Source organism: Dromiciops gliroides, chromosome 3 (genome assembly GCF_019393635.1).
Source record: "Dromiciops gliroides isolate mDroGli1 chromosome 3, mDroGli1.pri, whole genome shotgun sequence".
Taxonomy (NCBI): Eukaryota; Metazoa; Chordata; class Mammalia; order Microbiotheria; family Microbiotheriidae; genus Dromiciops; species Dromiciops gliroides.
This window is the reverse complement of record NC_057863.1, coordinates 609,463,310-609,524,257: the sequence shown is the minus strand read 5'-3', so window position 1 is coordinate 609,524,257 and position 60,948 is coordinate 609,463,310. Positions and strand designations below refer to the sequence as shown.

At 41.7% G+C, this 60,948-nt stretch overlaps 1 protein-coding gene and 1 pseudogene across 1 annotated transcript; one reads left to right on the top strand and one right to left on the bottom strand.

Moving 5' to 3' along the window:
* Positions 1–16,121: 16,121 nt before the first annotated feature.
* On the bottom strand, positions 16,122–27,514 carry LOC122751180 (tissue alpha-L-fucosidase-like). Its single transcript, XM_043998143.1, has 8 exons — positions 27,024–27,514; positions 24,936–25,070; positions 22,520–22,657; positions 21,623–21,728; positions 20,426–20,626; positions 19,236–19,444; positions 18,339–18,438; positions 16,122–16,710 (listed from the first exon to the last, which is right to left on the bottom strand). Exons 1-8 carry the CDS (start codon positions 27,371–27,373, stop codon positions 16,573–16,575), a joined length of 1,377 nt encoding a protein of 458 aa, XP_043854078.1. The 5' UTR covers positions 27,374–27,514; the 3' UTR covers positions 16,122–16,572.
* Positions 27,515–36,858: 9,344 nt separating this feature from the next.
* Positions 36,859–37,444, top strand: LOC122748141 (annotated as a pseudogene).
* Positions 37,445–60,948: the final 23,504 nt, after the last annotated feature.

Below are 60,948 nucleotides of genomic sequence, written 5' to 3'. Positions count from 1 at the left end.
AGACAATCCCAAAGGACTCATGATGGAAAATGCTCTCCACATCCAGAAAAAAGAACTATGGATTCTGAGTGCAGATTGAATCATACTGTTTCTATTTTTTGTTGTTTTTTTTTTGAGTTTTTCCCTTTTGTTCTGATTCTTCTTTCACAACACGACTAATGCAGAAAAATGTTTATCATGATTGTACATGTATAACCTATTATCAGATTGCTTGCTGTTTTGGGGAAGGGGGAGGGAAGGGAGGGAGAAAAATTTGGACCTCAAAATGTTATAAAAAACAAATGTTGAAAACTATCTTTACATGTAACTGAAAAATAATAAAATATGATTTAAAAAATCTCATTTTCTACAGGAAGCCTTTCTCAACTCTAACTTCTATTGCCTTCTGTCTCTTGATATTTATTTCATATTTATTTCATCTACAGCTGATTTGTACAAATTGGTTTGCATATTGTTCCCTCCATTTAGACTAGAAGCTTCTTGAGGGTAGGGACTCTCTTTTGCCTTACTTTGTATTCTCAGCTTTTAGCACAGTACCTGGCATTGTGTGTGTGCTTAATAAATGTTTATTTACTGACAACTGACCTATTATATATATCAAAAGCAGTGCCTAATCTTCTAGCCGTAAGACAATATTAGGGGCAGCTAGGTGGCGGTGGATAAAGCACCAGCCCTGGATTCAGGAGGACCTGAGTTCAAATCCTACCTCAAACACTTGACACTTGCTAAGCTGTGTGACCCTGGGCAAGTCACTTAATCCTCATTGCCCTTCAGAAAAAGACAATATTATAGTTACTTACTATTCAATATATTAACAATGTAACCAATGATAAGGGCAAAAAGGGCAACTAGGTGGCACTATAGTCCTCAGTGCTGGGCTTGGAGTCAGGAAGACTCATCTTCCTGAACTCAAATCTGGCCTCAGACACTTACTAGCTGTGTGACCCTGGGTAAGTCACTTCACCCTATTTGCCTCAGTTTCTTCATCTGTAAAATGAGCTGGAGAAGGAAATGTCAAATCACTGCAGGATCTTTGCCAAGAAAACCCTAAATGGGGTCATGAAGAGTTGGACATGACTGAAATGACTGAACAACAACAACAACCAATGATAATGCAAAGACATAAAAATCAATTTACAATATTTTAAGTGTGAGGAGGATCATGGATAGAACCATCTCTAACCATCATTATCTCAGAGTCAAGGATCATTTATTTATTCATTCATGCATGTATTTATTTGTTTGTTTACTTACTGACTTATTTGTTTGTTTGTTTGTTTGTTTGTTTGTTTGTTTGTTTATTTATGAGAACAACTTCCTAACTATTAGTGCTATCTAAAAGTAAGGTACCTCAAGAGGCACTGGGATACCCACCCCTTTCCTGGTCTTCAAGCAGAGACTAGATGGACTATTCATCAGGTGGGCAGTAGTTATTGTTACTATACCTTTTTTTTTTTTTTTTTTTGCAGGGGCAATGAGGGTTGAGTGATTTGCCCAGGGTCACACAGCTAGTAAGTGTCAAGTGTCTGAGGCTGAATTTGAACATTTGAACTCAGGTCCTCCCAAATCCAAGGCTGGTGCTTTATCCACTATACCTTTAAGAACCAAATGGAATATTTAGGATTTGGCAGTTGGAACTGGTAGAATGGATAGAGTGCTCAGCCTGGAGTCAGGAGGAACTGAGCTCAAATCTAGTCTCAGACACTTATTAGCTATGGAACCCTGGGCAAGTGAACAGTTAGCATTGTTTGCCTCATTTTCCTCCTCTGTAAAATGAGCTGGAGAAGAAAGACCAAACCACTGCAGTATCTCTGCCAAGAAAACTCCAAATAGGGTCACTGAAAGTTGGACACAACTAAAAATGACTAAACAACAGCAAAAGTTGAAACTGTCAGGTTTTTGAGAAACAGAGAAGAAATTGTTAATGGAAATAGTTTGACAGAAACTATGAAGACAGAAAAAGAGTAGGAGAAAAAAGTTTGGAGAACTGGTAACATTTTATAATGGAAGTAACAAAGAGAATTTTATAAGGAATGAATCTGGAGAGCAACTGCTAAGACTAATGGTTTGCAAAAAGCTGAAGGGATTGTTTCACTGTCAAGTCTGAAGAGAAGCTAGAGAAGCCAGAGAGAAAGATTGAGTAGAGACCCCAATCTTGATGGATGGAACTGTTTGAGCCTTTCTACTGTGAAGAGAATGAAGAGAATTCCTAACGAGACATTTTGCTTGCTATCTTGAGTGAACTGAGTAGTGGAACTGTATTTCCAGAAGTAAGAAGTGATCCACAGTGATAATGATGGTTAGAGGGGGCAGCTAGGTGGTGTAGTGGGTAAAGCACCAGCCCTGGATTCAGGAGGACCTGAGTTCAAATCGGGCCTCAGACACTTGACACATACTAGCTGTATGACTCTGGGCAAATCACTTGACCCTCATTGCCTCACCAAAAAAAAAAAAAAAGAAAAAAAAAGAAATGGGGAGAGACTTGGGGGAGGGAAACTGACCAGCAGGCTATTTCAAGGAGCAAAGAAGGAAGGAAGAAAGCAATTACAGTGTGCCTACTATGTGCCAGGCACCATACTGAGCATGTCTCCAAATATTATCTCATTTATCTGAACCTATAGAGGAGAAAGTATCTAGGAGAAGAGGGGGATTGACAGTATTCAGGACTTCAGGGAGGTCAAGAAGGATAAAGAAGAGATTTGACAATTAAGAGGTAGCTTTGTCTCCAAATCCAGAAAAAAAAAAAAAGAACTCTGGAATCTAGATGCAGATCAAACCATACTATTTCTATTGTTTTTTGTGGTTGTTTTTCTTTTTTGAGGTTTTTCCTTTTTGCTCTGATTCTTCTCTTATAACCTGACTAATGCAGAAATATGTTTAATGTGATCGTATATATATATATATATATAAAACCTATATCAGGGGGGCAGCTAGGTGGCGCAGTGGATAGAGCACCGGCCCTGGAGTCAGGAGTACCTGAGTTCAAATCTGGCCTCGGACACTTAACACTTAACTAGCTGTGTGACCCTGGGAAAATCACTTAACCCCAATTGCCTCACTAAAAACAAACAAACAAACAAACAAAACCCCCCCAAAAACCCCTATATCAGATTACTTGCTGTCTTGGGGAGGGGGGAAGGGAGGGAGAAAAATTTGAAACTAGAAATCTTATAAAAACAAATGTTGAAAACTATCTCTAAATGTAAATGTAAAATAATAAAATCTGTATATGGGGAAAATAAATTGATAAATAGATAAGTAAATAGATAAATAAATAGCTAGATAGCTAAATAAATAAATGAACAAATAGATAGATATATGGATAGATAGATAGAAAGCTATGTCCATGGGGGGGGGGGGGGAAGGGGAGAGGTAGCTTTGGAGAGAGCAGCTTCATTTGACGAGTTGGAAACCAGTCTGCAGAGGGTTTGAAATAGAGCCTCATTGCCCTGCCCAAAAAAAAAAAAAAAAGATTTCTATAATGATGGAAGCATTTGACAAAGAATGGAGAGTGTCAAGTTCGCCTATGTTCCTGAGGACTTTTCCTTCAAATGCATACAAAGTCAACAGTTCTTTGAGAAAGTTGTCTTGGGAGAATAGCACTTTTGAAGAGCTGCAGTATATATCACTTTGTTCAACTCCACACCTGCTCCACAAGGTCTGTCCTTCATGGAAGGGCCTTTGCTTCTCCTCTCAGCAAAGTGAAGAAAGGGCTGCCCCAAACACTTTTCCCCTCCACTGGGAAAGGTTTGCAAAGTGTACAGCACAGAACTGCCTAAAGCCCTTGGGATGCTACTGCAGGGCTCAGGAATCATACTGGTTCTTCAAAGGACATCTTCTCAGCACTCCTCCCTCCCTTTTTTGTGGGGCAATGAGGGTTAAGTGACTTGTCCAGGGTCACACAGCTAGTAAGTGTCAAGTTTCTGAGGCAGGATTTGAACTCAGGTCCTCCTGAATCCAGGGCCGGTGCTTTATCCACTCTGCCACCTAGCTGCCCCCCACATATTCCTCTTCTTCTAGTACTTCTTCCACTTTCTTTCTTGTTTTGCTTTTTTCCCATTATACCCTCCAACTTTCTGGTATAAAGGCTGATGCTGCTTCTAAACTGCTGAATTCCTCATGCCTTCAGCATGGTACCCGTTTTCTAAATCCAAATCGTGTATGTGGCCCTCTCCTCTTTGACCTCCCCAGGGTTAAGACTGAAATGCCTTGAGAAAAGGCAGAGCTGCTCTCTAGAAGCTCACATGCAAACTATGTACAAACAAGCTATAGACTGCATCAACTGGAGATAATCTATGGGGAAGGCAGAGTTGGGGAACTGAATTCCACAGAGTTATTCAACCTCAAGTTTTCTTCTTAAATGCATAAACTTTTCATTTGCTGCAAAAATCCAGAACCCCACCAGGGATGTTCCTGCCCACCTGGCAGAAGAAGGGTCACTAATGCCATCTACGCCCCACCCCCTTTCTTTTACAGTGTAACAGCTAGTAAGTGTCAAGTTAATAATGCTACTGGCTGGAGTTGCTACAGCCCTGCCCCTCCTCCTTCAGTCCTGGGGTCACATTCCTTCTCACCAGTGGGCCTTTTCCCAAGGGCCCCGAGCAACTTGTATGAGCTAAGAACCCCCCTCCCCACCTCGAGCCGCTGCCCCCACGTGTGTGTGTGTGTGTGTGTGTCGGGGGGAGGGGGCCTGTATCTTTCTTAAGTGAACATTTAGTCATTGGACAATGAATCATCTTTTTTTTTTTTTTAAGGCACCATCTACCCTTCCTTTCTTCTTATTCCCAACTCCATTCACTTCTGTTTTCTCTCACTTATCCAAATCTGACCCATACTTTAAGGTCTAAATATTCATAAAATGTTTCTAGACACCATCACAGCGATTTCTCTGTCTGCTGTCGAATATGAGACAATGACTCTCTAAGCACTTAGTTCGGCTTTCTCCTTTGTATTGGCCATATTCCAATCAATCAGGCTAATAACAAGTCTTACGTGTGTACCTACTATGGGTGTGGTACTTTGCTGGGCATTGGAGATGCCAAGACAATAGCGAAACACTCCTTGCCCTCAAGAACCTTATATTCTAATAGGGGACAATATACAAACTATGTATGAAATAAATATAAGGTATTGGGGAAGGGACTCAGAAAAGGTTTCATGTGGTGCTTGAGCTGAGTTTTAAAGGAACCAGAAACTCAGAGTAAAGGTGAGGTGGGAGGGTGTTCTAGGCAAGGGTGATTTAGGAGGAAAAAAAGGGGCTAACAGAAAAACCCAAGACCCAAGCATGAGCCCTAAAAGGGATTCAGACCCCAGTTAATGGATAACTTACAAGTCAGGATTCTAGGTTCTCATACCCATAGTAATCAGTACTCATAACAGGAACATAAAGAGGCAGGTCATATAACAATGAGACACAAGACAGGGTATAGAAATTCTAATGAAAAATGAAGATATGTTGAAACTAGTCATAGGAACCAGAAAGAGACATGTGCAGAAAAGGCCAAATTTGTCCCCAGATTCACCTTATGATGTGTAAACCCGAAAAACACACCTCCACTGAAAAAGGTACCCACCTTGGGGGTTGGCTTAGGACCCCAGGAACTCCAAATTAGGATAAGCCCTCCCCAGTACCTCCCAAAGGTGGAGATTATTATAATGAGAAGGACAGGCCCTCCCCTGTACCTCCCCAAGGTGGAGATTATTATAATGAGACTGATAATCATTTTATCCACACTATAAATATAAGTCTTTTCTTTCCCTATTTGAGAGATAACTTTCCACTATTCTGGTTCTCTCCCTGTGGTCACTCACAGTATTGCAATAAAACTTGGGAAACTGAGTCACTGAGTCTTGTAATTCTTTTGGGATGACTCAATCAGTTTGAACCCTTAATTCCATCCCACATCAAGGAGGCATCCAGTGTAAAGGTACGGAGATGCTGGGACACATAGTGTGGGAAGAGCAATGATGTAGAAGTTTGGAAAGATATGTTGGGGCCAGGTTGTGAAGGGCTTTGAAAGCTAAACAGAGGGATACTATTTGTTTCTAGAGGCAATAGGGAGCCCCTGAAGTTTATGGCATAGGGGAGTGACATGGCTAGATCTGCACTTTAGGAAAATCATTGGCGGCTGTGTGGAGGATGCATTGGAGAGGGAAGTGGTTGGAGGCAGGGAGATGGAGTAGGAAGCTAATGCAAGTTACAGTTACGCCATTTCGCCCACTACACTTTAGGTTCCCTTAGGCCAAGACTACAAATTTCTTCATTTATTTGTGTCTGTCAGAGCCTGACACACAGTAGCAGGTGTTACCATTGTTGCATTGAACTGTAGCCATGGGAGAGGAGGTTGGGAAAATGAATTGGCAGGATCTTGGAGGGGTCTGGATGGAGGCCAGGGCAGGAGCAGTGGGCAATACCCTGGAGTTGGAAACCTTGGCTCTGCCAACACCACTTGTGACCAGGGGCGAATCATTTCAGTCTTCTGCCCTTCCGTTCCTCCACTAGAAAGTGAGGAGGTTGGACCTCTTATGTCCTTTCCAGCTCTAAAATTCTATGATCCTGGGATTTTAAAAAACATATCTTTTGGGGCAGCTAGGTGGCACAGTGGATAGAGCACTGGCCCTGGAGTCAGGAGTACCTGAGTTCCAATCTGGCCTCGGACACTTAACACTTACTAGCTGTGTGACCCTGGGCAAGTCACTTAACCCCAATTGCCTCACTAAAAAAAAACAACCCATATCTTTTATTATGAGTTAATGGGTCAATCCCTTTGATCATACTTAAAATAATCTGAGGGCAGGGAACAGGACACACACAGATCTCTGAATCCTCTGATAGCAACCTGCTAGATATTTATAATACTAGGATCAGAGAATGTAGGTTCTGGGGGAATCATCTCGTTCAAGCCCTTCATTTTACACTGGGGAAAACTGAGGCACAGTGTAAGGAAGGGATTTGCCCAAGGTTGGTAATTTAAACCCAGGGCTCCTGGCTCCAAGTCTGGTTCTCACTGTTTCAACAAACATTATTGTTACCTGTGGCTTTTATTTAAGGTCAGCTCAACAGAATTCAGACCATCAGAGCTGAAATAACTTCAGAGATGAACCTTCCCCTCCTCCAAACTTCCTTATTTCTTCTGAGGGCATTACCATCACTCAGGTTCATAGCCCCTGACTTGCTTCTTCCCTTTTCCTCACCTCCCATATTCTGTAAGTTGGCTAGCCCTGTGGATTTCACGTCACAATCTCTTCTACCCATCCTCATCTCTTCAGACATAAGCTCACCAATCTTTTTCAGGTCCCCATTGCCTCTTACCTGGATTTGTATTGGCCTTCTGATTGGTCCCTCTGCCAACCTATCTAATATGTCTTACCAATCTATGCCCCAGAGTGTGCTTTAAAAAATTAATTGCTATAGCTTTTGACAATAGTTTTGGGTAAGCATATTATTAATTTATTAATATTACACCTGTAAAAAAAATTACACCTGTAGGGCAGCTAGGTGGCACAGTAGATAGAGCACTGGCCCTGGAGTCAGGAGGACCTGAGTTCAAATCTGACCTCAGACACTTAATACTTACTAGCTGTGAGACCCTAGGCAAACCACTAAACCCCAATTGCCTCACCAAAAAAACCCCCAAAACAAAACAAAAAAACCATTACACCTGTAAAGAATTGGCCACCTGTCTCCCTAACTTCTCATGGTTTCAGGCTGCATGGTAAGAGAAAGGAAGGAGAGACTTCATCATGCCAGTTAGAACAAGCTGGAGAAAACCCCCCAGAAGACCCATGCTGTCCTAAAAGAGAGTCCTTAGGGTCTTCCAAGGGTTTTTATCCACTTTTGATAGAAGCAGGTCATTATACATTGATCATGACTTGAAGGTGGTCTACATGAAAATGAACTCTAAAATGACATCAGGGAAAAGAATGCAAAAGACCCTCACTGATGTTGCTCAAGGCAAAGTCCATTATCTAAGTGTGGTTTAATTCCATCAGTCCTTCATTGATCTAGACAAAAGAATCTATCTCTATTCCTTTTGCTCCTTTGGGTTTGTCCTACATGAGATTTGATAAAGTTTCTCAAGGAGAACTGGACTTTCTGGAGTTGGGGAAGGGGGAGAAAACACTGAGAAACTGATCCCTGCCCCCCCCCAAGAAATTAATTATTAATATTTTTTTCTCACAAGAGGCTATAGGATAAAGAAAAAACCCTGAACTCAGCCCTTCAAAGCCCTTCACAATCTGGTTCCCACTGACCCTTTTGATGTGGGATGGAATTAGGGTCAAATTGATCGTGAGTTGTCCCAAAAGAATTACAAGACTCAGTGACTCAGTTTCCCAAGTTTTATTGCAATAACTGTGGGTGAACACAGGGAGAGAACCAGAAAAGTGGAAAGGTATCTCTCGAATAAGGAAAGAAAAGATAGTTGTATTTATAGTATGGATAAATTGATTATCAGTCTCATTATAACAATTTCCACCTTTGGGAGGTACAGGGGAGGGCTTATCCTAATTTGGAGTTCCTGGGGTCTTAAGCCAACCCCTGAGGTGGGTACCTTTCTCAGTGGAGGTGTGTTTTAGGGGTTTACAAGTCATAAGGTGAATCTGGGGACAAATTGGGCCTTTTCTGCACATGTCTCTTTCTGGTTCCCATGCTTAGTTTAAAAACATCTTCATTTATCATTTATTCCTAGTCTAAATTTCTATAGACTGTCAGTGAGTCCAAAGTCTTCATGGCCTCTCTCCCTCTGTTCCCCTTATGGGTACTGATTTCTGTGGGTAAGAGAACTTAGCATCCTGATGTGTAAGTTATCCATTAACTGGGATCTGGATCCCTCTTAGTGCTCATATCTGAATTAGAGCTGGGTCTTAGGTTTTTCTGTTAACCCCTTTTTTCTTCTCCTACATCACTTTCAGTCTTACTTCTTTATACACCATTCTCCTTTATACATTCTAGATTCTGGTCAGATTTGTTCTGTGGTTCCTAGAAGGCAGGACTGGGAACAATGGGTGGAAATTGCAGAGGCTAGTGGAGGCTTGATTTCAGGAAAAATTTCCTACCAGAGCTATGCAAAAGTTGAGTGGGTTGTCTCCATTCCCTACTTGGAGCCCCTCCTGTGTAGACTCACTCATTCAATCGTTCGGTTTAGTTCTGTAAGTATTTATGGAAGAATACCTGTTGTGTTCCAAGCCCTGGAGCAGGTGCAGGAGCTACAAACACAAAACAAAATAATCCCTGCTCTCAGGGAGCTTACTTTCTCCTAGGGGATCCAGCAAGTACATAAATAAGTATGACCCCTCCTGATGTGGGATGGAATCAAGGTCAAATTGCTCGTGAGTCATCCCAAAAGAATTACAAGACTCAGTGACTCAGTTTCCCAAGTTTTATTGCAATATTGTGAGTGAACACAGGGAGAGAACCAGAAAAGTGGAAAGGTATCTCTCGAATAGGGAAAGAAAAGATAGTTACATTTATAATATGGATAAATTCATTATCAGTCTCATTATAATAACCTCCACCTTAGGGAGGTACAGGGGAGGACTTATCCTAATTTGGAGTTCCTGGGGTCCTAAGCCAACCCCTGAGGTGGGTACCTTTTCCCATGGAGGTGTATTTTGGGGGTTTACCCATCATAAGGTGAATCTGGGGACAAATTTTGGCCTTTTCTACATATGTCTCTTTCTGATTCCTATGGCTGGTTTCAAAATATCTTCCTTTTTCATTAGAATTTCTATACACTGTCAGTATATCCTTGTGTATCATTGTTATGGTTAAGGTCTTTTTGACCCTAATGCCTCTTTATGTTCTTGTTATGAATGGTGATTAAAAGAGAGCCTAGGGGGCGGCTAGGTGGCACAGTGGATAAAGCACTGGCCCTGGATTCAGGAATACCTGAGTTCAAATCCGGCCTCAGACACTTGACACTTACTAGCTGTGTGACCCTGGGCAAGTCACTTAACCCCCATTGCCCTGCAAAAAAAAAAAAAAAAGAGAGCCTAGGCCTTCACTTGTTTCCCAAATCTTAAGTTATCCATTACCTGGGGTCTGAATCCCTCTTAGAGCTAATATCTGAATTAGATCTTAAGTTATCCATTACCTGGGGTCTGAATCCCTCTTAGAGTTAATATCTGAATTAGATCTTAAGTTATCCATTACCTGGGGTCTGAATCCCTCTTAGAGCTAATATCTGAATTAGAGTTTGGACCTTAGGTTTTTCTGTTAATCCCTTTTTGCCTCCTACAGGACTCCTAGGAGGTCTTTTTGCATAGGATGAGTATGTGGTAGAAGTAATTCTGGTTTATATACAGCCTCTGAGGTGCTTCTAACTCAGAGATTGTTACCCAGAACCCCTGGCTGTCATGCTGAGAGTTACATGCCACCACACATTTTTCTGAGCCATTCCTGGTGGCTGGGACCCCCTCCCTCAGTGGACCGTTCTTTTTCTTCAAGGCTGAGCTCAAGGGCCAGCTTCTTAGAGAAGCCTTTTTTTCTGCTGTTCCCTCTAGTACTCCTCAAATTGTATTGGATTGCACTTGTTTGTAAACCTCAGAGCTTCTCAAGGGTAGGGATTATGTTGTTTTGTGTTTGTAGTCCCTGTGATGTGGGATGGACTTAGGGTCAAATTGATCATGAGTTGTTCCAAAAGAATTACAAGACTCAGTGACTCAGTTTCCCAAGTTTTACTGCAATACTGTGGGCGAACACAGGGAGAGAACCAGAAAAGTGGAAAAGTATCTCTCAAACAGGGAAAGAAAAGATAGTTGTATTTAAGGTATGGATAAATTGATTATCAGTCCCATTATAATAATCTCCACCTTAGGGAGGTACAGGGGAGGGTCTATCCTAATTTGGAGTTCCTGGGGTCCTAAGCCAACCCCTAAGGTGGGTACCTTCTTCCATGGAGGTGTGTTTTGGGGGTTTACGGGTCATAAGGTAAATCTGGGGACAAATTTGACCTTTTCTGCACATGTCACTTTTTGATTCCCATGTCCAATTTTCAAAGTATTTTCATTTATCAGTAGACTTTCTATGCCCTGTCAGTTTATCATTGTGTATCATTGTTATAGTTAAGGTCTTTTTGACCTGTCTCTTTATGTTCTTGTTATGAATGGCGATTAATGTGGGTAAGAGAACCTAGGTCCTGACTTGTTTCGCAAATCTTTTTTTTTTTTTTTGTGAGGCAATTGGGGTTAAGTGACTTGCCCAGGGTCACACAGCTAGTAAGTGTTAAGTGTCTGAGGCTGGATTTGAACTCAGGTCTTCCTGACTCCAGGGCTGGTGCTCTATCCACTGCGCCACCTAGCTGCCCCCTTGTTTCCCAAATCTTAAGTTATCCATTAACTAGGATCTGAATCTCTCTTAGTGCTCATATCTGAATTAGGGCCTGGGTCTTAGGTTTTTCTGTTAGCCCCTTTTCTTTTGCCTCCTACATCACCTGTACCTGCCCCAGGGCTTGGGACTGAGCTCTGGCTCCTTGAATATTTGCAAAACTAAACTGAATGATATGAATAAATGAGTGTACACTCCAGGGGCTCTGTCAGTGATTGGTGTATGAATTAAACTGAGTGACTGAAAGAGCCTGAATCTTGAACATTGGAAGAAAGTGGGAAGAAAATGATTGACATATTTCACTGGAGGAAGGGTTAAGAATGTTAATATGAGGGGCAGATAGGTGGCACAGTGGATAGAGCACCAGCCCCAGATTCAGGAGGACCTGAGTTCAAATCCAGCCTCAGACACTTGACACTTACTAGCTGTGTGACCCTGGGCAAGTCACTTAACCCTCATTGCCCCACAAAAAAAAAGGAATGTTAGTATGAATGTATGGATCACCTGGATTTGATGGAGGTGGCACCTCTGTGATCTGGAAAATTCGAGTAAAATTTTTTGGCCCTCCCTTAGTGCCAGATAACAAATTTGATTATTTTTTTTCTTTCATGGGGTATTTAAAGTACCTTATTGTAAAATTTGCATTAAGTATTTGGTCATAAGCTATATTATATATAATGATTGGAGTGACGCCACCTGCTGGAGAGTTACTATAGGAAAGCTCCACCATGAGGAGAAGGCATCTGAGGGCAAGCCATGCAGCTTTCCTTGGCATCAGGAAGTGACATTTGCTCGTGGGTACTGTCAATCAAGGCTACCAGCCAGTTAACTTGGATATGTGTATGCATGTGGATGGGATGTTCCCAGTTTCACAGGAGGCTTGTGGGATGAAGAAGGTGTGGTTCTCTCTCTGTCGTTTGGACTCTCGTGGAGATTGGAGCTAAAATGTGCTCTCCCTTTGATAGATAGATGAATCTAGGCCTCTTTCTCTCTCTCTTCACCAAATTCTTATTCTCCTTAATAAATGCTTGTGTGAGATTAAAATTGGATATTAGATCATAAATCTACCCTACTTAACCTTTCCCTTAATTTATCTCCCAGACTAGTAAATGGAAGAAGCTTCTGGTTTTCTAGATCGAGCTTTTATTGTATGGTAGTCACAAGGTGATGTTGATTAGAAGGATAGGAAAGTAGAAATACAATACAAATTGTCTTAAGTCTAGGCTTAGTCTATATTCCATATAAAACTCACCAAAAGCCGAAGGCCACCTTTGGGGAGAGAGACCGAGTCAAGCTCATGTTGTTAACCGAGAGCTGGGCCGAGTCAAACTCCAGTCCGTGTCTGTCTGTGCAGCGCAGCCAGGAGACCAGCGGAGCAGGAAAAAAGGCCCCACTTCCGTTCTCTCCTTGCCTTTTAAGCTCGCACCCCGGAAGTCGAGTGCTCAGCAGGCAATCTGGCCTGTGTCGCAGGCGGACTGGTGTGCGTAGCTCATGCTGTTGGTCTCCTCCCCAAAAGGGTGGTCCTAAAAAAAAAACTGGCATCTCTCCATTATCTAACCGACTGTTAAAACTTTTTACCACATTCCCCCCCTTTGTTCCTCAAGAAACAAAATATTTCCTTGACGGAACAGTAAAAATAATATAATAACTATTGCTAACTAATAATATGTGAACAACAATATAGAAAAGGAAGAGAGGAAAGTTTTGTCCAGAGGGGCGATTTTTATTTTTGTCCTCATGAACCGACGCTTTGACATTAGTCTTGCAAAGGGAGAGCCTCTGCAGAGAGTACATGTTACAGATAGTGTATATTATAACAGAAAGGAGATAGTAAAAACTAATAAAGCAAAACAGTTCATATAAAGTCTCTGAGTTCTCTTGTCTTCTTGAAGTGGTAAGATGTCATCAGGAGGAAACTGGATTCTGGTCTGGAAAACTGGATTCTGGACTCTGGTCTGGATTCTGGTCTGGAAAAACTGGATTCTGGACTCTGGTCTGGAAAGCTGGATTCTCTTCTTTAACTGTTTGAATTGCTGTATTTTTACTAAACCTTAGCATAGCATTGTCAATGATCAAATTAATAAATTCCATTACACTTGGAAGTCTAACTCTTGCTAAAGCTTATAATTTATTGGCGACCACTCATTGGATATTTTAGACAGACTAGAATTTTAGCCTCCTTACATATATATAATACTATAGATATATTTTATGCATTTCTGAGTTTCTAGACTTTTCCTGCATCATCTGCTGGCCTTCATGCATCATCTGTGGATTTCACAAAACTGCCCCCAAATTCCCATTTAATTTCTTATGCCAACTCATGATATATTGAAAGCACAATGGGGAAAATCATAATGTGGAAGTGACAACTGTATTTCTTATTTATTCTTTTTTTTTTGTGGGTAATGAGGGTTAAGTGACTTGCCCAGGGTCACACAGCTAGTAAGTGTCAAGTGTTTGAGGTCGGATTTGAACTCAGGTCCTCCTGAATCCAAGGTCGGTGCTTTATCCACTGAGCCACCTAGCTGCCCCCTTATTTCTTCTTTTTTTTTTTAATAAATTTTTTTGGTGAGGCAATTGGGGTTAAGTGACTTGCCCAAGGTCACACAGCTAGTAAGTGTTAAGCGTCTGAGGCCGGATTTGAACTCAGGTACTCCTGAATTCAGGGCCAGTGCTCTATCCACTGCACCATCTAGCTGCCCCCCCCCCTTATTTATTCTTAAATAAATATGCATCTGTTTGAATGTTGTCTCCTCAATTAGTTTGTTTGAATTCCTTGAGGTCAGAGACTGTCATTTGCCTCTTTTAAACAATCAATCAAAGGTAAACATTTATTAAACACCTACTATGTTCAATAAATGCTTATCTTTGATTGATATAAAATCCAGTTTGACTTTTAAAGTCCTTTATAAGGTGACCTTTCCTACCTTTCCACTGTCTTCTTTGCTCCCCTCCATGTACTCTGTGATCCAGTGACAATGACATCCTTGCTGCTCCTCACATAAAACTTCATCTACTGACTTGGGGCATTTTCATTAGCCATCTCCCATGCAGAGAACTCTGTCCTTTCCCATTTCTATTTCTTGGTTTCCTTCAAGTTTCAGTTGAACTTCTGCAAGAAGCCTAGCCCAATCTTCTTTATCTTTGTGCCTTCTTTTGGGGATTTGCTCCTACTTGTATGGCTTATATATTGTTTGTACATAGTGATTTCCAGGTTGTCCCCTCCACCGCCCCCCCCTCTCCCCCTCCCCCCCCCAGCCCCCAGCACCCATCAGACTCTGAGCTCCCTAAGACAAAAGACCGTTTTTTGTTTTGGTCTTTCTTTCTCTTACCAGAGCTTGGCACAAAGCCGCAAACAGTAGGTTGTTAATAAATGCATTTTGGGGGCAGCTAGGTGGTACAGTGGATAAAGCACTGGCCTTGGATTCAGGAGGACCTGAGTTCAAATCCGATCTCAGATACTTGACACTTACTAGCTATGTGACCCTGGGCAAGTCACTTAACCCCTATTGCCCTGCAAAAAAAAAAAAAAAGCATTTTTATTTGGTTAGTTGATGACAATCAGATGCGACAGTCAAGAGATGTGAGTTGTAGTATCTTTGGCTGCTAAATGTGTGAGCCTGGCCAAGTTATTGATCCTCAGAGGAATGGAATTGGAGGAGATAATCTCTCAACCCCCTTCTACATCTGTGTTTTAGAGACCCTATGCAACCCTGTGGGATACATTTGTGCAAAATGAAATATTACAATTTGTCAAGCAGGTATAGGCTCAAAGAATTTCCAATCTGGGAGGGAACTTGGAGTTTCTCTACTTTAAGCTTGCCATTTTTCAGAGCAGATTGAGGCCTAGAGAGGGGAGGGAATTTAAGGGTTGCATGATGTTCTGTGGGCCTCAGACCACCTTTTGTCAGCTAGGCAGGGCAGGGCAGGGCAGAATCCCTGGGCTCTTTGGAGTGGCAGGCAGATGTGAACCCTTATTACTAGTTTGATCTTGGAGAAGTTACTTGGAAGGTTAAGTTTCCCTGTACCAGGTCTCTAAGCAAAAGCTGAATGAGCTCTTGTCCTGTTGAAGTCCCTTCTAAGCCTGCAATTCTCCAATGTCTTCACTGAGCCTCAGTTTCTTCATCTTTAAAACAGGCACATTAATACTTACACTTGTTTATTCACAGAATTGTTGAGGAGAGATTGTTTTGCACACCCGAAAGCACAGGATTGTCAATAATTACCACCACCTTTTTACAGCCCAGAACCTGAGAGGCTCCTGGGCCTTGTGTGACACCATGGAGTCAGCACCAGAGGCTATATGAGCACTTAGGAGTTTTCCCCCAGTAGAGGCATTCCAATTTTTTATGCCCACTTTCTGGAGGTGGAAGATGAGGCCCAGAGCAGTGAGCTGCCTCGCCCAAGGTTCTTAGTGAGTTAGTGGCAGAGGCAGCACTAGGACCCCCGCACTTCTGCCTCCCAATCCTGACTTTACTATTCCGTGTGGAGGACACACTGAAGATCTCTTGCACCACGTGATTTCTGACAGGGCAGGCAGGAGGTTCCCGGCAGAATGAGCAGCACAATATCCTTTTTTTTTTTTTTTTTTTTTTTTTTTTAGTGAGGCAATTGGGGTTAAGTGACTTGCCCAGGGTCACACAGCTAGTAAGTGTTATGTGTCTGAGGCCGGATTTGAACTCAGGTACTCCTGACTCCAGGGCCGGTGCTCTATCCACTGCGCCACCTAGCTGCCCCACAATATCCTTTTTAAATGGAAAAAAGTTAATTTTTTCCCACAGGTATCAAAACATTCACATACAAAGAGGCACAGGGTAGAAACAAGAAATTCGATCACTTGTTCTTTTTTTATTTTTTGCGCAGGGTCACACAGCTGGTAAGTGTCAAGTGTCTGAGGTCAAATTTGAACTCAAGTCCTCCTGAATCCAGGGCTGGTGCTTTATCCACTGCACCCACTTATTCTTTAATTGCACATTTTGAAAGGGAATTGAACAGCAAGTGATATGATGCCTTTCAGGGCTTTTCAGATTAGAATGTAAACAAAAGTAAATCCTCCTTTCCTATTCTCCTCACCACCCCACGGCAACAGGAATCCCTCTAGGTTTGTTCCAGGGGGAACTAGAAAATTCCTCTTTGAGTTAAGTAAAGATAGAGTCAGTTGACTGCAGTGTTCCTGTCTTTGAAGCAAAAACCAAAATGGCAGAGTCACAGACATTGGTGTTGTGCCCTTGGGACACAAGGACTCAGTACACTTCCTGGAGTTTAAGGGTCCAGATTTTCCTGTTTGCAATAGTTGGAGAGAATGTAGGCAGGGTAATAATGAGACCATAAACAGAGTCCCCTGACCACTCCAACAAATCTGGGACTCCCAACATTGTCACCTAGGAAGAAAGAAAGAACAAGCTATGACCATTATATGTCACCAGCTATTAGACTCTGAACCACCATGGGGAAAGAAATACTCCATCTGGTCCATTATCCTGATCAGATAGGTAAGAGGATTGAGCCTCAGAGAGGGAAAGTCATCTGCCCAGGGCTACATAGTAAGTTCATGACTGATCCAAGGATTACAACCATTTATATTATATCTAAAACTGTGCTACCTAAAGAGATAATAGCTGGAATTGATGTACTGCTTTACCTGTTAACCTCATTTGATTCTCAGAACAATCTTTGAGAAGGTGTTATTTGTCCCCATTTTACAGATGAGGAAACTGAGGCTGAAAGAGGTTTCGTGACTCCTTCAGAATCATAAAGTGTCCAAAACAGGATTCAAACGCTGATATTTCTGGTTCTAAGACTGCTTCTCTATCCATTAGATGACCTATCATGCTCCATAGTGATATAGAAAAGACAGATGTATTATAATCTGAAGACTTGCTTTTTATTCCAGTTATTTTCTAGCCATGTGATCTGAGCCAAGTGAAGAGGACTCTTCTTGATCTTCAAATGGAGGTAATAAATAATGCTTTCAATAGTTCATTTTACCATGACTTTGTAATGCCCCTTCCTCTCTGGGTAGGAAGAATGCTTTTTGGGAGAGTCAGCATTGATTTAATATTCTCTATTTTCTTCTTTGTTATAGAGATGTTGTTTCTCCCTAAAGAATGTAAATTCTGGGGCAATTAGGTGGCAAAGTAGATAGAGAACCAACCCTGGAGTCAGGAAGACCTGAGTTCAAATCTGGCCTCAGACACTTGACATGTACTAGCTGTGTGACCCTAGGCAAGTCACTTAACCCCAATTGCCTCACAAAAAAAAAAAAGAGAAGAATGTAAATTCCTTGAGGACAGGAACTTTTTCTTTTTGTTTTTTATGTTGGCAATAGCCTGCCCCACTCCCACCCCATATTTCTTTCTCTCCCAGAGAGCTATCTTTGATGATATTTAAAAAAAATTTTTTTTTTTTTAGTGAGGCAATTGGGGTTAAGTGACTTGCCCAGGGTCACATAGCTAGTAAGTGTTAAGTGTCTGAGGCCAGATTTGAACTCATGTACTCCTGACTCCAGGGCCGGTGCTCTTTCTACTGCGCCATCTAGCTGCCCTTTGATAATATTTTTTAAAGAAAAAAGAGGAGAAAAACAATATCAGATAAATCAAAAGATCAATCCGCCAAAGGAATTTGAGCATTTCTCACGTCTGGGAAAAGTTGTGGACAACACTTCCATCATGGCTCCTAAAAAGTTCCTATAAAGTGCTGTAGGTGTGTACATGGTGGAAGGGTTCCTCCCAAACCAGGGAACTAAGAATCATACTGGGAAATAGAAGAAAAACCCAGGCAAGGGGTTTCAGAGCGGTGTTGTCAGCCTTAGATAGAAACACATCCCCGTGGGCTGCATACAGACTTAGAAAACCACAAATGAACGTGATCTATGTTGTAAATTTCATAGATCGTGGGCAGCTCCATGAGTGTGATATACTCTGCTTTGGGGGATTTTTGGACTTGCATCATATCTCCACGGTTTGGAAGAGTCTTTCCCATGATCATGGGAACCATGAAGGCTACTTACCTTTGTGTTTTCTGTTGGCACAGGAGAGGTCAAATGTAGGTCTCCATCTTCTGGCCATGTCTTGAAAAAGGCATATACAGCAGATTCCTTTGTGGTGTACCTGCAGAAGACAGTCACCACAGACTTATCCATTAATGGAAATATTCATAAAGTACTTAACCTATCGGAGTCTGTTTGCATGGATAAGTCCATTATTTGGAGGGTCATGTGCCTAGAACTTAGGAAATCCTTTTGAACTTAATTTTTTTTTTCTTTGCAGGGCAATGGGGGTCAAGTGACTTGCCCAGGGTCACACAGCTAGTAAGTGTCAAGTGTCTGAGGCCGGATTTGAACTCAGGTACTCTTGACTCCAGGGCCGGTGTTTATCTACTGTGCCACTTAGCTGCCCCGCCCATCATCTTTAAGGTAGGGCTGTCACTCACCTAGAACAAATTCTATCAAGGCTTGTATTAGAGCAGGGGCTCTGCTCCTGGGGTCCAGGTACCCCCATAGATTGATTGCAAGGGGTGTGTGACTTTGGATAGGAAAAAAATGCATTCACATTAGAATAGAATTGGTTCTTTGTCATCTGTGGTATTTATTTTTGTACATTTAAAACCATTATTCTTAGAGGGGGTCCATAAGCTTCACTGGATGGCCAAAAGTGTTCAGAGTACAAAAAGGCCAAGAACCCCCTAGTCAGACCAAGATGCCAGGATTTGCTGAATCCCTTGTTGGTTTATGAACAAAGGGAAAGCAGGAAGCTTCTGAAGATTGCTGGGCTCAGGAGGGAAGGGATCATGGGGAGGCTCTGTTGGGTATAGGGTATAACAAGCCATATCTGGATACAAGAGAGATTCTCACCTGGGGTAGAACAGTAAACCTAGTGACCCCCAAATGCAGAGGGAGGCAACTTACCAGACAGTGGCATTGATGTTCTCAGTGGTGCTGATGTTCTCCATTTGCGCCCTCCATGGCCTAGAAGCATAAATCCCCTCCCCATTAGTTTTCAGCCAGCTCCCCACAGAACGGAGCTTTTCTTCAAAGATGGGGGAAATGATTCCATCTTTTGTTGGCCCAATATTGAGCAGATAATTGCCTCCAAAGGCCACAACTTGAATTAGTTCCTGGGAAGAAGAGAGAAAGAAACAGTGAAGTGGCTCACCTATTAACAGTGATACCAAAAACATTGTTCAGAAACTCAGAAATCTTAATAACAATAATAACAACCAGCACCACCACCAAACAGAATTGGGCATTCTCACAGAGGTCAGACTCACATAGTCAAAAAGGCCTTCAAATTCAGGTCTAGGAGGATTCTTAGATCAAAGAACTTTTGATCTGGAAGGAACCTCAAGGAAACACATTAAGTATTTTTCAAACTTCTACTATATGCCAAGTACTGTGATAGGCACTGCAAATACAAGAAGGAAGAAGAATAAGGGATGCTAGGTGGTTCATTGGATTGACAAAGGGCCTTGGGGTCAGGAGGACCTGAGTTCAAATCTGACTTCAGACACTTATTAGCTGTGTGATCCTGGCAAAGTCACTTAATCCTGATTGCCCAGCCCCACACCCCCAAAAAAGAAATAAAAAGAATGACACAATCCCTACTCAAAAGTAATTTCTACTACAAAGGAGAAGATATAAAATTAATATATATCATATATAACATTAATATATACATTATAAATTAAAAATTAATGAATACAACGATAGAGAGTAATTTGGAAGGGAGGGCACAGGGGGTCAGAAAAGGCTCCATGGAGAAGATGGTGTCAGAGCTTAGAAGACTCTTAGAAGCCAGAATGTCAGAGTAGGAAGAGAATCCAGAATTTCTGAGTTGGGAAGACTCTTTGAACACAGAAGGTCACAAGAGGAAGGGACCTTAGAACTCACAATGTCAGAGGCTTAGGTAGAAGATTATTTCAAGACAGAGTCTGAGCTAGTCCATTCTCCTAATGGCACAGCTGAGAAAACATATCTATGTAAGGAACAGATTGTGTAGCTAAGACCTGAACCCTAGTCTCCTGATTCCTGCCATCTTCCCACTACATCCTCCCTCTCTCCCCCTTGGTTCAGGAGATCAAAGCCAAAGAAGCTCTTACCGAAATGATTTCTACATCAGTCATAACGTCTTTGCTCTCCATTGTTCGCCGATATCCCCAGGAGTGTTTGTCAAGGGTGGTGCACATCTCCCACTTGCGTTTTGGGAGAGTATCTGGCTTGTACTTATCATAACAGGTAAGGTAGCCCCCATGATTACAAGGATTGCCCATACCCCATCGATCATTAACCACAATTTTATCCTAAAAGAAGAAACATAGAACTGAGTCACCAGGGATGAAGCCACATGGATTCCTTTGTCTATAGCTATAAAGGCAAATTGACTGGGTTTTCTTGGCTGACTTTGCAATTCAAGAATGTATTCTGCTAAGCAAGGGTAAGCAAGCACTATTTATTCCTTCCCTGTTCCTCATATGACAGGGAAGCACAGCCCTTCACCATGCTGTGGTGCCCAGACTTGGACATGATCTTCGAGGTGAGGTCTGCAGAGTACCAAACAGTGGGCACATCACCTCCCTATTCCTGGAAGCTCAGGCCTCTTCATGCAGCTCAAGACCTCATTTGTTGTTTTTTTTCTCCCTTACATCACATTGCTGACTTGTGTGAATCCTGCAGTCCACTGAAATGCCCAGGTCCTTCTCAGAACAACTGTCTGTTCATCCCCCCTCTCCCTCCATCTTACACTAGTGAAGATGACAGTTTGTACCCAAGTGAAGAATCTTGTTAGAATCAGTCCAGTGCTCTGGCCTTATCAAGATCCTTCTGGATCTGGTCATCTGGTCATGCCAGTTATCCTCCCTCCTTTTCTCCTAGACCTGTCAGGACCCATGCTATGTATGGATCCTATTTACTACCTTGTATTATAGACTGTCTTATCAATACAGAGTGCATATAGCAGGCACTGCATAAAACATCACTGGTAGACATGAAATATACATTACTAATCCATGGCACATTCAGTGACCCTTCCCCAGACCCAAAGGGGTCTTCTCACCTAAGACTCCATGCTAGGGAACAATTCTTTTCACCATCTGCCAAGGACAACATGAATGTACAGGAACTTGAATTTCTTACTCTTCCCCCAGTGCCACAAAATCCCCCCCCAGCAGCATGCTATATATGTCCTGCATTCTTGGAAAGCTTCCTTATTTCCTTCTTTTCTCTCCTGACCAATCATGGAGGGGAAGGAAGGATACCCACCTTCTACTGCCACAACCAGGCATTCACCAGTCACCTACCTTAACAGGGCTGTCATTGTACAGCCAGGCCAGGAACTCAGTGGCATTCCAGTAAGTGTCAGGGGCTTCCCATTCTCCATCAGACCAGATCAGGTCAGGCTTGTACCTGAAAGACACATGGAAGGGTCACCTGCTGGAGGAGTCTTTCCAATCTAGAGCAGCATAGGGGTCTGGGTGACCTAGCAGTGGGGCAGTAGTCAAGAGACCCAGGGTCTAGGCCCAGCTCTAGCACTTATGAAGAGCCATGTAACCTCAGACAAGGAATTTCACTGTGTGAGTCTTCTCACCCTCATCTGTAACACTGGGACTAGACTTTCCTTGCCTCACAGGGCTAAAAGCATGGATGGCAAGTATTTTGTAGAGGGGCAGCATGGAGCAGTGGTCAGAGAGCTACCTCACAGGCAAGTCCTGCCCCTGGACCATACTGGCTCTGTGGGCCTGGTAATCTGCTTCATCTGAGTTCCTCAGACACTCTCTAAGAAGATGCTGACTGCCTTGGAAAGTAAGCTCTTCCCTGGGAGATCCTTATAACCAAGGAAATGATGTACTTGGCAAGAAGAGAAGAGGGGGCTGTGAAATGATAGGATGCTAGTTCCTGAACCCATCCCCAGGGCAGCATTAGCTGGCCTACTCTAGCCCTTCATGGCATAGAAATTATTGTTCTCTTGGAGGTCTAGGAAGACCTTGACCTTATCCTTTAGTAAGGCTGTACCCAGAGCTGGGTGGAAGGACTATCCCTACCTAGGAAGATATTTTTGAAGCAACCAAAACAACTGCCTGCACCTCCCATTTCTCTAGCCCATTAAGGTTTAAAACCACACGAGATGAGATGAGTAGTATAAATTCAACAACCCAGTTTTACCGAGGGTGAAAACTGAAGGTCAGAGAGGTTCTTACCTGTTCACAAGATCATGGAGTTCTGGCAGGACCTTGGCCTTGACAAAATTCTGGGTTGTGAAGTTGTTTTCCTTGTCAGATATATAGAAGGGATGAAACCACTCCATGAGTGAGTGGTACAGTCCAAAATGAATATTCCTAAAAGGATGAAGCAGAAAACAATTATCTCAGGAGGAGGCTACTTTAGAAACACAAATAATAGTAAGAATTTCACATATGCTTTATGTAGTGTAAAGCTGACAAATGGGGACTAGAATCCAAAACAAATTTCACTTTGTAGTGGGAAGATATTGATGTTAATGAGTTTCATCAGCAAGAAATAGTTATTCTAGGATTTACTTCAAGGACTGCCTTGAATTACAGAGGAGATCAGGTCATCATGTGTTGTGTCCCAGGGATAAGCAAGTGGATGGGCCAGGTGCTCTCCTGCTTTGTTCTTAAAAGGCAAGAGAGAGGAAGGCTCCAGTGCACTGAGTGGACACCCAGGTGCAAAGGTCAGCTGCAGGAGTTGCTGAGATCTGCAGCATTGGAGGGATGCCATTTGGGAATACTGTCGGAGGTATAAGCACCCTACACTATGGAGATGGATAGTAAATTGGGACATTTCTTTTCCAACCTATACAAACACCTGTGCCTCCTTCCTCAGGCCTGTAACCCCTCACTCTCATCCCAGGCTTTCCTTTCTCCCCAGCTAGCTCCCTCCCCTTAGTGCTTTCTAGACTTTAAGAAAATTCTTCTATTCCTTCATTTACAAATGACTTCCAATATGACAGGTAAGATAGGGTCTCTACTCTAGAGAATCTTCTGTAAATAATTCCTGCTCTCCATTAGTTTAAATATAAATAGCTCAGATATTTGCTCCCACCTCCTACCTCCGAACCCCCACACTCCCTTTCTGGGGTATTCCAAAAGGTCAAAACTATTTTCATTAATGTTGAGGTGTTTTAATTTCTAAAAGTAACTATGGATCTATATATTTCACATCAACAAAAACTCCAGGGGCTCCCCAATGATTTTTAAGAGTGGAAATGGGTCCTGAGACCAACAGGTTTGAAAATCACTGATGTATCATGCTCTGATGTTAAGTTCAGAATTTCTTTTTTTTTTTCTTTTTAAATTTTTTTTTGCTGGGCAATGAGGGTTAAGTGACTTGCCCAGGGTCACACAGCTAGTAAGTGTCAAGTGTCTGAGGCCAGATTTGAACTCAGGTCCTCCTGAATCCAGGGCCAGTGCTTTATCCACTACACCACCTAGCTGCCCCCTAAGTTGGGAATTTCTAATGCTGTGTGTGGGTAGCAATTACTCAAACTCTGAAGGCCCTGAGCCGGGCCTAGGAGGAATGGAAGGATTTCCTCTAGAAGGAAAACTTCAGCACTTGGATTCACTTACTCCACCCTCCTCAACTCAAATTCTAATTTTTCTTTAGCTCTGGATCAAGGGTGTGTCTATGTGAAGTGTCCTGGTTTGAGTGGGTATATTGGGGCAAAACCTAGTGAGTAAAAAATGAATGGAGGGGCATGTGATAGACAACTACCCAATCAGAATCATGGAACTGGAATGCCAGAAAGGATTCTTCAGCACCAGCTAGTCCAACTCATCCAGGAAAAGACTCCCCCCCAAAGAACTATGGAGTCTGAATGCAGATTGAAGCATACTACTTTCACTTTTGTTGTTGCTTTTGTTATTGTTCTTGTTTATTCTCTTGCATTTTTTCCCCTTTTGTTCTGATTCTTCTCTCACAATATGACTAATGTGGAAATACGTTTAACGTGCTTGTAATGTATAACCTATATCAAATTTCTTGCTGGCTTCAGGAGGAGGGTGGGAGAAAAATTTGCAACTCAAAAAAATATCTTTACATGTAATTGGGGAAATTTTAAAAATAAAATTAAAGCTCAAAAGGAAGGAAGAAAGAAAGAAGGAAAGAAAGACAAAAAGAAAGAAGAGACTGCCCACCATAATACAGCCAACAAGGTCATCTAGCCTCTGCTAGAAGACCTGGGAGGAGGGTTCACCCACCCTTTGGAACACAGCCCATTCCACTGAAGAATTGCATGAGCAGTTTTTGCTGCCTCATCACACTGCTGATGCACAGTGAGCTGTTCCAGGCCTTTTTCAGAACTATTGACTGTGCCTCTGAATTACTTCCCTAGCAACAGAGAAGCCCCTAGGCTGACAGATCCTGTGTCCCATTTTGGACAGTTCTATTCACCAGCCAATTGCCACTTGTAACTTGGTCGTCCTTGGCTTTGGACAAACTGCTAAATCTCAAGCAGGACCAAGGACAGGACAATGCTCAGTGACAGTGAGGTCACTCTGAAGATTATCCCTAGTTACTTGGGAAGGCAGAAGGGGTAGGTAAGCTGAGGAAATTTGCAAGGGCAGTGAAGTGCTGACAAACAACAAACACACTCACTTCTCTCGGAGGGCAGGTCCCAATTCACCCACCAGATCCCGGTGGGGTCCGACATCCACAGAATTCCAGTTCCAAGATGTATTGCTGGGCCAGAGTGTATAGCCTTCATGATGCTTGCTGGTCAGGACCACATACCTGTGGAAATCAAAGCCATGTTGTGAATGCTTTCTTCCAGCTCCAATTCTTTTGCATTTACTCCTCTGTGTACATACATCCTGCCCCAGGGAAAGGCAAGCTCCTTAAGGGTAGGGGCTGTGGCATTTTGGCCTTTGAATGCCCAAGGCCTGGCATATAAATGCTTATTGGAATAAATTAAATCTGCAAAAAGGGAAGAAGTCATCAGAAAAAATACAATAATCAACTGCTGGTTTTCTGGCCTTAGGAAGTTTAAAAACACCATTCTGAGATGGGGACTACAGGCTCCACCAGGTTTGCCAAGGGGTCCAGGGCATGAAAAGGGTGAAGAACCCCCTTTCCTACACCCATGTGAGAACAGCAATAGCTGATGCTTACAAAATGCATGCAAACCTTGCAAAGCTGTGTACATGCATTTTCTCATTAGAGCCCCACAGCAACCCTGGGAGGCGAGGGCTCTCAGGGCTCTCAGATCTTATCCCATTTATCCAAATCCATGCTCCTGCAGAAATCATCTCAGATTGACAGCCTGGACAAAAGACCAAAAGAAGAAACCAAAAATATCTAAATATCTAAAATATCTAAATATCACAAGCTTCCATTATGTTAGTTTCTAGGTCACAAAACTGGTCAGTTTCCCCAGGTGGTCACTGAAGTCACTAACTGGTCTGGGGAATGTTAGGGAGCTCACTCACTGTTTTGGGATCCCCAGAGTGATTTTACTCAGTCTCAGGAGGAGCTGCCTGAATTGCACATTACTTCTCCATAACTGCATCTCTAGGACTGAAGGCAGCCCAGCACCTACTAGGAGTTGAATACATGCTTGTTAATCCAAGGCAACAAAGCATTTAAGTGTCCTCATTGCTGATATAAGAACAGAGATACAAGTAAGGAGCTTACAACTCCATCAGTGACACAATATTCAAACACCTGCATACCAAATAGGAATATGGAGATTTCTAATGGACCTCAGAGGCCATGTGGAAACTGAAATCCAGGGAGGAAATTAAATGACTTGGCCAAGTGATGCAGGTCAAGTCAAACCTATTTTTTACAGATGAAAAAAGTGAGACAAAAAAAAAGTATCTCAAGGAGGTCCATTGAATTGATGACCTACTATGTGTCAGGCACTGGTCTGGCCACTGTGGATACACATGCAATCAGTAAAACAATCCCTACTCCCAAGGACAGGACATTGCATGCTAACTCATAATAAGCCCTTTCCCTCTCAATGCTTCTTGTTCCCAGGGGATTGTTTTTGTAGTTATTTGTCCTTAGTTCAAAGACAATCATGACATCAGGGAGATGATGTCATGACTTGCAGTGAATTGGATTGAAGTGAGGGAGGGCTGGGCAAGGTCATCCACCTCACTCTCTCCTCCAGAGCCATCTGGGTCCAGCAACAAGATATACATCAGGACAACTGGAGATGGTCCCCTCCTGGGGATGTAAAGTAGTGGATTCTTAAATTTAGAATTCAGAAAATCGTTAGATTCAAATCCAGTTACTGTGTGATCCTGGTTGAGTCTGTCAATAAACAGTTATTAAGTACCTACTATGTGAGAGACATTGTTCCAAGTGCTGGGAATTCAAAGTGGGGAAGTTACTTAAACTCCCTTGGCCTATTTCCTCAATTGTAACAGGGAGATAAAAATATGGTAAGAGTGGTGAAATGTATAAAGAGGTCTTAGCCACATGATAGGAGTACTGAAAGAAGAAGCCAGGGGTGGAGATAGGATTTAAACTCTGATCAGGCGCTCCCTGCCCTAACTCTCTGCCCTTCCCAGTAACTCCGGGTGGGAGGCAGTACAGCTTAGTGGAACAGCCCAGGCAAGTGCTAGGTTTGAATTCAGCCATCCTGGGCCAAAGCTCCCCACCCGCACCTTCCACATGTCTCCGGGTCTGTTTCCCCATCTGCATCCTGGGATCGGGCTGGCCCCGCTCTGGTCTCACCTGGCTCCGGAAGCCTCGAAGATTTCCGCCCACTTTTTGGGGTCGTAGAACTTAGCCCCAAACTGGGGTCCGAAGTCGGCGTAGGAGAAGCCAGGCGGGTAGTTCTGGCTCATATAAGCTTCATAGTCTGGGTCTTTTTCGCCCTTCCAGAAATACCAGAACCACTCGCTGCCCCAGGCAGGTACCGAGTACACGCCCCAGTGCAGGAACACTCCGAACTTGGCCTCGTCATACCAGGTGGGCAGCGGCCGCGAGTCCAGGCTCTCCCAGTCCGGGGTGTAGCGATCCGCCAGGGCTGAGGCGCCCAGCAGCAGCAGGGTCAGCAGTCCCAGCTGGACAGCTCCCGCCATGGCTGGGTTCAAGTCTCCACTGCTACAGGTGAGTCCCAGGTAGCCTCTTATGGATGCACGGGGGAAGCCCCGCCCCCGATCTCGGGTTCCACCTCCTCTCCCCGTGATTGGCCAAAGAAGGAAAGCTCGGGAATCAGCTTGGACTCAGTGGACCCGGGAGGCGAGCCTGGAGGAAGGCTGTGGGTATAAGGATAATGAGGAGAATGGTAATAATGAGACTGCTCAGTGGAATCGGAATCTAGGTCACCCAGTTTGGATTCTGTCTGGGACTCTCGCTAGCCGAGTGACCCCCTTAGGTAAACTATGCAACTTCTCCCTTGGTTTCCTCATTCTAAGAGAGGTTGTCTCCTCTTAGATGGCTCCTGCCCTTAACGTGTTTGGGGAGCGGTTGTCATCATCTTCTGTGACCCTGGGCAGATCATTTGATTTCTCTCGACCTCTGGCTTTCTTTCCCCCCTTCTCTGTAAAAGAAGGTTTTAATAGGTCATTTCTTCCAAGGTTGTTGTTAGGATCACATGATATTTGCAAAGCACGTTGAAAGACTGGGGATTAGATGAAAGAGGGAGACCCCAAGGGAGACTTGAGTCATAGAAGGACCGCAAGGGCAAAAAACAGAGACCCTGACATGTCTTCATTCATTCGTTCACTCATCATACTTGATTGTTGCCTCTTTTGCGCAGTGAGAAATAAGGGGATACTTTTGGGAACAATCGCATATTGAGAACACATATTGAGAACTTTTCAGCTCACTGAAGATTGCATAGCAGAAAGTTCGGGGGTTAGAACGGGGCTGCAGAAAGCACCTAAAACTAAAAAACTAAAAAACAAAAAAAAGTTTAGAAAACTAAACGTTTTCACAGGGCACTGACTATTAAAATGGAAGATGATTTCTTCTGTTTCCATGACTTTTTTTTTTTGTGAGGCAATTGGGGTTAAGTGACTTGCCTAGGGTCACACAGCTAGTAATTGTTAAGTGTCTGAGGTCGGATTTGAACTCAGGTCCTCCTCAATCCAAGGCCAGTGCTCTATCCACTGTGCCACCTAGCTGCCCCCATGTTTCCATGACATTTTGGTACTGGGGAGGGAAATCACATGATGAGGGTACTTCAGGATTTTGTGGCAAATGTTCCCGGAGGAAAGAATAGCTGCTACCCATCTTCTGGCTGAGAGGAAGTGCACTCAAGTGCAGAATTGTGGACTTGAGTAAGTAGCTGAAATCATGTGGCAAACTTTAAAAAAGTGATTGAAACCTGGAGTTTAGATATTAGGTTTAATAAATCAATTGTGGACAACATAGTTATCAAAGTAAAAGTGATTTTTGGTTTCTGAATGGGACGGATGGAGAATGCCAAAATTGGCAAATAAATGGAATGGTGCTTTTGTGTAGCTAATTTGGAGAGGTATTCGGTTATTATTATTTTTATCACTGTTCATCTGTTTAATCCATGTCATTAATCTGGTAAAAAATTTAGTGTTTATGCATGTTAATTCACCGTTGTCTGTTAGTGTTATAAATTAATTATCTCTTCGATTTGGCAAATCATAAATTAGGACTATTCCATAATGAAGACTTTTGTCTGGAAAACAAAATGTTCTTCTGGTTAATAACTTTAAAATATTCAAATTATGTGCAATAGACTGTCTATACTGGATTTAAATGGTAAATTCGGCAGTTTTTTCCCCCCTTAGAAATCTAAGTCATTGCGCTGTAGTCTTGTGTCTTTGGGATTATTAAAATTGTATCTTTGAATAGTGGTGATTGGGCAATTTCAAGCCCCAGGCACTTGCTTGCAAGACTTCTACTTATAATTCTGGTATGAAGTACTCTGAAGTCCCCTTCCCTGAAGGCCAACCTGTGTGTAGGAGACAGGATCAGGAAAGTGAATAATTTAAAAACAAAAAAATTCAGCCATAAACGAACCTTGGCATTCCCCCCCTAGACTGCATGATGCCTGTGCAGAGAGATTTGATTTTCAGAAGTACCATCTGATTCTGGGGGATGCCTGGGAAATTTAGAACAAGGTCTAATAGGTAGAAATGATGCACCTCTTCAAATTTTGTGAAGCACTTTATGTATATTAACTCAGTAGATCTTCACAAACACCTTGTGAGATAGGTTCCCTTATTATATCCATTTTTCAGATAAAGAAACTGAGACACAGAGAGTCAAAGTGATTTGTCTAGGATCACACATTTGGGATCTGAGGCAAATTTGAACTGAGGTTTTCTAGGGTCTAGTTTCTTAAAATATGGGTTACAACCCTGTATGGGATCACATAACTGAACGAGGAAGTCGCTGCAGCCTTGGTCCTGAACATACAACACACACACTTTGCACTGCACATACCATCATGGGGTTGTGTAAAAGTTTCTCAGTAAAAGGGATGTGAGTGGAAAAAATTGCAGAAGCTCTGTTCTAGAATTAAAGTGCTGCGTTCTATCCACCAGGCCACCCAAAATTAGAATGTGTAACTTTGTTCACCTCCCAAGCAGAAGAATCATTACTTAATCTTAATAATAATAAGCTAGTTAACATTTATGTAGCAATTTAATACTCATACATTGCATTCTAGTATGTGTGTATACTATACATAGACTCACATACCACATACATGTACATATACACATATATGCATACATACATGTTACAGGGATATTCCAATAAATATTTAACAACCGGGCCTCTAGGAAAAAAAGAAGGTAAGATGGTACACTTTTAAGTTTAATCTGCATTATTAATGTTTTCGCTGTCACTTCCTTAAATCTAAACAATTAACAAAATGATAAATCAAGCCCTGATTTATAGCATTTACCAATTTCTGAGGTGTCATGCCCACACTAAAAATTTGCATTCTTTTTGTGGGGCAATGAGATTTAAGTGACTTGTCCAGGGTCACACACCTAGTAAGTGTCAAGTGTCAAAGGCCATATTTGAACTCAGGTCCTCCTGAATCTAGGGCTGGTGCTTTATCCACTGCATCACCTAGCTGCCCCGACTCACTGAAAATTTAACAGTTAGCTCAACTAGCCCATCTGAATTGGATTCACCATACCCTGTTAAAAAACATGAATGCTTTTGTTTTTGTTGCTATTTTTATAAATTCAATTTTATTTTATTAAAAGGTATTCCAAATTCTTTCCCATCTTCCCTTCTACCACTCTTTGAAAATATAAGAAAAACAGGGGCAGCTAGGTGGTGCAATGGATAAAGCACTGGCCCTGAATTCAGGAGGACCTCAGACACTTGACACTCACTAGCTGTGTGACCCTGGACAATTCACTTAACCCTCACTGCCCTGCAAAAAAAAAAGAAAAAAGAAAAACAAAAGCAATTACAAATTTGTATAGTCTTACAAAACAAATTCCCACATTAAGCATATTTTTTTAAGAAGAAGAAGGAAAAGAAAAAAGGAAAAATGTGCTTCAATCTGTACTCTGAATTCATCAGTTCTCTATCATGAGTCCTTTGGCATCTTGGTGGTGTTGATCAGCGAGAGTTGCTAAAATTTTGAAGTTAATTATCTTTACATTATTGCTCCTGTATAAATTGTTCTCCAAGTTCTGCTCACTTTGCTTTCAATCAGTTCATACCAGTCTTCTCAGGTTTTTCTGAAACCATTCTCTTCATCATTTCTTGCAGCACAATAGTATTCCATCACATTCATATACCATAACTTGTTCAGTCATTCCCCAACCAATGGACAGCCCCTTAGTTTCCAACTCTGTCACCACAAAAAAGAAATGTTATAAATATTTTTGTATGTAAAAGATCTCTTTGGAATATAAACCTAGTAGTAGCATTGGTGGGTCAAAGGGTATGCACAGTTTAATAGCTTTTGGGGCATAGTTCCAAATTGCTTTCCAGAATGGTTGGACTAGTGAATAGCTCTACAAATAGTGCATTAGTATCCCTATTTCCACACATCTTTTTTGTCATCTGATGGGTGTTAAGTGATGCCTCAGAGTTATTTTAATTTGAATTTCTCTAATTATTGGTGATTTGGGGCATTTTTATATGGATATAGACAGCTTTGATTTCTTACTCTAAAAATTGCCTATTGTGGGGGTAGCTAGGTAGTGCAGTGGATAAAACACCGGCCCTGGATTCAGGAGTACCTGCGTTCAAATCCAGCCTCAGACACTTGACACTGTGTGATCCTGGGCAAGTCACTTAACCCTCATTGCCCTGCAAATAAAATAAAAATTTTTTTAAAAATTCCCTATTCCTATCCTTTGACCATGTATGAGTTGGAAAGTGACTCTTATTCTTGATCATTTCTTTTTCTTTTCTTTTCTTTTCTTTTTTGCGGAGCAATGAGGATTAAGTGACTTGCCCAGGGTCACACAGCTAGTAAGTGTCAAATGTCTGAGGCCAGATTTGAACTCAGGTCCTCCTGAATCCAGGGCCACTGATTTATCGACTGTGCCACCTAGCTGCCCCCTATTCTTGATCATTTGACTCAGTTCCCTATATATTTGAGAAATGAGACCTTCACCAGAGAGGGGAAAAAAAAACTTGCTGCAAAGATATTTTCCCTCAGTTTCCTGCTTTTCTTCTAAGTTTAGCTGCATTGGTTTTGTTTGCATGAACCCTTTTATTTTTATGTAATTAAAATTGTCCCTTTTACCTCCTATGAACCTCTCTTATCTTTTGTTTGATCATGAACTCTTCCCTTGGTCATAAATCTGACTTGTTCCATGTTCCATTAATTTGCTTTTAATATTACAATTTATGTCTAAGTCATGTACTTATTTTGGGCTTATCTTGCTATATGGTATGAGATGTTGGTCTGTGCCTAATTTCTGACAGATCACCTTCCAGTTTTTCCAGTATTTTTTGTCAGATAGTGAGTGTTTGCCTCAAGAGCTGAAATTTTGTGATTACTGTATTCATTTACTTCTCTCTCTGTATATATATATAAACCTAATCTCTTTCACTGATGAATCAATTTCTTACCCAGTACCAACTTGTTTAGATGACAGCTTTGTAGTATAGTTTGAGATCTGTTACTGCCAGGGCCTCTTCCTTCCTACCCCCCTTCCCCTTCATTGATTCCCTTAATACCCTTGAGCTTTTACTCATTTAGATAAATTTTATTCTTTTTTTTTCTAGCTCTATGAAGTAATTCTTTGGTAGTTTCATATAACACTGAATAAAATAAATTAATTTAGGTAGAATTGTCATTTTTCTTTTCAATTTCTTCAAATATACTGTCAAGCCTCTTTTTTTGTTCATGGGTTTCAAATAATCCAATGATTCTCTCCTCAATCTATTTTCCAGGTCAGTTGTTTTTACTATGAAAAATTTTAGGTTTTTCCCCTTATTTTTTCAGTCTGATGACTTTATTTCATGATTTCTTGATGTCTAATGTAGTCATTAGTTCCCATTTTTAGGGAGCTATTTTTTTCAGTATAGTTTTGTATTTCTTTTACCATCTGACCATTCTAATTTTTAAGGAGATATTAGACAGGGAGAGGTCTATGCACTGTCCTCCTAGTAGGAGCTCTGCAAGTTCCTGGCAGGGCTGGGTCAGGATTTTGTTGGATTGTGTGTGTATGGTTGAGTTTTCAGATTACTGCTGGACTCAGTCACTGAATTGCTGCCTCCCTTTTTCCTGACTTGGTTTTTCCACTGCAGGCTTGTGTGTAGCTAAAGATGAGAACCGAGTCCTTGCTTTGCTTTTGGGTTCCAAGCCACATGGCTAAGTTTCTGGTTCAGTATAGTTAGGGCACCATTTCCTTGAGACCACTCCTCTCCTCCCTGCACCCATGATCTAGAACTGGGTAATGGGTATCACAACTACCAGATTGTTAATGCTTTTGCTCTAGTTCAGAGGTGCCCTAGGTTCTCTTTCTGCTCCTGACTTCCTGCCCAGGACTCTGACTCAGCTCCACTTCTACCCTTGGGGGCTAGACTGCCTTCATCCCCAGTGCCACTGTAGCTTAGTTCTCCTGGTCAGCCCCTGCCCCAGTGTCAGCAGAAGCTGTTCCTTCTGTCTTATGTACTCCCTTCCAGATGTTCATTCCCACTTCTGACACCAATTGTAATGGCTGGGCTCAGGGGTTCACAAGGAAAGAACATCCACACATACACATAAACTCAATTAAAAATGAAAGTAACTTCATTGAAAGTGATTGTGGGAGGGTGGCTAGGTGGCGCAGTGGATAAAGCACTGCCCCTGGATTCAGGAGTACCTGAGTTCAAATCCGGCCTCAGACACTTGACATTTACTAGCTGTGTGACCCTGGGCAAGTCACTTAACCCCCATTGTCCTGCAAAAAAAAAAAAAGAAAGTGATTGTGGGGGGCAGCTAGGTGGCACAGTGGATAGAGCACTGGCTCTGTAGTCAGGAGGACTGAGAGAGAGATAGAGACAGAGACAGAGACAGAGACAGAGAATGATGAACTCAGGGCAGATTGACACATGGCTTATGTGGTAATTTGTTTTGCTTTTCTATACATGTTTGTAACAGAGGTTTTATTCTTCTTGTTTTCTCAATGGGGGGAGAGGTTATAGAGAAAGAATGGGAATCTGAAAGAAAAAAAAATAATTGAAAAAAATCCAACAATCCTGACCTATTATTTCCCAGCATTCTTATTACTTTAAGACAGGGGTTGGCAAACTTTTTCTATAAAGAGCCAGATAAGAAATATTTTAGGCTTTATGGGCCAATAGGCACAGTCAAGGATATTATATAGGTACTTATATAATAGGGACAGCTGGGTGGTTTAGTGGATAGATCACTGGGCTTGAAATCAGGAAGACTCTTCATTAGTCTGAATCCAGCTTCACATATTTATTAGTTGTGTGACCCTGGGTGAGTCACTTAATCCTGTTAACCTCAGTTTCCTCATCTGGAAAATGAGATGGAGAAGGAAATGACAAACCACTCCATTATCTTTGCCAAGAAAACCCCAAATTGGGGTCAGGAAGAGTTGGAGATGACTGACACAACTGAACAACAACACGAGAGAAAATAAATTCCTAAATTTCTTGGTTGACAAAATTAAAAATATAATAATGATTAAGTATATTTTTTGTAATATAGATCTACTAATGATAAGAATGGAATTCTTTGGAGGCAGCTAGGTGGTGCAGTGGATAAAGCACCAACCCTGGATCCAGGAGGGCCTGAGTTCAAATCCAGCCTCAGACACTTGACACTAGCTGTGTGGCCCTGGGCAAGTCACTTAACCCTCATTGCCCTGAGGCAGGGAACAAAAAAGAATGGAATTATTTTTTAGTGGGGAATAACATTTTGCTTAACTGGAGTTCAAAGTTAATGTTTCCTATCATCAAATTGATTACAAATATTCATCTGTTAATGTTGGTCTGTTCTAAGATTTTACAGACTTCATCTTTGAAAATGTCATTTCACACAGATAGGCACTGCCAGGTATTGATATCAGTGTAGGAGCACATATATATATCTATATCTAGATCTATAGATATATAGTGAAGGCCAAATTTATTATGGAAGTTAATTGGGTGGCTCACCATAATATTGGGGTTCAGAAAATAATGAGGGACCTTTAGGCCCAAAGTTTACTCTCTTCCAAATTGCCTTTTTTAGTTATTTCTCCCAGGCTAATAAGAAAGGAGATTAATAGTCTCTTTTCCACAAACAAATCAGGTTTAGTAGTGGGAATAAAATATATAACAAAGGTGAAGTTAATAAAGCCAGGGACAAGGGAATAGGGGAAGAGAAAAATGGATAAGCTCCCTGGTTCTAGCAAAGACTGACTCAATCCCCACACTTGCTTCTAGCTCAGCTAATTCAAAAAGCCAGACTCGTTTTTTATTAACTCAGCTAGTAAGTGTCAATTGTCTGAGGGCAGATTTGAACTCAGGTCCTCCTAAATCCAAAGCTGGTGCTCAATCCACAGGAGCATATCATTTTAATTGAACTGAAAGGCTAATAGCCTTAAACAAGCTTATTTTTTCTAGACTCTTTTTTTTGGCCGCTGCAATGAAACATAATTTAATTAACTCACCATTGGGAAATGGGTTTCTTTGCTTGGCTAACAAATGAAACCCTAGGAAACTTATTTTGATTGTAGCCTCATTTTCACTTTTTAAATTACTTGCCAAGAAATGCTGCTGTGATAAGATAATCCACTTTAAATTTTTTAATCTTTCTGACTGTTGCTTTCCTGTAGGTTCGGAATAGTATTACCAGGGCTTAATGTGGTAGGTAGATGTATACCGTATTCTTTTAGCATAGTGATAATGCCATTACTGTGTAATTTAAAATTCTAAATGTGGGTTCTAATCTGTCCCCCCAGTTTTGGGGCAAAACTGACTAAAATCAATGATAAATGAGCTTAGGTTTTTAAAGGGTTTGTTAAAAGATAGTAAAAGAAAGAGAAAGATTGAAAACAGATTTCCTATAACCTGGCAATCCTAAAATTCCTAATCTCCCACTTCTCAAATTCTCTGCCACCACTCTGCTGATGTCTCATAGCCAAAGAGGCTGAACTCTCTCACCAGCCTTCTTCCTGTTCCCCTCCCAGAAATGGGAGGTTCTTCAAGCTGATTGGCTAGTGTCATTCAAATTCATTGGTTCACTGGACCCAAAGGTGGTCAAAGTTAAAAGTTGTTAGCTCCTGAAAACAATTACTATCTTAAGTACCAGCCAGATGTGCTTACAATCTAGTAAACCAGTAATCCAGTCAGCATTCAGTTACCTTATCCAAGTCAATCAGTTTACCCCCAATCTCCAGGTAGGCCCCTGAGTATCTGCTAAACCTCATCTATCACATTCCATTATCTTGACACATTACATAATAAACATAATACTTTGTCATTCAGTTTGATAACAAAATGATCCCTACTCCTCTGTGCCTTACCAGCACAATATTTGAAATCCACTTTTCCTTTCTTTTTTAGACATAATGGGTATGTATGTACATGTAGGGGAAAAAAAGTCTCAGTATGTGTGATACTCAAAATGCTATCAGGTTGTAATGGCATTGCTGAGATTTATAGCCATGCAAATTGATGACAGCACCACCACACCTATCCAGCTATTGTGGGAAATCAATCACAGACAATATGAAAATAAGTGAATATGGCTCTGTTTCCATAAAACTTTATTTGTAGGTACTGAAAATGGAATTTAATCTATTTTCACATGTCCTGAAATATTGCTCTTTCTTTGATTTTCCCAACCATTTAAAAATGCAAAGACCATTCTTAGCTTATGGGTCTGTACAAAACCAGGACTGAAGTTTGCCTACCCCTTCTCTAAGACTTCGACTACTGGAAAAGGTGGAGCAGACGGGAATGAGTCTTGGTGCAGTGGCTGCAGGAAGGGGGATCAAAGATGAATGCCATTGGGGCATCTAGGTGGCACAGTGGATAAAGCACCAGCCCTGGATTCAGGAGGACCTGAGTTCAAATCTAGCTTCAGACACTTGACACTAGCTGTGTGACCCTGGGCAAGTCACTTAACCCTTATTGCCCCATGCAAAAAAAAAAAAAGATGAATACCAGAGGAATTGGATCTCAGCTGAAGGACAGTATTCCAGTTTCTGAACTTTCAGCTAGTGGTCCTTTTGGAGACCATGATATTCTTCAGAGAGATTTTTCTTCTGTCAAAAATGAACTTTTGCCTGGTCATCCTTTTGAATTATTGAAAAAAATTTCCAGCTCAATCAGGACAAAATTAATTTTTCCACACTGAGAAATATCCAAGGGCTATATATATGCTCCCTTGAAGTTACAGATGGAATTCATGGCAGTGAAACAGGTCCAGCATCTTCCATTTTTTCAGAGCTCAAACCTCTCTTTGGATATTTTGAGGGGTAATGATGAGAGTATTGGATTTGAAGATATTCTTTTTTTTTTTAAGGCAATTGGGGTTAAGTGACTTGCCCAGGGTCACACAGCTAGTAAGTGTTAAGTGTCTGAGGCCGGATTTGAACTCAGGTCCTCCTGACTCCAGGGCTGGTGCTCTATCCACTGCACCACCTAGCTGCCCCTTTGAAGATATTCTTAATGATCCATCACAGAGGGACATAATGGGAGAATCACACATGATGGTGGAATACAAACTTGGTTTACGGTAAGAGAAGTATGTTGCTAATGAAAAGAGGAACAGCATCTTGTTTATAATTTTCTTTTTATTATGGTTTGATGTGTATGACATTTTTTCCCATAAAAGTATTTTATTATTTTCCAGTTACATGTAGAGATAGTTTGCAACATTTGTTTTTATAAAATTTCTAGTTTCAATTTTTTCTCCGTCCCTCCCCTCCCTCCCCCCTCCACAAGACAGCAAGCAATCTGATATAGGTTATATGTGTACAATCACATTAAATATATTAGTCATTCTGTGCTAGAAGAATCAGAGCAAAAAGGAAAAACCCCCAAAAAGAAAAAAAATAGAGATAGTATGGTTCAATCTGCATCTAGATTCCATAGTTCTTTTTTTTTCTTTCTGGATTTGGAGAGCATTCTCCATCATGAGTCCTTTAGAACTATCTTGGACTATTGTATTTCTGAGAAGAGTCAAGTCTATCACAGCTGATCAACACTGATATTGATCACTGATGTTGAACACTGATTAAAGGTACTGATATTTACATAAATGCTCTTATAACTAATATGTACTATCAGTAATCTGAAGGAAAAAAAAGAAGGAAAAAATGGTCCAAAAGTAGAAACAGTATGGTTCAATATACATTCATAATCCACAGTTCTTTTTTCTGGATGTGGAGAACATTTTCTATCATGAGTTCTTTTAAATTGTTTTGGATCATTGCACTGCTGAGAAGAGCCAAGTCTATCACCATTGTTCATCACACAATGTGGCTGTAATGATTGGAATGATGCCACCTGCTGGAGACTTACTGTAGGAAAGCTCCAACATGAGGAGAGGGCCTCTGAGGGCAGGACCATGGGTCTTTTCTTTGGTGTCAGGAAGTGATGTTTGCTGGTGGGAGGAAGGGGGAGGCTGGCATGCTGGCTCACTCTCTTTCCTGAGGACTCTGGTGGAGAAGGGAGCCACAAAGGCACTCTCCCTTTAATAGATAGAGGAATCTAGGCCTTTCTCTTTCTCTTCACCAGAGTCTCCTCATGTTGGAGCTTTCCTACAGTCAGTGTCCAGAGGGTGGCGTCATTCCAATTGTTACAGGCTGTTACGGTGTACAATGTTCTCCTGGTTCTGTTCATTCAGCATCAGTTCATGTAAGTCCTTCCAGGTTTCTCTGAAATCCTCCTGCTCATTGTTTCTTACAGCACAATAGAATTCCATTACATTCTTATACCACAACTTCTTTAGCCATTCCCCAATTGATGTTCATTCCCTTGATTTCCAATTCCTTGCCACTACAAAGAGAGCTGCTATAAATATTTTTGTACATGTGGGTCCTTTTCCCTCCACTATGATCTCTTTGGGATACAGACCTAGCAGTGGTACCACTGGGTCAAAGAGTATGAATAGTCCCACAGCCCTTCGGACATAGTTCCAAATTGCTTTCCAGAATGGTTGGATCAGTTCACATACCACCAACAATGCATTAATGTTCCAATTTTTCCACAGCTTCTCCAAATTTATTATTTTCCTTTTTTGTCATATTAGTCAATCTGATAGGTGTGAGGTGGTACCTCAGAGTTGTTTTAATGTGCATTTCTCTAATTAATAGTGATTTAGAACATTTTTTCACATGACAATAGATAGCTTTGATTTCTTCATCAGAAAACTGCCTGTTCATATCCTTTGACCATTTCTCAATTGGGGAATAACTTACAAATTTTTTTTCAGGGCAATGGGGGTTAAGTGACCTGCCCAGGGTCACACAGCTAGTAAGTGTTAAGTGTCTGAGGCTGGATTTGAACTCAGGTCTTTCTGACTCCAGGACCAGTGCTCTATCCATTGCTCCACCTAGCTGCCCCGACTTACATTCTTATAAATTTGATTTGGTTCCCTATATATTTTAGAAATGAGGCCTTTATCAGAAATACTGGTTGTAAAAATCGTTTCCCAGCTTTCTGCCACCCTTCTAGTTTTGGCTGCATTGCTTCTGTTTTTACAAAACCTTTTAAATTTAATGTCATCAAAGTCTTCCATCTTGTATTTCATAATATTTTCTATCTCTTTTTTGGACACAAATTGTTTTCCTCTCCATAGATCTGAGAGGTACACTACTCCTTTCGCTCCTAATTTATCTATGGTATCACCCTTTATGTCTAAATCTTGTACCCATTTTGACCTTATTTTGATATACCATGTAAGATGTTGGTCTATGCCTAATTTCTGCCATACTATCTTCCAGTTTTCCCAGCAGTTTTTGTCAAATACTGAGTTCCTATCCTGGAAGCTAGAGTCTTTGGGTTTATCAAACAGATTACTATAGTCATTTACTACTGTATCTCCTCACACACACACTCTTTTTTTAAAAAAATTCTGTTTGTTTGTGGTGAGGCAATTGGGGTTAAGTGATTTGCCCAGGGTCACACAGCTAGTATATGTCAAGTGTCTGAGGCCAGATTTGAACTCAGGTCCTCCTGACTCCAGGGCTGGTGCTCTATCTACTGTTCCACCTAGCTGCCCTGTACACACGCTCTTAATTAAAAATGAAAATAACTTCACTGAAAGTGATGGTGATAAGAAGGAAAGAAAGTTTCTAGGCCAAAGTAAGCCATTAAGCATTAGATAAACAGGATGGAATTACTACCATCCAGAAGCAGCTAAGTACTGAGGATACAAACAGAGACAGTCCCTGCCTTCAGGGAGCTCACAATCTAATGGGGGAGACAACATGCAAACAAATATGTACAAACTATATATAGATTAAATAGGAAATAATTGACAGGGGGAAAGTACTAGAATTAAGAGAGATTGGGAACAATTCCCTGCAAAAGATGGGATTTGTAGGAAGCCAGGGAGATCAGCAGCCATGGTGCCAGAGTGTTCTGGGCATGGGGGACAGTCAGAAAAAAAATTCCTGGAGCTCAGAGATGGAGGGTCTTATTCATAGAGAAGCCAGGAGGCCCTTGTCTCTGGATTGAAGAGTAAGCATTAGGATGTCAGGTGTAAGAAGACTGGGAAGGGGGGCAGCTAGGTGGCACAGTGGATAAAGCACCGGCCCTGGATTCAGGAATACCCGAGTTCAAATCCAACCTCAGACACTTGACACTTACTAGCTGTGTGACCCTGGGCAAGCCACTTAACCCCCATAGTCCCACAGAAAATTTAAAAAAAAATTAAAAAAAAAAAGAAAGAAGGGGCAGCTAGGTGGCGCAGTGGATAGAGCACTGGCCCTGGAGTCAGGAGTGCCTGAGTTCAAATCTGGCCTCAGACACTTGACACTTACTAGCTGTGTGACCCTGGGCAAGTCACTTAACCCCAATTGCCTCACTAAAAAAAAAAAAAAAAAGAAGACTGGGAAGGTAGCAGGTTATGAAAGGCTTCGAATTCTAAACAGAGCATTTTATATGCGATTCTAAAGGCAATAGGGAGCCACTGGGGTTTATTGAGTAGGGGAATGACAAGGTTGGACCTCTACTTTAGAAAAATCCCTTTGTGGGGGCAGCTAGGTGGTGTAGTGGATAAAGTGCCAGTCCTGGATTCAGGAGTACCTGAGTTCAAATCTGACCTCAGACACTTGACACTTACTAGCTGTGTGACCCTGGGCAAGTCACTTAACCCTCATTGCCCTGAAAAACCAAAAGAAAACAAAACAAAAAAAGAAAAAAGAAAAATCCCTTTGGGAATTGGAAATTGAGGGGATGTCCATCAATTGGGAAAGGACTAAAAAAATTGTGGCATATGAATGTAATGGAATACTATCGTGCTGTAAGAAATGATAAGCAGATAGATTTCAGAAAAAACCTGGAAAGACTCCCATGAATTGATGCTGAGTGAAATGAGCAGAGCCAAGAGAACATAATACACAGTATCAACAATACTGTGTGATGATTAACTGAGATAGACTTAACTCTTCTCAGCAATACAATGATCCAAGACAATGCCAAAAGACTTATGGTGGAAAATGCTCTCCACAATCAGAAAAAGAACTATGGAGTCTGAATGAAGATTGAAGCAGACTATTTTCACTTTTGTTGTTGTTTTTTTGTTATTGTTCTTGTTCATTCTTTCTTGCTTTTTCCCCCTTTTGTTCTGATTCTTTTCTTACAACATTACTAATGTGGAAATATGTTTAACATGATTGTAATGTATAATCTATATCAAATTGCTTGCTGGCCTAGTGAGGCAGGGAGGGAAGGGAAGATAGGAGAAAAATATGGAACTCAAAAAAAATCTTTACATGCAATTGGGAAAATTTTTTAAAAATTAAAAAGAAAAGAAAAGAAAAATACCTTTGGTAGCTGAATGGAGGACAAACTGGACTGGGGAGAGACCTGAGGCAGGCTGACCTACCAGCAGGTTATTGCAATAATGCAGGCATCAGGTGATAAGGGCCAGCACCAGAGTCATGGTAGTGTCAGAAGAGAGAAGGGAGCATATTCTACAGATGTTGCAAAGGGGAAAATGAAGGGCAACAGCTTGGGCAGGGAGAGATAGAGAGGAGTCCAGGATGACCCTTAGGTGATGAGTCTGAGGGTAGATAGATTTGAGAGGCAGTAATTAAATCCACGTGAGCAGATGGGATCAACAAGTAAAGTAGGATAGAAGTGGCAAGGGCCCTGAGCGCCATCTACAGTTACAGGGCATGATCTGCATCAGCATCCAACAATGGAGGCAGAGAACAGTCAGAGAGGCAGGAGGAGAACCAGGAGAAAGGGGTGTCCCAAAAACCTAGAGAGAAGACAGTATCTCGAAGGAGAGAGTGATTCGCAGCATCAGAGGCTGCTGAGAGGTCAAGGAGGATGAGGGGGGAGAAAAGCAACTAGATCATTAGCAACTTAGAGGGCAGCCTTGGGCGGAATGAGGAGGTTAGAAGTCAGATTGTAAGGAGAGAAAGTGGAGACACCTAGTGGAGGGATCCTTTTTGGAGGAGTCTTAACTACAAAGGGCACAAGTGATACAAGACACTTTGTTAGGAATCTCTGTTTCTCTTGAGGCTTCTGCTGAAGTTTCTTGTATTAGGAGTCAGAATGAGACAAAACTGGTGTCATATCACCAAACTTGTCTTCCAGACACTATTCTCTGACCAGCTTTTGATTATTCCTGTCAAGAAAATTTCCATTATAAATGTCAACAAAGCAACAAACATCTATTAAGCTCCTACTATGTGCTTACTAAGCACAGGGGATACCAAGAAAAGCACAAAGAAATATAATCTTTACTCTAAAGGGGCTTACCTTTTATTTTATTATTTTTTTTGTGGGCAATTGACTTGCCCAGAGTCACACAGCTAGAAAGTGTCCAAGGCCGGATTTGAACTCAGGTCCTCCTGAATCCAGGGCTGGTGCTTTATCCACTGCACCACCTAGCTGCCCCATTTTTTCTTTATTTTCTTTTATTATTTTTTTTTTGAAGGGGCTTACATTTTAATGAAGGACAACAATGTACCAATGGGAGCTAGAGAGGGTATGGGTGAGAGGGGGTTACTATGTGAGGGAAGTCAGAAGCAGAGCCAGGGAGAAAATGAAGGTTGGCCCCTCAGGGCTCCTTCCCAAAATGGAGGTGCCATAGAGGAACTTATGCATGGGAGAAGGAATGGTGCTGGGGGAGGAAGGCCCAATGATAGTCCAGAGTACAAAGACCTCAGGAACTGAGGGACACTCCAGGCTAAATAAAAAATGTCATAGACACTCAATTCTTTCTGTTTTCTGTGCAAAGAACAATGAGCTTTCTAAATGGAAATGTCAGAACTAACAGGGAGTTGATACCCTGGATTAGGTGTTGCTGTTTCCTTTGTTTTGGAAGAGGACCAATGACAAAATGATGTCTTGACTCATCGGTGAATTGGATTTAAATGAGGCAGAAGTACACCAAGTCTTGTCTCACTGTCTCTTCCTGAGTCATCAAAGTCAAGTGACAGGATGAAAGTCGAGAAGACTGTTGATGGCCCAGCATGCACAGATGACCTCAGCATTTTCAATGTCCGACCAAGTTCTAAGTGCTCCATAGTGTTCACATCTTCCCATTACACTGGGGGACGTCTTCATGTTCTTTAGGGATATAACCCCCTAACTCACCTGATGCATTTGAGACTCCTCTGTTACTTTCAACCTGGTTTAGCCTGACTGCCAAGATAATTTTACCAGCTATGGCACCTGTGCATGATACAGCTTCTTGGAGCCAAGGTGAGAGTTGGGTCAAAGGTGGACACCAAAGGTAGATGGAGCATCCTGAAAAATAAGGAAAAATAAGGAGATGCCAAGTGTAAAGAATTAATTGTTATTTGAGGTTTTTAAGCCTCAGAGTGCACTGGCCTGGGGCTCCACAAACTGCACGATGCTTCACCCACTGGGTGTAGCCGTTGCCATGGCGCTGGCACCTCATGTCATCACCACTTGCTGATGCCTACAATGGGGTCACAAAGAGACAGACAAGACTGAAAAATGACTGAACAATGCCAACAATACCACCACCACCATCTCTATGTCAGGTTCTGTGCTAAACACTCAGGAAACAAAGGCAAAAGAGTCTCTACTTTCAGGACCACTAGGTGGCATAGTGGACAAAGCACTGGCCCTGGATTCAGGAGAACCTGAATTCAAATCTAACCTGGAGTCAGGGACGTCAAATAACGATAAAGGAAATGACAAGGGTATAGAAATTCTAATGAAAAATGGAGATATTTTGAAACTAGACATGGGAATCAGAAGAGACATGCGCAGAAAAGGTCAAATCCCCAGATTCACCTTATGACATGTAAACCCCCAAAACACACCTCCACTGAAAAAGGTACCCACCTCGGGGGTTGGCTTAGGACCCCAGGAACTCCAAATTAGGATAAGTCCTCCCTTGTGACACTCCTAGGTGGAGAATATTATAATAAGTAGGAGAGGCCCTCCCTTGTACCTCCCCAAGGTGGAGATTATTATAATGAGATTGATCAATTTATCTATACTATAAATATAACTGTCTTTTTCTTTCACTATTCCAGAAATACATTTCCACTATTCTGGTTCTCTCCCTATGATCACCCACAGTATTGCAATAAAACTTGGGAAACTGAGTCACTGAGTCTTGTAATTCTTTTGGGACAACTCACGATGAATTTGACCCCAAATTCCAGCCCACATCAGGTGGCACAGTGGATAGAGCACCAGCCCTGGATTCAGCATGCACAGATGACCTCAACATTTTCAATGTCCGACCAAGCTCTAAGTGCTCCATAGAGTTCAAATCCGGCCTCAGACACTTGACACTAGCTGTGTGACCGTGGGCAAGTCACTTAGCCCCAATTGCCTCACCAAAAAACCCCCCAAAACACACACACACACACACACACACACACACTAAAATATAATTTCCGTGTTCACAGTTTCAAAGGAAAATCAAAATAGCAAAGAGTTCAATATTAGTACACATTCCTTATGAGAGGACTCCTTATCCTACTTGGTTTGAGGATTCTGATGTATTTCAACATTTTTTTTTTGTTTGTTTTTTTTAGTGAGGCAATTGGGGTTAAGTGACTTGCCTAGGGTCACACAGCTAGTAAGTGTTAAGTGTCTGAGGCCAGATTTGAACTCAGGTACTCCTGACTCCAGGGCTGGTGCTCTATCCACTGCGCCATCTAGCTGCCCCGATTCTGATGTATTTCACTGGGGAAGTTGGTATGATCTCGATGTGGGATGAAATTAGGGTCAAATTGATCGTGAGTCACCCCAAAGGAATTACAAGACTCACTGACTCAGTTTCCCAAGTTTTATTGCAATACTGTGAGTAAACACAGGGAGAGAACCAGAAGGGTGGAAAGGTGTCTCTCGAATAGGGAAAGAAAAGATAGTTATATTTATAGTGTGGATAAATTGATTATCAGTCTCATTATAATAATCTCCACCTTAGGGAGGTACAGAGGAGGGCCTATCCTAATTTGGAGTTCCTGGGGTCCTAAGCCAACCTATGAGGCGGGTGTGTTTTGGGGGTTTACCCATCATAAGGGTGAATTTGGGGACAAATTTGGCCTTTTCTGTGCATGTCCAGTTTTCAAAATATCTTCATCATTTATCAGTAGAATTTCTATGCCCTGTCAGTGTATCCTTGTGTATCATTGTTATAGTTAAGCTCTTTTTGACCTGCCTCTTTTTGTTCTTGTTATGAATAGTGATTAATGTGGGTAAGAGAACCTAGGCCCTGACTTGTTTCCCAAATCTCAAGTTATCCATTAACTGGTATCTTAACCCCTTTTAGAACTCATATCTAAACTAGAGCTTGGGTCTTAGGTTTCTCTGTTACCCCCCCCCCTTTTTTTTTGCCTCCTACATCAATCTGGAGCAGAGACAAGAAGGTTTGAATCCCCTTGGCCTCTTGACCACTTCAGAGTGTCTACTATGTGTTAGGCACTGTGTTAAGTGATGGGGATACAAAAAAAGGGAAAATACAGTCCCCACACTCAACAAGCTTATAATCTAATGGAATCCTTGAGGATTCCAACAATGTCACTTGAAAGAAACAAAGAGAAGCAAAGTCTATGGGTTTCTACCTTAATGGTCCTGGTTAAAAGGCTGTTGGAGAGCTAGATAGAGTGCCAGGCCTGAAGTCAGGAAGATTCATCTTCCTGAGTTCAAATCTGACCTCAGATACTTACTAGCTGAGTGACCATGGGCAAGTCACTTAACCTTATTTGCCTCAGTTTTCTCATCGTAAAAAAATGATCTGGAGAAGGAAATGGCAAACCATTCCAGTACCTTTGTCAAGAAAATTCCAAATGGGGTCATGAAGAGTTGGATTCAACTAAAAATGACTGAATGTGAGGTTATTATCACAATTTTCAAAGAAAAAGGCACAATTACAGAATCAATTTAATTTAATGTTATTCTAAATCAAAGCATTTTCTAGCTCATAGAGAAGAATGTCCAAACTAACATAGTCCCTGCCATGTCCTCAGATCCTTCTCTACCCTAAGATAATTTGAAATGACATTAGTAGGTACCTTGAATGAGGAAAAGGTTATATGTTAAAATACTGGGTAGGGTTAACTCCTTACTCATTTTATCTTCAATCTTCAATGCTCAATTCCTCCTTAGAGCTTTCCCCTCCAGATCTAAAATAATTTTCCAGAGATCAGTATCTTTGTCTTTAGGGGAGCCAAAGGCACTTATGTTTTCAAGGTTAGTGGTGGTGGTGGTGGTGGGGACTGGAGGTAAAGTTCTTATCTGGACCTGAGGGAAATCTGATTATCAGTTTTAATCTAACCATTTTATAGACTTAGCATTTTATCTACCCACTTTCTTAAGCTGGACCAAAGACTTAAAGGAGTAGTTAGCATGCTGTCCCCTGGAGGAAATTCCATATGGAGAAATTCCCACTCGGTACTCTGAATTGGTGCCACCTGGAGGTCCCAGGTCAGGAGCCAAGAGACCTTAGCTGTATAGAACCAATAGATATTCTTCAAATTATATCACCAGCTCACTATCTTGGAGTCTGAACTGGAAGGGATTTTAACAGAATGTTAAAATGTCGTGGTGGGAAGCAACCCCAAAGGGTTTCCTATTCACTTTCCAATAAGGAAAGGAAACTGAGGCCCAGAAAGTTGGATATGCTTTGCATGAACTCCCATGGCTAGTCAGAAGGTTAATTCCAGAAGCATTAGAATCACCTGTACAGGGGCAGCTAGGTGGCACAGTGGATAGAGCACCGGCCCTGGAGTCAGGAGTACCTGAGTTCAAATCCGGCCTCAGATACTTAATGCTTTTCAGCCATATGACCATGGGAAAATTCTATTCTGCTTTGTGGCCTCAATTTTGTCATCTGTAAAACAGTGTTGGTCCTTGAATTTCCTACCTCTCAGGGTTTAACATCAAGAAAGGTGTTCTATTAGAAAGTGTAAGGTACTGTGAACCATCATTAGGACTTGGAATAACAAACACCCTGTGGGAGGAAAACTGGATGCTGTCCAGATCTCCCAATCCAATTAAGTCTGGGGCCTGGCAGAGCTAGATCTTGGGTCTGGAGGAAAAGCATGGTGTGGAGTTGAAGGAGGAAGGGTAGAGAGTATAGACAGTTCAAGGACAATGGCTTGGGAAAGGACTGAGGGGTGGAGGGATTGGAAATCACTGGAGCCTCTGGGCTTTTCCAAGAGGACTCTGCTGCCTCTCAGGTCTAGTGATCCCAGAGGCGTCCTCACCTGGGATGGGACAGTGTATCTTGTGACACCAATCTCACCCCCTGTGGCGAACCCAGAGGGCTCTCTGTCGCCTCTCTGATTGAGTTCCCCCTCCCCAGGCTTGGGTCATGGTCACTGAGGCAGCAAGTCTCCTGGGAAACTTTGTGGTCAAGGCCTGAATTCCTGAGACAATGCTTGGCTGGCCTCCCAGGGGTCCGAAGACTCAGCTGTACAAACCTTGCTCTGCCTAAGCCTGGAACAAGTTCTGCCAGGTCAAGGCTGAGAGGTTGAAAATTTATTCCTATTCTCTTAGAATTATTCTAGCAGAGATTCTATTTGATTTCTTTATGGCTTTCTGCTATAAATACTGAGCTATCCTGGATAATAAAGCACACATAGTTTATCACACATAATGTGGTGGTGATGTGTCAATGATTAATCGTCTCTGATCCTCAACTTCCATCAAGGGAATTAAGCCTGCGACCCCGACAACTGGCGCCCGAACAGGGACCCCACTTGGACCCTGGAGGGGCAGTTGAAGCTGTGCCCAGAGTAGGAGGCTCTGTGTCGTTGAGGATCATATAGAGGGCCGCCCCGCCGGGAAAAGGAAACCGCACACTACAGGATCTGGTGAGAAACCAGGAGTGGGGGATAGGATCTGAAAGAACTCTGAGCACCTCCTAGCTCGGGTTAATTAATTTTCACCTGGTTGAAAGATATCGGCTCAGATCCAAAATGAGACAAAATATAACTCGAGGTTTAAAAGACCTTAATAAAGATGTATATACTCTGCAGTTAGTAACTGTAGGAAAAGTGGTAAAGGTAAATTAAATAGAAAGACCTTAAAGCAATTTATTAAGTTAGTATATGAACAGGCACCATGGTTCCCAGAAGGACCTAACATTACAATACAACCCTGGGAAAAGGTTGGGGAAGCTATTATAAGATTGAAACAGGAGCTCCCACCTTCCCATGCTACTACATATAATGTTATAAACTTGTGTCTTGAGGATTCCCAATTCCTCATGCAGTTAGAAGAAGCCACTGAGAGCTGATGATGAGTGAGATGAGCAGAACCAGAAGAACTTTGTACACAGTATCATCAACATTGAGTGCTGATCTACTGTGATGGACTATATTCTTCTCACCAGTGCAATGGTACAGAAGAGTTCCAGGGAACTCATGATGGAAGAGGATCTCCAAATCCAAGGAAAAAAAAAAAAGAACTGCGGAGTATAGATGCTGAATGAACCATACTATTTCTTTTGTTTTTGGTGCTGTTGTTTTTTTCTATTTTGAGGTTTTTCATCAGTGCTCTGATTTTTCTCTTATAACATGACTAATGCAGAAATAGGATTAATGTTATTATGTGTATATATGTGTATATATGTGTATATATATGTATATATGTGTGTATATATGTGTATATATATGTATATATGTGTATATGTATATATATGTGTGTATATAACCTATATCAGATTATCTGCTATCTAGGGGAGGGGGAAGGGAGGGGAGGGAGGGAGAAAAATCTGAAATTGTAAAGCCTGTATAAACAAAAGATGAGAACTATCTTTACATGTAACAGAAAAAAATAAAATACTTTATTAATTAAAAAAAAAAAGAAGCCACTGAAAAAGGGAGCAGTTCAGAGTCAGAAGATGAGAATGAGGAACAAGGAGATGGGGGAGAGAAAAAGAAATTAGAGAAGAAGGGAAATAAAAACATAAGACACTTATATCCTAAAATACCCTGCCTTGAACCTCCGGTTCCAAATGATTCCCCTCCTCCTACTTCTCTTTGTTACCTGCCTTATAATACCATTTATCATAAGATTCCAGCAGAGAGAGCTCCTCTTACTGCCTTTCAGAGGCTTGCTTTAGAGGATCCCATAGAATTTGGGAAAATGAATTCCTCCAATGTTGTTTTTCCTGTTTTTGATGATCCCTTCAGTGGGAATAGGGCTCATGCAAAATTGGAGATGAAAACAATTAAAGAAATAAAAGAGGCTTATCAAAAATATCTCCCTATACTATTAGCCTGTTAGAATATTTGACTACAGCTGTTTTAACTCCTTATGATTGGAAAATGTTGGCTTCTATGTGCCTTACACCAGGACAGATTATGCAATGGAGAGCCACCTGGAGAGATATTGTGTCTAATAGACATTTTGAATTGATCAGAGCTATACCAGGTGGACCAGCCACCACCGTGGATCAGCTGCTGGGGGAAGGGGCTCATGCTCCGCCTCAAACTCAGCTTGCGTATGTGCCATTAGCATATACTCAAATTGCTGAAGCTGCTATTACAGCATGGAGACAGGTGATAGGAAAGGATTTACTAAAATTATGCGGGGATCAGACCAAAAATTTGCAGACTTTGTAGCAGAGGTGCAAAGAGCTATTGAAAGAACGTTGGGACCAGACCATGGTTTAGAAGAACTAGTTAAACAGATAGTGAAACAAAATTGTAATGCTGATTGTAAAAGATTATTCATGGCCCTGCCTCCACAAGCCTCCTTAGAGGATATGGTGAGGAAAGCCATGGAAGCAGGCACATATTCATTTCAAGCTGCTGTCATGGCCAGTTTTTATCAGGCTGAGGCCTCTAAGTCTAATGGAAATTGCTTCAATTGTGGCAGACCAGGGCACTTCAAAAAGGATTGTAGAAAGGGGAAGGAAGGGATTGTAGAAGGGAAAGGGCACTCAGAAGTGCCCTAAGTGTGGCAAGGGATATCATTGGGCTAGAGATTGCAGGTCGGGAAACCAGAACAGAGGCCAGTCCCTGGTCCCCGGCAACAAACAACAGGGGACTCAACTGTATTCTGCCCAGGAGGTGGAGCTACCTCCACACTTGACCCAACACAGACAATATCTCGGGATCCCCAAGGGTCCCCTCCCCAAGTAAATTGCAGAGTGGTTAGTAATCTCCAGGCAGCAGAATCCTATGTTATATACCCTCTATCAGTTAAGCAAATTCAGGTAAAAGGAAAAGAACGTGCAGGAATTATTGTATTAACTGAGCCATATAATAAATTGGAGGTTTCTCCTAGGCAAGTGAATCATAAGGATTAGACACAGGGAATTTTAAATTTGACCATTCATAATCCTCATTATGAAATGTTTTTTATGCAGGGAGTAATAGGACAAGTGCAGGAAAAAATGGATACATTTTGGACACAAGATATTAGTTTGATGAGACCTAGAGTTACTGTATTAGTGGAAGGAAAGCTTGTGGATGGACTAATTGATACAGGTGCAGATAGCCCTGTGCTCAATAAATATAGCTAGCCTCACCATGTAGGATTTGTTCAAGAAAACTTTGTTAGGGGAGTGGGAGGTGAGGCGCCTGGTTACAGAGCTACACAACTCATGTCTTGGGAATGTGAGGGCCTGAAAGGGCATTTTAGGCCACTATACATTCCCGACCTCCCCACTTATCTGTGGGGCTTTGATATTCTAAAAGGAATGAAAGTCACTTTATCTACTGGTCAACATTTTACTTAGGGGCCCTGGAAAGCAGAGGGAATAAGAAAGATGTTTCTTCAAAAACAAAACGGGGGAAATCTACCCCCTAAGCAAGCTTTAGCACAAGCTATATATACTATTAATAACTTAACAATTAATTCTGATTCTTTAACTCCTTCACAACTATTTTTAAAATTTGCATTTACCACTACTCCCCTTGCATAAAATTTGTGATAAAATATCAAAAAAGGTGATATGGAAAGCTCATCAGGGGCAGTGGCATGGACCACATCCCATAGGCATTAGGGGGAGAGTATGTTTCTGTCATTTCAGATGATGGAGTCCAGTGGGTACCGGTCAGATGGACAAGGAAACTGAGGATGGAGCAAAAAAGGAGAAGGAGACAGATGCCGAGAGGAAAAAGGAAGCCTCATCAAAGAGGCCTGATGACACATCTTGTTAGCATGATATATTTACTGGCTCAGATCAGGGTGGGGCAAGCAATGGAAGATAAGAGATGGGTTTTATGGAAGAACCCCCCATGGGTAGAGATGGTGGGGTGGGGTCAGTTTATATCAGAACCAGTACTGTATGGCAATGGATCCTTTAAACTAGGTGTTGATCCACTGAATCAGGAATTTAGGGGAAAAGAACCATATGAAACTCCCAATAGTATAGTCCTTAGATATAATTTTTGAGGGTTAGTAGATCTCCTCCTTTGTGTTTTACTGTTGTTAATCTTGAAGGATGTACCCTGGTTACAAATGTTCCTTTTACACATGTTTATTACCTTTACCCCTCTTTTTTGGCTTTTTCAGTTATGAGCGATTTTACTAACATCCTGAAAAGTATAGGTGAAGGAAAGGGATATACTACTGCTTATGGAGATGGTTCTCTGACTATGCACGGGATTTTGGGAAAGGACTGTGATTCCACTCAAGGCGCCCGTAGGACGCTTTGTGGACATCGTGGTCCGTGGTTAAAGACTATTGACCCCCCCCCCCGCCTCCTTTTTGGACTGTCTCATGTCTTTGCCAAGCTGTATGGAGGTTAGTGGCTTACAGTTTGTGTCCTGGCATAATGACTCAAGGTACTGGAATTCCCCTGAGTACCATTGCCAGATAGGGGGATATCCAGAGCCATGGTGGACTGGTAACCAGACAGACAATAGACATATTTGGAAAATCTTGACGGCCACAGGACCTGTGACAGGATATTATAACTCTTCATTACAGAACCGGCATTACAATGTGACACCTTTCAGACTTGTCTGGGAGGAAACTTTGCTTTTATGTGGGGATTGATTGAGAATGTCAATATTGCTAAGAAGAATGGATCCAGTTTACTTCATCCTTATTACTGGTAAGTTACCTGTACTAATTGTACAGGGCCTAATATAAATTTGGATAAAAATGCTTTATTTGTGATTAAAAGAACACTTTATACTCTCTTGGGTGCTAAGGATGAACATTGGTTTCAATCCTCTAGCGATCAGGTCATTTACTATCTACATGAAAAAATTGGGAGAGGGGGGCAGCTAGGTGATGCAATGAATAAAGCACTGGCCCTGGAGTCAGGAGTACCTGAGTTCAAATCCGGCCTCATACACTTAACACTTACTAGCTATGTGACTCTGGGCAAGTCACTTAACCCTCATTGCCCTACAAAAAAAAAAGTTTAAAAAAAATTAGGAGAAAGAGATGTATTTCTTGTCTAATTTTTGGAATAATTGCTCTTATTTCTGTATTAACTAGTTCAATAGCATTGGTTGAGTCTGTACAATCTTTGCAGATAGAAACTAAGCAAGCAACTTATTTGCATGCGCTTGCTCAGAATGTATCACATGCTTTTGAAATACAAAATAGGATTAATAGAGATTTTTATAAGGCTATATCTGAATTAACAGATGATATTATGGAAATTAATGAAGAAGTAGAAGTGTTAGCTATGTTTACAAAAATTACGTTGTGATTATAGGTTTTCTGCATTTTGTTTGCTTCCTGTACTATATTGTTAATGAAATAGATAAGAGTCTAAGGGATGATTTTTCACCTTCCAAAACAGCTTCTGATATTGCCAACTGGCTCTCTCAGGCCCAGGGGTGGCTGACTGGCATTAGACATCAGGTACTGAGCTTTGCCCTATTGATTATTCTTGGGTGTCTTGCTTGCATAGTGATACCCTGATTGATATACAGGGGGGATAGCTGTTGCTAAGCTGATGACGTATAACATCAAGTTGGTGCAAAAACGAAAAGGGAGAGATGTGGCAAACTCAGAGGGCTCTCTGTCGCCCCTCTGATTGAGTTCCCCCTCCCCAGGCTTGGGCCATGGTCACTGAGGCAGCAAGTCTCCTAGGAAACTTTGTGGTCAAGGCCTGAATTCCTGAGACAATGCTTGGCTGGCCCCCCAGGGGTCCAAAGACTCAGCTGTACAAACCTTGCTCTGCCTAAGCCTGGAACAAGTTCTGCCAGGTCAAGGCTGAAAGGTTGAAAAATTATTCCTATTCTCTTAGAATTATTCTAGGGGCAGCTAGATGGCACAGTGGATAGAGCACCAGCCCTGGAGTCAGGAGGTCCTGAATTCAAATCCAGTCTCAGACACTTAACACTTACTAGCTGTGTGACCCTGGGCAAGTCACTTAACCCCAATTGCCTCACCCAAAACAAACAAACAAACAAAAAGAATTATTCTAGCAGAGACTCTATTTGATTTCTTTATGGCTTTCTGCTATAAATACTGAGCTATCCTGGATAATAATGTGCACATAGTTTATCACACATAATGTGGTGCTGATGTGTCAATGATTAATGGTCTCTGATCCTCAACTTCCATCAAGTGAATTAAGCCTGCGACCTCGACAACTCCCTTCCTCCAAACTGGCTAAAGGCAACTCATCCCACTCTGGTATATTCTCTGTACCCTCCTCAACTTAGAAGCATAGAAGAACCCCTACACCAACCCCCCACCAATTTCCCCCATAACATAATTAGGAATTCCTCTTTAAAGAATTACACCCTCAGGGGCAGCTAGGTGGCACAGTTTATAAGGCACTGGCCCTGGGATCAGGAAGACCTGAGTTCAAATTTGGCCTCAGACACTTGACACTTGCTAGCTGTGTGACCCTAGGCAAGTCACTTAACTCCATTGCCCCACCCAAAAAAAAAAAAAAGAATTACACCCTTGGGGGCAGCTAGGTGGCACAGTGGATAAAGCACTGACTAGCTATGTAACCCTGGGCAAGTCACTTAACCCTCATTGCCCCACAAAAAAAAAAAAAAAGAATTACAAACCAGAGACAGTAGAAGTAACATTTGCAGACTTTGATGGAGTCCTTTATCATATCTCAAATCCAAATAGAATAAAATAATATTTTATTTAGGCACTAGGGAAAGGAAATCAAGAGAGAAGTCCTTGGACTCATGGGGAGAAGGCATGGCACAGAGGTGTGGCTCTCTGAGATACCTATCTCCCTGAGCAGGAGACAGTCAAATACTTTTTTTTTTTTTGGTGAGGCAATTAGGGTTAAGTGACTTGCCTAGGGTCACACAGCTAGTAAGTGTTAAGTGTCAGAGGTCAGATTTGAACTCAGGACCTCCTGACTCCAGGGCTGGTGCTCTATCCACTGCGACATCTAGCTGCCCCCCAAATACTTTTATAGAAAACCAATGATGGTCCCATGGGGTGATCATCTGATTGTGGAAAGTTCCCTTATTGGGGGCGGGGGATCCTCTACTGGTGGTGGCTGGGGAAGTTGGGTGAGAGGCATCCCCGATTATCCGGGTCGCAGGCTTAATTCCCTTGATGGAAGTTGAGGATCAGAGACGATTAATCATTGACATATCACCACCACATTATGTGTGATAAACTATGTGCACATTATTATCCAGGATAGCTCAGTATTTATAGCAGAAAGCCATAAAGAAATCAAATAGAATCTCTGCTAGAATAATTCTAAGAGAATAGGAATAATTTTTCAACCCTTCAGCCTTGACCTGGCAGAACTTGTTCCAGGCTTAGGCAGAGCAAGGTTTGTACAGTTGAGTCTTCAGACCCCTGGGGGGCCAGCCAAGCATTGTCTCAGGAATTCAGGCCTTGACCACAAAGTTTCCCAGGAGACTTGCTGCCTCAGTGACCATGGTCCAAGCCTGGGGAGGGGGAACTCAATCAGAGGGGCGACAGAGAGCCCTCTGGGTTCACCACACCCGATCTCTCAAGCCATCTCTGTCCCCCTCATGCCACTAAGGCAGCAGCCACACCTAATTTCATCTCCTGTAGAGGTAGGGGAGACCTGAATGAAGGTGGTGGTCCTTCAGGAAACTCAATCCAGATCATGTGCTGCTTATTGTTTTAGGTGTGTCTGTCCTTTGGTTTAGATTCTCAAGGAGAAGGTTCCTTGAGTTCCCCCAGAAGACTCCTGGGGTACTCCAGGCTCATAACAATTTCAAGCCCAGTGCTCTATCCACTGAAGCACCCAGCTGCCCCTATTATATAAGTACCTACATAATATCCTTGATTGTGCCTATTGGTCCATAAAACCTAAAATATTTCGAATCTGGCTCTTTATAGAAAAAATGTGCCAACCCCTGTCTTAGAGCAATAAGAATGCTGGGAAAAATAGGTCAGGATTGTTGTTTTTTTTTTTTTAATTCTACTTTTTTTTCTTTCAGATTCCCATTCTTTCTCTACAACCCCTCCCCCCATTGAGGAAACAAGAAGAATAAAACCTCTGTTATAAACATGTATAGAGAAGCAAAACAAATTACCACATAGGCCATGTGTCAATCTGTCCTGGGTTCGTCATCATTATCTCTCTCTTCACAGTAAGTGAATAACATGTTTCATCGTGGGTTCCTCTAAAATTGTGGTTGTTGTTTATTAGAATGCCTGTGTTTCAGAATGCTTTGTCTTTAGAATATTATTGTTATTGTATAAATTGTTTTCCTGGTTCTACTTATCTCACTCTGCACCAGTTTATATGTCTTTCAAATGTCTCTGAAACCACCCACTTCATCATTTCTTATGGCACAATAATATTCCATCACCTTCCTATACCATAATTTGTTCAACTGATGGACATCTTCCCCCCTCCCTCCCGCCTCAGTTTCCAGTTTTTTGTAAGCACAAAAAGAACTGCTATAAATAATTGTTTGCACATATGGGCCCTTTTCTTCTCTCTGATCTCTTTAAGGTATAGACCTAGTAGTATTATTGCTGAGTCAAAGGGTATATACACAGTTTAATAGCTTTGGGGAACACATGGTTCCAAATGATTCTCCACAATGGATAGGTTCACAATTCCACCAACAATGTAGCAATAAGTTGTTCATTTTTAAATCCCTGGTGTAGCATTAACAAACATTTATCTTCTTTTCCAATTTTCAATCCTGTATTAAGATAGCAATTATTTTCAGATCATCAGTACCCAAGGCTATCAATCTATTGCCTTACAAATCTATTGCCTTACATTCAATGACATCATCACGAAGAATATCATTATGATTAATAGTAACAGTTTGTGGGGGCAGCTAGGTGGCACAGTGGATAAAGCACTGGCCCTGCATTCAGGAGGACCTGAGTTTAAATTTGACCTCAGACACTTGACATACTAGTTGTGTGACCCTGGGCAAATCACTTATCTCATTGTCTCACAAAAAACAAACAAATAAATAGTAACAGTTTGTGCATCAATCATTACAGTCATTTTATATACCAGTATGCACTCTCATCAAATATCATCTTAAAGAATACATTTCTGGCCAAGATCTGTAAAGTAAAAATACCTAACGGTAAATTCAACTGTCTCTTCTACACAATCCATTTCAAAAGGCTAGGTAATTTTTTCACTGTTCTCTCCAGAAAGCCTTCATCAGGAATGAATGGAAAGTCTTTTTATACTGGAGGGAGTAGGCACTGATACTCACTATTTACTGAGAACTGACTGATTCCCACCTATTCCCTGAACCTACTCCCCATTCCCAGGCCAATGAATTGCCTGGGTCTAACCAATCTTTATCAATTCCAGGCTCTTGATTGTCTTATGAATCTCCCCCAAACAAACTATCCCCACCTGAAGATTCCCCATCTTACTCCCTGAACTTTAGGTTATTATGTAAAAGTGATGTGGGCTGGAATTTGGGGTTAAATTAATAGTGAGTTGTCCCAAAAGAATTACAAGACTCAGTGACTCATTTTCAAAAGTTTTATTGCAATACTGTGGGTAACCACAGGGAGAGAACCAGAGTATTGGAAAGGTATCTCTGGAATAGTGAAAGAAAAGACAGTTATATTTATAGTATGGATAAATTGATTATCAGTCTCATTATAATAATCTCCATCTTGGGGAGGTACAGGGGAGGGCCTGTCCTTCTCATTATAATATTCTCCACCTAGGGGTTTTACAAGGGAGGGCTTATCCTAATTTGGAGTTCCTGGGGTCCTAAGCCAACCCCCAGAGGCAGGTACCTTTTTCAGTGGAGGTGTGTTTTGGGGGTTTACACATCATAAGGTGAATCTGGGGACAAATTTGGCCTTTTCTGCGCATGTCTCTTTCTGATTCCCATGGCTAGTTTCAAAATATAATCATTTTTCATTAGAATTTCTATAGGTTGTCTTTTTCCTTTATTGTTATTTTGACCTGACCCATTCTGGTCCATTATGGATGTTGATCACTATGGGTATGAGAACCTAACATAAGTTATCCATTAACTGAGGTCTGACTCCCTTTTGGAGCTCATATCTGAATTAAAGCTTGGGTCTTAGGTTTTTTTCTATTAACCCTTTTTTGCCTCCTACATCAAAAGGATCCATTTACATTTAGTTTCTATTTAGAGTTAAGAAGCTTCTCTGCTTAACTCTGGGGCAGTCTTATAGTTCCTTTTGTTCTGCTACCCATATAAACCCTGCCCTCAGTCCCCATCTTTGGGCATTCCTAGCATCTTGCTTTGTGATACCCCAAGTTATAGCTCCTCTGCCCTGATTAAAGACTATATTTCTCCTATATTGATTGTTTCATTAATTTTCAGGTTAACAGCATGCTACTAAAAAGAACCATCTCTTTGCTCTAGAGTGTAACTATCTTCTTTTCAACTGGCATCCTCGCTCTGAATTTTTGCCTCAAACTCCATAGAAGCACAAGTTCATTTACAGCATGGTAATACATGACCACCATATTGAAGATCTTGCCTTTCTGCTGGATGTTTGATGGCTTAATGTAACCTCAAAATGTTTCCTTTGTGACTGTTTCAGTAAGATAAAAAACCCCCAAGAAACTTCAATTCTGTGTGTGTGTGTGTGTGTGTGTGTGTGTGTGTGTGTGTGTGTGTAAAACACGTGTGCTGGAGCCAGCTCAGACTAACTAGTCTCTAGAAAATTTAACACATTGTTAAATTTTCAGGGTGAGATCTTAAATCTCAGAAATCAGCAAATGCTTCAAATCAGGGTTTGGTTCACTGTGTTAATTATCTAGACTTAAGAAAGTGACAGAGAAAATGTTAATAATGCCAATCAAACTTAAAAGTGTGTTGTGTGTACATTTTTTTTCTGGTGAGCTGGTTGTTAAACATTTACCAGAACATTCTTGTAAAAAAAAATCAAGGGCAGCTAGGTGGTGCAGTGGGTAGAGCACCAGCTCTGGAGTCAGGAGTACCGAGTTCAAATCTGGCCTCAGACACTTAACACTTACTAGCTGTGTGACCTTGGGCAAGTCACTTAACCCCAATTGCCTCACTAAAAAAAAAAAGAAAAAAGAAAAAAAATCAAGATGTTTGTGTATGAATATGTATGTGTAAATTCTATGTGTATACCCACATGCTACAAGAACATATTCATCATTATAACATTTCACCATTTTATTTATTTTTTTCTTGTAAAATAAAAAGAGATTTATTAGGACAAATATGGCCAGGGAACAGATCACTTTGGTGACTGTCTCACTGGAGCACTAGAGTAAGAGAAGACTTGTCTTTTGTATCTTCTTTTTTTTAATCATAAAAGTATTTTATTTTATTTTATTTTTTTAGTGAGGCAATTGGGGTTAAGTGACTTGCCCAGGGTCACACAGCTAGTAAGTATTAAGTGTCTGAGGCTGGATTTGAACTCAGGTACTCCTGAATCCAGGGCCGGTGCTTTACCACTGCACCATCTAGCTGCCCCAAAAGTATTTTATTTTTCAGTTACATGTAAAAATAGTTTTCAACATTTTTATTTCCAAATTTTTTCTCCCTCCCTCCCTTATATCCCCGACACCCTCTCCCCACCCCCCATCTTTACAAAAGGGAGGGAAATGCAAAACAGGGAGGGTATTTTTGGAATAATGGACAATCAGTAAGATATACAGCACCCATCCATCTCTTGTGTCATGGGAGGATTATGGGCCCCAGTTACCCCAACAGTTCTCTGGGGAGTTCAAGGAACTTTTTCCTTGAAACCTCAGAGGTTTTCCCTTGAAATCAAGTAGGCCTCTCCTTGAGCTCAATCAAGGACAGACACACACACCCAACGGAGATAAATGGCACCAGATCGAACTGAGCATGCTCCAGGACCACCACCCTACATTCCAGTCCTCCTAAACACCTGGATGAGGTAATCCAGGAGAAGACCACCTGGAACCGCCCATCATTAGACTGCTTAGACCCATCTGGAAAAAGTTGACACCCACCACCATATTGCTCACTAGGGATTCCTCCTACCCCAGTGCAAGATGGGAAGACCACCAGCCCCTCACCCAATAAGAGACTCTTACCTACCCCATCTAAACCCTATAAAATGGCACTCCTCAAGCTAGTCAGGGAGGAAAGCGTTTTGTTCAGGCAAAACTTTCCTCCCGGCTGGTTTCTCTTGTACCCCAATAAACTTGTTTTTTTATTCCTAATTAGGTCTTGTTGGAGAGTGTAATTCTTTTTTTCTTTTTCTTTTTTTTTTCTAGTGAGGCAATTGGGGTTAAGTGACTTGCCCAGGGTCACACAGCTAGTAAGTGTTAAGTGTCTGAGGCCGAATTTGAACTCAGGTCCTCCTGACTCCAGGGTCGGTGCTCTATCCACTTCACCATCTAGTTGCCCCGAGAGTGTAATTCTTTACAGGGGAATGCTAAGGACCCACGTGCTTTCTCCTATTGATTTCTCCCCCATATATCTTGAAGATCTAGATATTGCTTATCAGCAGACTGGGGTCATGTCCTGCCACACCTCATACCTGAGGTGGGAGAAAGAGCTGTTTTTCCCTTGACTTTGGGGATTAAGATCTTTAGATTTCCTGGGGTCCCACTGTATACCCACAACCCCCCCCCCCCTTACATTTCACCATTTGAATAAAATCAACTTGTATAACAAAAGAAAAAGACTCATCATACATGGCTTAATAGCTAGCATTTTTATAAAACTTTAAGCGGTTCAAAATCCTCCATATATATCATTGGTTCTCCCAACAATCCTGTGAAGTGAGGAATGTGAGGTAGAGTGAGGTTAAATAACCTGCCAAGGCTCACACAGCTATTAAATATCAGTGGCAGGATTTAGATTCAGGTCTTCCTGACCCTAACTAAGTCCAGTATACTAGCTTCTGAACCAACCAACTGCCTCTCAAATGAGTCTACCTTCAAAATATTAGGTGCCCAATGAGTTCAGTACAATAGTGTTGAATTGTTAAGAGAAAAAATGTCAAGTAAAATGTTTGTGCTTCAGCAATGCCAGTATCAGTTCTCTCCTTTGAGCTGATGAGACACTGGTGAAAAGTAGGGATCATTTTGAGACTAGTTAATAGAAGAAGTCAATCAGTCAGTCGAATGGCATTCATTAAATACCTACTATGGGCTGGATATTTGTGGTCCTATATGCCAAGGATACAAAGAAAGGGGAAACAAATTAACTGCTTGCAAGCTCACAGTTGAGGCAGTTGGGTGGCACAGTGGATAGAATGCTGA

What these genes read in the sequence shown, in the direction of transcription:
- LOC122751180 (XM_043998143.1), bottom strand. Translation starts at nt 27,373, where the DNA reads ATGGCGGGAGCTGTCCAGCTGGGACTGCTGACCCTGCTGCTGCTGGGC. An exon ending in ACAATGACAGCCCTGTTAAG is followed by an intron (nt 20,627 to 21,622) that starts GTAGGTGACTGG and finishes TTCTTCTTTTAG; the next exon opens with GATAAAATTGTGGTTAATGA. An exon ending in TGCCAACAGAAAACACAAAG is followed by an intron (nt 16,711 to 18,338) that starts GTAAGTAGCCTT and finishes CTTTCTTCCTAG; the next exon opens with GTGACAATGTTGGGAGTCCC.